This window comes from Archocentrus centrarchus, chromosome 24 (genome assembly GCF_007364275.1).
Source record: "Archocentrus centrarchus isolate MPI-CPG fArcCen1 chromosome 24, fArcCen1, whole genome shotgun sequence".
NCBI classification, from domain to species: Eukaryota; Metazoa; Chordata; class Actinopteri; order Cichliformes; family Cichlidae; genus Archocentrus; species Archocentrus centrarchus.
Window position 1 is genome coordinate 16,661,022 of NC_044369.1, and position 69,984 is coordinate 16,731,005.

Below are 69,984 nucleotides of genomic sequence, written 5' to 3' on the forward strand. Positions count from 1 at the left end.
AAAAAAAGCATAAAAATGGCAAAGCATGTGATCGTGGTTTGATTAAGATGCCACATTACAGTTACTGACTTGTATTCTTGAACAGAAAAATTCAGTTTAGTGGTTGAATGTTCTGCTCGATTGATTTCTGACTTCTCAGAAAGCAGGAATTCAGTTTGCCTCATAAGTAAGAATATCATTTTTAGTTTTAAGCAAGTTTTTGACAGATTTTTAACATTTTTGTGTTTTGTTGTTTTTATGACAGATGGTCTAATAAATGTGCTAAGCACTGTATGTGATGAGATTGTTTCCCCTACCTGGCTCATTTTTACACAACTGGGAGTTTTGTCAGTGAATTCACTCTGCAGTTTTGTGCAATTTGTCGCTTTTTCCCAAGTTTTCCAAAGGTTTCTCTCTCCGTTAATTTCTCACCGTGAAGCTGTAAACATGTGAGACTTGATCCACAAACAGTAATGTAGTTAAGAAAAAAGATCAAAGGCTTAGAACGTCCAACACTGAGAACATCTAACACTTAGAATTTCAAATGCTTATGACGCCATTTCTGCCGAACGTTTGACTGCACTCGTGCGCGCACACACACGCAAACCAAAACAAATCGTGCGCGCACACGCTGACGTCTCTAGCAGTTTCATTTATTGTTAGTGACTCTCCGGGCCTACAGTGTTAATTATTAAATATGTTCCGAGGTCATAACAGCGGAATTTTCTATTAATTCGCCAACTTCATACAATAGTTTTGGGTCAGTTTTATTCATTCATTCAGGTAGCGGTGGTACCATTCCCTCCCACAGCCCGAAGTGCTGCCTCAGCACTGTCCCCTATCGGTGCAGCACGGTACTTTCTGCCTCCCCCTGTGTATTTTCACCGTGCATTTATGACCAGACACAAAGAATAAACATGTCACATACATTCATTCGTATTCGTCCTCGTATTATACTCCGTTTAGATGTAAATATATATGTAATGGTGAGCTTGACATGCACCATTACACAGAAAATATCACCGTACGCTGGTCTTATGCCACTTATATTGTGTGTGCTTTACATATGGAAATTTACAAGAGCAGTGATGGGGCTAGGGAAGGTTGTTACAGGTCTCGATGAGGCTTTCACGGGGTCTTTCTTACGTTTATTATGGCAGGATGAGGAGGACAGTGGCTCAAAGCTTTTTTTGAAAAGTGTCTAAAGTTTTACAGAAAGCTTTATGCTTTCTGGTGGGCTTTGTGTCAGTTGTTTTGTTTGTGGGTTTGTGATGGGGTTGTAAGTTGTCTATCAGAGAAGGAATATTGGGAGGCTTGTGGTTTTTTATTTTATGTGAATATCTAGTGTTTACATTTACTGTAACTTTTGATCAATATACAATTTATTTATTTTGGGTGTGTGAAGGAATCACTGAAAATAGACTGGGGTTTTTGTGAATGAAGGCCTAACATTTTCCTTCTTTTACAAATTAGGGCAACCTCTGATTTATAATGTCTATAATTATAATTAATTTGTACTGTCAGTAAATTTGTGTATAGCAGAGGATTCCTCAGGGAAGTATCTTTGATTAGAGCCTCATTGATGACTGTATGTTGAAGCATTGAGGAGTTACAGCCGTTTGAAGTCTGCATATCAAAGACTGCTCTCATGCGGCACTTGGAGTCTCCAAATGGCACATGTGAGTCCTCACCTGGACATCAACACACAAAAACCTTTACAGAACAGTAGGTTTTTGTGCTATCTTGATAAAATTTGAAATGCACAGTAAAAAGACTTCATTCTACAGCTTCATTATATTTTCCAATCCATACCTTCTACGCTCAGTGTGTAGTTACATGAAAACAAACAGGAAAAATTTAGGCGAGGCAAAAACTGTGTAATTTTTCTGTTCCAGACTCAATAGCTACATACTCATTACAGTTAAAGCATTTTTGACTGCAAAAATGAAAAATATAGGTTGTCTTCTTCACAAAGAGACCAAGCTTTTGCATGTACTCCAAAGAGATCAAGAATAGCAGCTGATTTAATTTGGGTATGCTTTTTCAGGCATTTTTGGTGATTTTGGAGTGGCCAGGTAAGGGGTTAAATAAAGAAGTCAAATACCTTTAAAAGTGTTGTATGTATTAACTAACTGAAACCAAGCCACAGTTCTTAGTTTGTACTTTGTTATATAACACAATCAAAGGCAAATATAATGCACTGTTACACATGCAGTTACCCAGTTATACATAATATAATGATTTGTTTATATGTGTAACTATATATATATATATATATATTAGGGGTGGGACTCGATTAAAAAAATTAATCGAATTAATTACAAGCTTTGTAATTAATTAATCGAAATTAATCGCATTTTAATCGCATTTCAATATTTGACATGATAAATATTAATTTAAGTTTAGTTGATGAATGAATCAATATACATAAGCTTAAACTAAATTTTGTTTATTTTCCCACCAGTCTGCTACACAGACCAACAAAAGGTGGAAGTGCTCCTGTGATAAGCAAACTCCTAAAATTAAAGTTAAGCATCATAACTGGATAGTTTTATTAAACATTAATGTCTCACTTAATATAGTTGAAAATTAATCATTAGCTCAGCTGTATTCCTTGATGTTGAAATGTGTTATGCTTGTTATAACAGCTTTTGAATCAAAGACTTAAAATTAAACCACAAAAAGGAGAAAAAGTTCGTTCTCCGTTTAACCAGCTGCTTTTACACAGCTGTGCTTCACACTCACGGTTGCTAGGCGACATGAGCTACGCAGAGGTGACGGCAGCTGATATGAAGGCTAGCCGCTCACTTCCGGCCTTTGCAGTCTTCGTGGGCTACGAAAGACGTGGGCGGGTCCTTCGCAGGATGCGGCCCCTAATTTGGACATTGTGCGTCGATATAATCTGTATGCCTGGAACTCGCGCACTGAGAAACGTTCCACGGTGCAAAGTGCGATTAAAATGCGTTAAATTTTTTAACGCGTTAATTTCCCCGTTATTAATTAATCGAAATTAACGCGTTAAAGTCCCACCCCTAATATATATATGGTTACACATGTCTCAATCAGGGAGAAAAAGGGAGAAAAAGAGAGAGTGAGAGAGGGGGGTGGATAAAGACACACACACACACACACACACACACACACACACACACACACACACACACACACACACACACACACACACACACACACACACATTATATATATATATTTGATTTAATTCAACAAATTTCCTCTATTTTTAGCTCAACTTCCCTGCATGCTGTGTTTGATATAATGGCGGATAGATTACTCCGCCCTGTGACGTCATTTCAACACTTTTCTACTCGTACCCACAAACTTGAATTCGTGTCCACACAGAAGGGAGGAGTTCGTAGTCGAAGAAATTAGATTTGTATTCACAAAACTTTGCACTCACAGCTCTTAGAGTCATACTGGCATAAAAACGATCCTGATCCGCACAGTTTCTCAAATACGAATACGAATGTTAGAATTATGCACACATCTTTTTGACAGTTATCTTACTCCATACTCCACCAGTTACAACATTTAAATACTGACATCTGTGATTTGATAACTGATTAAAATTAACTATATTGCAGAGAGGGAAATATAGTAGTATTGTAGTAACACGTTACTCTGCAGATTAAAGTTTTACAGACATTCCTGTGACAAACTAATACAATATGATGCATTGTTGGAGATGAAATCATCCAAAAAAGTTCATTAATTTGTACCAACAGTGTACTGTGTGACATAAGCTGCTGCTTTACGTATATGTTTCTGATCATTTTCTTCTACTTTAAACTAAATTCTTGTGTATTTTTTATTTCTTAAAATGATACAAATGTCTTCATTCAGTGCTCTATCACACAACATCTCAATAATTCAAACTGAACTTTTGACACTTTCTGTTCAAGTTCAAGGACATGGCAATGAGCCAGCCACAAAATAAAATAGGGAAAATATTTATGTAGAAACACAAATTGTGGCTTAAAAGTGTATTATTTAGAAGTTCCATTGTATAAACCTAAAATAACCTTAAAAGGATCCATGTAAGTACTTACCAACAATAATCAGCGATGGATTTTTTTTTCTATGTTGTAAAATGTTTGGTTTTGGAGCTCTGAAAAGCAGGTGTTCACACGGTGAAGTTCATCGATGAAGTTACGTGAAGTAGGGATGCTATATTTATTTTAATACTTAAACATTATTTTACTAGTTATACACTATTTTAAGTTTTTATAAACCCTCCCCACACACTTATACACTATAACACTTTCCCATTCCCTTAATAACCTTTCCCACTGTACCTGTTTCTTTTAAAACACTCCTTAAATCTTCATACATACACTAAAAGTGTTTTAAAAACCCGCGAAACAGCGAAAATACCGCGATAAATATTTTTAAGCTGAATCATAGTTTCACATTTAATTTATAAAATGTAATTATTCAGCTTCGGCCTGACGAACAAAATGCACGAGCCAGAAAATGATAAAAATGTGGAGAAACAGCTGTTCTTTGTCTCGTCTCACTTTGGTAGTGTTTCCTGGTTCTGAGTTTTCCTGAGTATTTCTTAGTTGTTGAATTATTAGCTCTAGTTGAACTTTCCTTGCTTCCTTGTACCTGATGTGCATCCAGAAATAAAGCTACGTATTTCTTAGTTCACGCCCCCCCCCCCCCCCTTTTTTTTTTCTTACAGTGTTTGGGTCGTTCACCTGTCTGTTACACTGCAAAATCATGACACTCATATGTCGAGGTTGTTGAATATTTGCAAGATTCATTGGATGGGACATTCTGGCTGGGCACATCTTGGCCTTATTCATGCATGAATGTTCAGACATAACTGTGCATGTGTAAGCTGTAGTGGTTTAATCTGATTGGTTAACTCACCCTTCCTGTGGTGACAGTGCTTTGTTGTTTTCATGCTGTGGTCAGATTGCATGGATAGACTAGTAGATCTCACTTTTTTACCTCATTCATGGTCTCGGAGTGCCTCCACGTAATTTTGTGGTATAACACTGTAATTACATACTTACTGCGCTTTATGGCTCAATTGCTGACCACTTATATTCAATATAATTTCTCTGATGCTGAGAAATTCTGTATATAATTATTCATTACATATTACAAATGGCTTATTTAGTAGTCAGTAATTAGGTGCATTTTCAGAGTTATGCAAAAATATACATCTCTTTGATGAAACAGCATGTCCAACATAAAAGGCCTATGTTCTCTACATTGGATATGCCATTACTGATGCTTGTCCCAACCTCCTCAGTGTCATGGACATGACACAATTTTACAATGTTTATCATACTGAAATACTTTCAATAGGCTTGTGTATATTAAACAGCAATGTATAGGGCTTTTAGGCTTGGGCCGGCCCTGCCAGAGCTCATCACTTTAGGTAAAGAAAGGCTTTGGTTAATATTAGCCTCTTATGTATTAGCATAACATGAAACCTAATCTTTTTTAGTTTTTAATGTCTAAATGCGATTACTTTAACAAATAATTTCAGGCAAATGTCCACAATTACCAGAAGGTTTTCTCACAGTAAAAGTAGTTAAGCTAGTTTAGCTAAACTGGCTAATTTTGCTGCTAACCAGGCTCAGGGAGGGGCAGTCATCTGCCTCCACCAGTAGAAGAAACCTCACACTTTTGTTAAAAATTTGACCTCTAGCACTGATAGCAGAGTAACTGCATTACTTTGAAATACAGAGAGCTAAAATTGCTCACATCTACAATACAATCCTCCTCAGGCCCAGCAGTTCATTTCGGGGACATTAGTCTGAGATGTCAAGCACCATTTGTGTAATCTATGTGAGTCCTACTGTACTGTCAACAGGACATGCTGTGTGTGAACACCCGATCAGCACAGTCTGCTGCAGCTCAGACCTCCTGAGCTCAAATGATCCGCCAGCCTCAACCTCCCGGTAGCTTGGATCACACGCGAAAAGCAGCCTCACTCACAGAGCTTTTAACTATGACTGATGTGACATAATCAGGTAAAGATATATGATAAGACATTGTACAGAATAAAGAAATGATTTATTTTTATGCAGGTTCTTCTGTTTTCTGTACCTCAGATTATGACACCATACTGTGGGACTGTCTGGTGGTTTCATTGTGCAGTGATTTGCACTCTGGACTTTGACTGAATGATCTGAGTTCAGATCTTTGTAGAATGTCATTTCTAAGCAGTCATGAAATCAATGTCCTTTAAAGTTTGGGAGAGACGCATTGTAGTCCACAGTTGTAATGATTACACTTCAAATATCGCTGTATACTAAGTAATCCTGTCACACAGAGATGTGACAGTGACATCAGTGCAAACTTTTGTCTCACATTGTGAAATACACATTGCTAGCAGTATAAAATATCATTAATATAATGAATACAGCACTGGTGAATGTGTGCTTTGCTATTATTTGAACCTTACTGATAAAATCAGGGCTGACCTCCTCTCTTTACATTATCAGCTTTTAACCATTAAATTATAATTTAATCACTTAGTAAAGCGAATATGTCTCATTTATCTTCCATCCAACGTTTTAATTGGTGTTGATCGTCTGGAAGAATTATTCGCTGCTGTAACTTGACTATGGCACCCCCATGAACTGTGGTTCCATGGTGTAATGGTTAGCACTCTGGACTCTGAATCCAGCGATCTGAGTTCAAATCTCAGTGGGACCTGAGGTTCTGAGAGGGCAAAATTAATAAGCCCCCTATGCACTCACAAACCTGCTGCTCTGCTTGTCCTGCACCACCTCCACCTGCAGGAAAGCTGCAACTACAGTCTGGTATTCAAACTAATGCTGTGAGGTCATCATTTGGTTCTGTTTTAATGTCATGTTTGGGTCCTCTGGTCACCTAGGAGGGCAGGATCACTGTTGTTCTTAATGATCACCTTTACAAATTATTTAAAATAATAATTAAACACTTTTGAAAGTCGGTCATAAGTGTTGGATTGGGATGAGACCTGATGACTTTCAAGGCAACAAGACATGATTCACATCATTTTCATACCAATCGTGACCCTCTCACCCTTTGAATGTGTTAATAGTCTGTAGTTGCAGCTGTCCTCCAGGCAGGGGTGCTGTAGAGCAAGCAGGGCAGCAGGTTTGTGAGCATTTTTGAGGGGAGTAAAAAAACAATGCTGGGGTGATAAAGCTGCTGTATGGTCTAGTGGTTGCTGTGCATGCGCTGTACCAACAGTTTAAAAGGACTGTGTCCCACTGTAGCTGCATTACAGTGTGTACTCAATGGTGAGCTCCCACTAGCACCACGGGAGCTTTCATGCTGATCTGAGGCTATGTTTGTTGTTTACTGACAAAATTAACTCTTCCTAATTTTGGGATAAATGAGGCAGTGGGGTGTCAAATGATAAGCGTTATTTCAACTTGCTGAAAGTTTTAACTTCACAAAATCAGGTTTCTGTACAACAGTGTTGAAACAACACGTCCAAAGAAAGAGCTGAAAATTTGTAGTTGTACATCAATAATCCCCTTTCTCTAGTCAATTTGGCAGAATTATCCATGAACACATTACAGTGTTCATCCTGACAAAACTCCCGCGACTGTATCGATGACAAGTGTGCAAAATGTGCAAACACTGATTAACTTTTCACGTGCAAAGTGTAAGGAATATGTTTGAGTGGATTTTGTCAAAATAAGGGACCAAACAGTTGCATGTGAACAAGTTTTCAAAATATTTCATGCTTAGAAAACACATGATATCAGAAGTGGGATTTGAGCCCACACTGCTCCTGCAACCTGAACACAGCAACTTAGACCGCTTGGCCATCCTGGCTTCTTCCTCTGAAAGTTTTAGCAATATTATTGATTCTCTTTACTCCCAAATTGCTATCATGCTGCTATTTTAGAGGCTTTAGAATCAGCGATATGTGTGGCACTTGAAAGGATACGTTCAACACACTTTTGAAGACAGAAGTATCAATTTTGACCTCACACAACCAGGTCCCGCCAAACTAAAACATATTTGATCTTTATGTAACTCAGGGGGAATAAACTGCTTGTTCCATTCCAGTTTATAAACCTTTATTAACTTAACGAAGGTCCGGTGAGTCTCTGAAACCAGTATGGGTGTGAGGGGCCTTTCAGCTTCATTTTGAATTTTTCTGACTGTAATGAAAACATGGACTCTCCTCAGCACAAAAACTAATTAATAAATTTGATGCTGGGAGGGTTTTATCAGTGCATTTGTTCCTTCACTGTAAGATGCTGGAAGACAAAATATACCTCATTAAGTTTACTAAGTGATTCAATTTCATTTGTGCAGGATTCTGTTTTGTGTTGTCTTTCCTCATTTGAACAGATGACGCACTTCAACTATTTACCAGAATATATTTTCTAGTATGAGTTTGTCTCCACCTGTGGGGCAGCAGAAGTATTTAGGGGGAAGGATTTATTTGGTGCTGTCCTGCAGGTGGGGGTGGTGCAAGACAAGGAAAGCAGCAAGTTTGTGAGGGTTTTTGACTGTAAAAAGATGACAAAGAAGGGCTGATGAGGTTGCTGTGTGATGCAGAGACAGGTATAATGATGGTGTGTGTTGTGTGAGTAGGTTAAAAAGACTGGGTCTCGCTGTGTTGCTCAGGCTGCACTGCAGCGTCTATTCACAGGCGCGATCCCACTACTGAGCGGCACGGGGACTTTGACCTGCTCCGTTTCCGACCTGGGCCGGTGCACCCCTCCTTAGACGACCTGGTGGTCCCGGGCTCCCCCAGGAGCACCATATCGATACCGAACTTAGCGCGGACACCCGATCGGCATAGTCCGCTGCAGCTCAGAGCTCCGGAGCTCAAACGATCCGCCAGCCTCAGCCTCCCGGTAGCTTGGATTACAGGCGCGCGCCACCGCACCCGGCGAAAGCGAGCCAGCATTCACAGGGCTTTTAACGACGACTGAGGTGACGTCACTTCATCAGGCTAGTGATGAGATGACGTCATCACTAGACGCGAAGCAGTAAAAAGCTAATAATTTTAAAAGGAAGCATGTAATGCATGTAATCACTCCAAAACATGAGAAATTAGTGTGTGATTTTTTAAAACTCATTGTGTGTGTGTTTATTTTTATGTGTTGCAACTTAGATTGCAGTTCACGATGCATCCAAAGTCAGAAAGACAAGAGCAACATGTACAGAAGGTGTTTGTTGTGTTACGGGTATGATCACATAAACAATAACAAACTCAGAGCACTGATGAGAATCAAAACTGCAGCAAATCTGTTTGATCATAGCAACAACTTTAGTCACAAAAAGTAAATAAAACTGTAAGTGATCAGCTATCAACAACCTTTACTTATGATAAAAAATCGTTCAAATAAAACAGATGACTCAAATATCTAAGATTATTTTCAGTTTTTGCCAATATTACAAATATCTTTCTGAACTGATCACAGTCCCTCACATTTTAAAACCTCAGAATATAAAAACAGAGTTTTAAAAACATTTTACTGAAATAATTTTATGTGATCACAGGAGAGGAAGGGTGGATGATATCTGAGATGTTCCCCTATCATATGACAATATTAATAATTTCACAGCGATGCTTGTTTACCTTTCAAATGTTCATGTCCGGCTGCTGTGAAAGACGTTGCATAATTGGTAACATATGTGGAGGTTGTTAGTGTCAGGATGGCCGAGCGGTCTAAGGCGCTGCGTTCAGGTCGCAGTCTCCTCTGGAGGCGTGGGTTCGAATCCCACTTCTGACAGTGACTGTTTTCTGTACACTCAAACATCAAGAGAGTCTTCTTGTGACAAAATCCTCTCGAGGTTCGAAATAAACTGATAATAATAATAAACAAGCAAGTATTTCAGTATTGTAAGAAGACAGAATCACGGTTTTTATGAGAAAGAAATGTGTGTGTAATTTTTTTCTTTCATACCAAGACCGTGTGTGCGTGTGCGTGTTTTGCAGCTTTAAGTTGACTGCAGCTCACAATACAGCAAAGTAAAAGACAAACACAGCATGTGGTGTTTGTCTTTTTCAAAGTAAAAAACGAAATAACTATATTCTTTATGCACTGACAGAAATACACTGAAAGAAGTTGATTGATTTTCTTGGAACTATGGATTATTTTAATTTTTGTGCTAGAGTAACTGTCTTTTAGGTTTTTGTATTAAATACTACTTTTTGGAAACTTGGCTGGTGTGGGGAACCCTTTCCCTCACCTCACCGGCTTATTTAGGGATTTAATTTAGCCCCTCCCAAAATCTCAGGTCCCACCGAGATTTGAACTCGGATCGCTGGATTCAGAGTCCAGAGTGCTAACCATTACACCATGGAACCGCTACGTACAGCTCGAACTTATAAAAAATCATATTCGCTTTACTTAGTGAGTAAATTACATTTTAATGGTTAAAAGCTGATAATGTAAAGAAAGGAAGTCAGCCCTGGTTTTAATGATATTTTATACTTCTGGCAATGTGTATTTCACAGTGTGAGAAAAAAGTTTGCACTAATGTCACTGTCACATCTCTGTGTGACAGAATTACTGAGTATATAGTGATATTTGAAGTGTAATCATTACAGCTGTGGACTACAACGTCACTTTCCCAGACTTTAGAGGACATTGACTTCTGACACTGTCTGTTTAGAAATGAAATTCTACAAAAATCTCAACTCAGATCATTCAGTCAAAATCCAGAGTGCAAATCATTACACAATGAAACCACCCAGAGAACCCAGCAGTATGGAAACTCTCATATTTGTGTTGTTGTGTTTCTCTTTTGCTTTGGTGTCATAATCTGAGGAACAGAAGACTATAAATTAGCCATATCGTTTACCTGATTATGTCACATGACTCATAGTTAAAAGCTCTGTGAGTGAGGCTGCATACTCCCCTCTGACCCTCATCCCAAGCATTCCCATTCATCTACTTTCCACAACATTTTACTTCACAGACTGGAAGGCGTATACAAAAATCAGGGTATTTTTTATTTGGAAAGCTGTTTCTCCTGTATATTATGCTTTATGGGCACTAGCCTGGTGTGATGACGTCACCTCAGTCGTCCTTAAAGGCTCTGTGAGTGAGGTTGCTTCTCGCCGGGTGCGGTGGCGCGCGCCTGTAATCCAAGCTACCGGGAGGTTGAGGCTGGCGGATCGCTTGAGCTCAGGAGCTCTGAGCTGCAGCGGACTATGCCGATCGGGTGTCCGCGCTAAGTTCGGTATCGATATGGTGCTCCTGGGGGAGCCCGGGACCACCAGGTCGTCTAAGGAGGGGTGCACCGGCCCAGGTCGGAAACGGAGCAGGTCAAATCCCTCGTGCCGCTCAGTAGTGGGATCGCGCCTGTGAATAGACGCTGCAGTGCAGCCTGAGCAACACAGCGAGACCCAGTCTTTTTAACCTACTCACACAACATCATTATATCTGTCTCTGCGTCACACAGCACATTTCTGAAATACGCTTCATATTTTTATTCCAAAATACTCACAACAATGCTGCTTTGCTTGTCCTGCACCACCTCCACCTGCAGGACAGCTGCAACTACATCTTTCACCCTAAGTGAGCGAGTCTGTATGCTCCAAGGCTTGAGTGCCAGTGGTGATTGCTCCTGGAAGTTAAACTTCACCGCCGTAGTACACCTTGGCTGGCAGTCCCTTACTTTTATAGGTTGCCCTCCGGGAGACGACGTGGAGTTGGACCTCTCCCTCGGCGCCACACATGCTGTGAATGCGTCCTCTGTAACGGCAGCATTTAAGAAGACATAGGGAGCTCTGTGGAATTATGGATTTCGCCAAATTGGTTTTCATGGAGTGTCAGGATGGCCGAGCGGTCTAAGGCGCTGCGTTCAGGTCGCAGTCTCCCCTGGAGGCGTGGGTTCGAATCCCACTTCTGACAGTGACTGTTTTCTTCCCATCCAGCACTTTGCACTCTTATCCAACAAAATCCACTCAATCCTGAAAAGTCTGCACATTTCTGAAATACGGCGTTCGCTTAGCTGCGCACTTGTCATCGTTACACTCGCCTGTTTCTTGTGAACGTGGATCATTCTGCCAAATCCACTAGAAGGAGGGGATTGCTTGCGTACAACTAAAAGTCAAACGCTCATCATTTGAAACCCCACTTCCTTATTTATCACAAAATGGGGAATAGCGTATCCCTCAGTAAACAAATGCAGCCTCTGATCAGCGTCAAATCCCCCGTGTTGCCCAGTAGTGGGATCCCACCTCTGAGTACACGCTGTAATGCAGCCTCCGCGCTACAGTGGGATTGTTATGAAGGACTGATGGGTTGATTGAAACTGTGCATAGGAGCCCTCTTGTGGTCACTGGATCATGCACTCAGTGCGTGCACCCCTGATGGTTCACTCGTGCAGATAATCAGAGGGCGAGCCTGGGGATGCTGTCACTGTGAGCGGCGTGTGGCCAGAAGAGCAGAATAGCGAGCAGAAGTGGGATGTGTATGGGAGACGTGAGCGGTGTTATGTGTTAGCCTTCGGGATTATGTGTGCGTTCAGATACCCGTGAGTATATTGTTGTTGCCTGTGACTGTTATGATTATTAGTTGCGGTCAAGTGATCTGTTAACGTTAAGAGCGGCCATTATATTCCTGTACTCCTGCTTCCCCCCGTGATCAAAACCCTGAGACCACATCTGTTATCCTGGGGGCAATTAAGCAGCTGCAGGAGGATAACCAGAGACTACACCGTACAGTTCTGCAAATGCAGATGCAGCTTAGCGCCAGCGCTATTGGGCCAAACTCCCTGCAAAACCCACCTGCTCCCCCCGTATTACCTCGGGCTGCTTCGTTAAGGTACGCAGCAGGTGCTAGCTCACCACCACCGCCACTACACCGGCGGTCATCTACTAGTATACCCTCCAGTGTGGGTGACGAGGCTGCAGATGATTGGCCGCCACCGCCCCCTCCCATTGAAGACGTAGCCCCCGAACCAGTGCCATTTGCAGCAGCGCACGACTACAGAGTGGGGGAGCTAACTGAGCACATGGAGAGAATGGGAAAGGGATCAGAGCAAGCACCAGCGGTCACACTTGTGTACTCGATAACTAAGGCCGGCACGTACAGTGCCCCTGTAGGAGGCAACCATACTCGGATACCATGGCGTCTCTTACTGAACATTATGGACAACCCCACCAGCTAGTCTTGAAACGCATTGCAGAACTGATGGAAGCCCCTAATATCCGCACCAATGACATCAGCGCCTTTAAGATGTTTGCACTGTGCGTGCGGGCACTAGTGGGAATGCTCGATCAGCTTGGAGAGAGTGGCCATATTGAACTTCAGTGTGGGTCACACGTGACAAGGTTGCTCCTTAAGCTACCACAGGATATGAGAGCTGAGTTTAAGCGATACCTGTACCCACAGCATGTCCGCATCCCCACGCTGCTCAATTTCGCGGAGTGGTTAGAATATGAGCTTATGATGCAGGAAACGGTGTTTGAAACCATCGGAGACAGCACCAGAGGGGGTAGAGACCCACAGAAAGACCAACGCAAGGAGCAAAGGGCGACGCGGCCCACCACGATCCTCCATGGTGCAGAGCCACCAGGCAGTGGCCGCCAGGAGTTCCCGTCATCGTGGAGCAGCAAACCAGCGGAGCGGCAAGTGTATTGTCCATACTGCTCCAATTCTGAACACTATCTAAATCAGTGCTCCATCTTCAGTCAGCTGACCACAGAGCAGAAGAGCACCTGGGTGAAAGCTAACAAGAAGTGTTGGCGCTGTGGCCGTGCTCATCAAGCAGTCAATTGCTGACTCAAAACTACCTGCAAGCAATGTAAAGGGAAACATCTGGATGCCCTCCATGCGGTGAATGTCAAGCCTACTCCAGACAACAGCCCTGTTCCCCGGGGGAATGACGTGCTCTACCTGGATCGACGGTCAGGTTGCAGCCCAGTGTTGCTGAAGGTGAGCAAAGTGACCCTATGTAACGGGAAACAACGCATGGAAGCCTATGCTATCTTGGATGATGGCTCGGAGCGCACAATCCTGCTTTCTCAGGCAGCAAAGGCCCTACAGTTGCAGGGTGAGCCAGAAGACCTTACTCTGAGGACAGTGCATCAGGAACTGAGAGTGATCTATGGGTCATCTGTGTCATTCTCTATAGCCCCTGCTGACCAGCCACGCAAGATTTTTAAGATATCGGGAGCCTTCACTGCGGAGCAGTTAGGTTTGGCAGAGCACACCTACCCAGTGAGGATGCTGAAAAGGAAATATAAACACCTAAAGGAGTTGCCACTGACCGAGTTCAGTCAGGTCCAGCCGGTCCTTCTAATTGGTTCGGACTACCCGCATCTCATCACTCCAACAGAGCCTGTACGTCTGGGACCACCCGGGGGACCAGCTGCCGTGAAGACTCGGTTAGGCTGGGTCCTCCAGGGACCAACGAAGTACGTGCGACAGCAGCGTCAAGCCACTGAGTGTTTGCATGTGTCCCTAGCCTCCCCATCGGCAGAGTTGTTCCAACATGTACAGAGGCTCTGGCAGATGGATGTTCTGCCCTACAAAAGTGAAAGGGTAGCTTCCCGTTCCCGACAAGACCAGGAGTGTATTGACATGTTGGAGGGAAGGACTGTGCGGACTGAAGTAGATGGGATTCAGCGCTATGCCACCCCATTGCTGCGGGTGAAGAACATGCCAACACTGCAAGCGCCAAAGGAAGCGGTTCTCAGCCATCTCCGCAGTACAGAAAGACGCTTGGCTAAGGATGGTGAGCGAGCAGCAGCCTATTGTGAGGAGATGGAAAAGCTTCAGAAGGCAGGGTATGTGGTGAGAGTCCAGGAGGAAAAACTGAGGGCTGATCGTGAGTCTTGGTACATCCCTCACCATATGGTATGCCATAATGAGAAGAACCGCATTGTTTTCAATTGCTCGTTCAACTACCAGGGCACCAGTCTGAATGACCTGCTTCTTCCAGGGCCCACGCTGACCTCTAGCCTGTTAGGAGTTCTATGGCGCTTCCGGGAACATTCCATTGCTGTTAGCAGTGATATTAAAGGGATGTTCCACCAGGTGCGGTTGCTGCCGGAGGACGGGGCCCTTCTCCAATTTCTGTGGAGAGATCTACAGAGAGAGACAGTCCCGAGTGTCTACGAGTGGCAAGTCCTACCATTCGGAACCACCTGCAGCCCATGCTGTGCAACATTTGCACTACAAAAACATGTTCTTGATCACAGTGCTCCAGGGGAAGATGTGCGCATTGCAGTGGAACGGTGTTTCTATGTGGACAACTGTCTCAGGAGCGTGGCTTCCAAGGAGGAAGCGCAGCTGCTGATACGGAAACTGCAGTCACTCTTGGCTGAGGGTGGATTTGAGCTTCGTCAGTGGGCAAGCAATGCTCCAGAGACTATTAACCACCTAATAACTGTGAATGTTGTAGTAGTTGTAGTCCTTTGTAGTTATGTACTAGTGTAAATACTGTTAGTAGGTATATTGAAATTCTTTTGTATTTGTTTATCTTTCAGAACCACACACACACCTACACCCTATGCTCACACCTGTATCATCATGTGCTATACCAAATAAACCCCTATTGGACTGTACATCCTCTCGAGCCTTTCTAATCGAATGCCCCACAGTGGCTTCTACCTGATCCTTACCAGGAGATTAAACAGCCCTCATAACAGGGATACAGTCCTTTTAAACTGTCGGCACAGTGCACACAATAACCATTATACATATTTTGCACCATACAGTAGCTTCATTTGTCTTCTTACTCCCCTCAAAAATGCTCACAAACCTGCTGCTTGTTCTACACTACCTCTGAAACTACAGACTATTTTTAACTCACATTCAAAGGGTGAGAGGGTGACCATTGGAATGAAAACGATGTGAATCATGTCTTGTTGCATTGAAAGTCATCAGGTCTCATCCCAATCCAACACTTATGACTTTCACACTTTCAAAAGTGTTTAATTATTATTTTAAATATTTTGTAAAGGTGATCATTAAGAATTTCCCAATTCAAATTTCCCCATTTGTGGGACTAATAAAGGCATTCTTGATTCTTGATTCTTGAAGAACAACAGTGATCCTGCCCTTCTAGGTGACCAGAGGACCCAAACTATAACAGTAAAACAGAACCAAATGATGACCTCACAGCATTAGAACTTTTCAGTATGAATACCAGACTGTAGTTGCAGCTTTCCTGCAGGTGGAGGTGGTGCAGGATAAGCAGAGCAGCGGGTTTGTGAGTGTTTTTGACTGTAAAAAGATAAAAAAAAAAGAAAGAAAGAAAGAAAAGAAAAGAAGGGGCGATGAAGCTGCTGTGTGAAATAGAGACAGGTATTATGATGGTGTGTGTTGCTTGTATTGACATCATGCCAAACCATCCTGGCTGATGGCAAGTTTAGCCCCGGTAACCCACCCGGCAGAGAGGCATTATCTTAGAGTGGTGACAGTGAAGCCTGAGGGGGCTGTCCCAGGATGCTGGGGCTGGTTGTCAAGCCTTCTGGAAATGTTGTGGGTTAATTAATGAAACACTGATGAAGGAGGGTACCCACCCGATGACCCAAAGACGCGAAAAAGTCCAAGGTCACACGCCATAATGCTTGCTAGGGCTTGTGAAGCAGGTGTGGCCATCACCTTCAAGGAAGCAGCTGGGACAGCACCCAGCCATCGAGGGGATAGCGATCTGATGGTGTTACAGATGACAGTGGCCATATATTAACCTTTGAAAGGAAATATGCATCTCTGTGGAGTTGTTAATGTCATCAAATACAACACGAGCAGCAATTAGAATAGGTAGCCAATCAAGGCGCTGATTGGCTACTGGCGCTGAAATGAGGTTGTAGTCTTCCGATCTCACTTCTAACAGCATGTGTTTCATCCTACAATCAACATGTTTAAATGTCAGAAGTGGGATTCAAACCCACGCCTCCAGGGGGAGACTGCGACCTGAACGCAGCGCCTTAAACCGAGTCGTCCTTTCTCTGCGACATAATGGAGCATTTTAATGCGTTAAACCTGCACCTTCAGGGAGCGAACCGCGTGATTACGCAGATGTATCACACAGTGAAAGCTTTTCAAGTGACGCTGCGCCTACGAGAGGCGCAGATATAAAAAGGGAATTTATGCCACTTATTTCCATGTTGCCCCTAAAAAAAAAAAAAAAAAAAAATACAGTCTCCACCGCTGTGTTTGCAGCTGCGCTTGTTGCTGATAAACTGGACACACTGTGCAGTTTACGCAGCGTTTTTCTGACGTTGCCACGCAGAAATTCACATTACAGTTTTTACCTGAAAATTTTGCAAACTTTTATCAGCTTGATATATTCTCATTTTCCCTAATGGGTTTTTTTAAGCTCAAGCTGTACGTAGCGGTTCCATGGTGTAATGGTTAGCACTCTGGACTCTGAATCCAGCGATCCGAGTTCAAATCTCGGTGGGACCTGGGATTTTGGGAGGGGCTAAATTAAATCCCTAAATAAGCCGGTGAGGTGAGGGAAAGGGTTCCGCACACCAGCCAAGTTTCCAAAAAGTAGTATTTAATACAAAAACCTAAAAGACAGTTACTCTAGCACAAAAATTAAAATAATCCATAGCTCCAAGAAAATCAATCAACTTCAGTGTATTTCTGTCAGTGCATAAAGAATATAGTTATTTCGTTTTTTACTTTGAAAAAGACAAACACCACTCTATACATGCTGTGTTTGTCTTTTACTTTGCTGTATTGTGAGCTGCAGTCAACTTAAAGCTGCAAAACACGCACACGCACACACGGTCTTGGTATGAAAGAAAAAAATTACACACGCATTTCTTTCTCATAAAAACCGTGATTCTGTCTTCTTACAATACTGAAATACTTGCTTGTTTATTATTATTATCAGTTTATTTCGAACCTCGAGAGGATTTTGTCACAAGAAGACTCTCTTGATGTTTGAGTGTACAGAAAACGGTTACTGTCAGAAGTGGGATTCGAACCCACGCCTCCAGAGGAGACTGCGACCTGAACGCAGCGCCTTAGACCGCTCGGCCATCCTGACACTGTACAACAGATAATTTAGCGAAATTCCTAATTTCACAGAGCTCCCTATGTCTTCTTAAATGTTCATCTCATGCTGCTGTTACAGAGGAAGAAGAATTCATAACAAGTGTGGCGCTGAGGGAGAAGTCCAACTCCACGTCGTCCCCCGCAGGGCAACGTCTCAAAGTAAGGGACCGCCAGCCAAGGTGTACTACGGTGGTGACGTTTAACCTCCAGGAGCAATCACCATTGGCACTCAAGCCTTGGAGCACACAGACTCGTTCACTTAGGGTGAAAGGTGTAGTTGCAGCTGTCCTGCAGGTGGAGGTGGTGCAGGACAAGGAAAGCAGCAAGTTTGTGATTGTTTTTGACTGTAAAAAGATGACAAAGAAGGGCTGGTGAGGCTGCTGTGTGACGCAGCGACAGATAATGATGGTGTGTGTTGTGTGAGTAGGTTAAAAAGACTGGGTCTCGCCGTGTTGCTCAGGCTGCACTGCAGCGTCTATTTACAGGCGCGATCCCACTACTGAGCGGCACGAGGGCTTTGACCTGCTCCGTTTCCGACCTGGGCCGGTGCACCCCTCCTTAGACGACCTGGTGGTCCCGGGCTCCCCCAGGAGCACCATATCGATACCGAACTTAGTGCGGACACCCGATCGGCATAGTCCGCTGCAGCTCAGAGCTCCTGAGCTCAAACGATCCGCCAGCCTCAGCCTCCCGGTAGCTTGGATTACAGGCGCGCGCCACCGCACCCGGCGAAAGCGAGCCAGCATTCACAGGGCTTTTAACGACGACTGAGGTGACGTCACTTCATCAGGCTAGTGATGAGATGACGTCATCACTAGACGCGAAGCAGTAAAAAGCTAATAATTTTAAAAGGAAGCATGTAATGCATGTAATCACTCCAAAACATGAGAAATTAGTGTGTGATTTTTTAAAACTCATTGTGTGTGTGTTTATTTTTATGTGTTGCAACTTAGATTGCAGTTCACGATGCATCCAAAGTCAGAAAGACAAGAGCAACATGTACAGAAGGTGTTTGTTGTGTTACGGGTATGATCACATAAACAATAACAAACTCAGAGCACTGATGAGAATCAAAACTGCAGCAAATCTGTTTGATCATAGCAACAACTTTAGTCACAAAAAGTAAATAAAACTGTAAGTGATCAGCTATCAACAACCTTTACTTATGATAAAAAATCGTTCAAATAAAACAGATGACTCAAATATCTAAGATTATTTTCAGTTTTTGCCAATATTACAAATATCTTTCTGAACTGATCACAGTCCCTCACATTTTAAAACCTCAGAATATAAAAACAGAGTTTTAAAAACATTTTACTGAAATAATTTTATGTGATCACAGGAGAGGAAGGGTGGATGATATCTGAGATGTTCCCCTATCATATGACAATATTAATAATTTCACAGCGATGCTTGTTTACCTTTCAAATGTTCATGTCCGGCTGCTGTGAAAGACGTTGCATAATTGGTAACATATGTGGAGGTTGTTAGTGTCAGGATGGCCGAGCGGTCTAAGGCGCTGCGTTCAGGTCGCAGTCTCCTCTGGAGGCGTGGGTTCGAATCCCACTTCTGACAGTGACTGTTTTCTGTACACTCAAACATCAAGAGAGTCTTCTTGTGACAAAATCCTCTCGAGGTTCGAAATAAACTGATAATAATAATAAACAAGCAAGTATTTCAGTATTGTAAGAAGACAGAATCACGGTTTTTATGAGAAAGAAATGTGTGTGTAATTTTTTTCTTTCATACCAAGACCGTGTGTGCGTGTGCGTGTTTTGCAGCTTTAAGTTGACTGCAGCTCACAATACAGCAAAGTAAAAGACAAACACAGCATGTGGTGTTTGTCTTTTTCAAAGTAAAAAACGAAATAACTATATTCTTTATGCACTGACAGAAATACACTGAAAGAAGTTGATTGATTTTCTTGGAACTATGGATTATTTTAATTTTTGTGCTAGAGTAACTGTCTTTTAGGTTTTTGTATTAAATACTACTTTTTGGAAACTTGGCTGGTGTGGGGAACCCTTTCCCCCACCTCACCGGCTTATTTAGGGATTTAATTTAGCCCCTCCCAAAATCTCAGGTCCCACCGAGATTTGAACTCGGATCGCTGGATTCAGAGTCCAGAGTGCTAACCATTACACCATGGAACCGCTACGTACAGCTCGAGCTTAAAAAACCCATTAGGGAAAATGAGAATATATCAAGCTGATAAAAGTTTGCAAAATTTTCAGGTCAAAACTGTAATGTGAATTTCTGCGCGGCAGCGTCAGAAAAACGCTGCGTAAACTGCACAGTGTGTCCAGTTTATCAGCAACAAGCGCAGCTGCAAACACAGCGGTGGAGACTGTATTTTTTTTTTTTTTTTTTTTTTTTTTTAGGGGCAACATGGAAATAAGTGGCATAAATTCCCTTTTTATATCTGCGCCTCTCGTAGGCGCAGCGTCACTTGAAAAGCTTTCACTGTGTGATACATCTGCGTAATCACGCGGTTCGCTCCCTGAAGGTGCAGGTTTAACGCATTAAAATGCTCCATTATGTCGCAGAGAAAGGCCGATTCGGTCTAAGGCGCTGCGTTCAGGTCGCAGTCTCCCCCTGGAGGCGTGGGTTTGATTCCCACTTCTGACAGCGACTATTTTCTGTACACTCAAACATCAAGAGAGTCATCTCTTGACAAAATCCTCTGAAATCATCAACAGTTTTCTTGCCCCATCTTTGAAATGTGTGAAATGTTCGTCAGTGTTTGCGCAGTTCTCAAGTCCACAGGTCTCTTACTTACACACTTGTCATCCCTACACTGTTGTGGATTTTGTCATGATCAACACTGTAATGTCTTCCGGGATAATTTTAACAAAATCCACTAGACCGAGGGGATTACTGATGTACAACTAAGAGTCTTTCAGCTGTCACTGTTTGGACATGTTGCACTGACACTAATGTACTGAAATCTGAATTTGTGGAGTCAAATATCGTCTGACAGCCCACTACCTAATTTATCCAAATATAAGGACCAGTCAATTGGTCAGCGAACAACAAACGCAGCCTCTGATCAGCAGCAAAGACCACATGGTGCTCAGTAGTGGGATCACACCTTTAATGCAATCTCAGCGCTATAGTAGGAGTCCTTTTAAACTACTGGCACAGCGCGCGCACACCAGCCATTATACATGTTTTGATACATATTTAAGATACAATAAAATAAAAATAGAAAGTAGAAGAGTTAAAGTAGAATAATAAAAAAAGAAATCTGTATAAAAATATGTACAGTATAAACGGTATGTATTAGTATAAATAATATGTACATAATCGAGGACAGAATATATTGTATGAAGTGTATGTTACAAAATGGATTATTATGTTACACATGTTTATTGCAGTAATCACTGATGAAGCTCCTCAAAGCTGTCACAGTGTCATGCACAGTGATGTCAGTAACTCTAATTTGACTGCTTTTTTTCTGGTAACGCAGTGGCGGTCCTAGCCTGTTTGGCGCCCTGGGCGAGCAACCTCCCCCCCAGCGATCGCATCAGCAGTGCCTACCGCCCAACTCCACTTGGGGGGGTAATGAGCGCCCTCTGCCTGCTGTGTGGTGCATGTAGCTTTCTGCCATGGTCTGACAGGTTTTAACAGTAAAAAGATATATTTCTGCTTTCTTCCTGCATCTCGGGGGAGTGACGTCTGGCTGATGCGACAATTAAGTCACCGCTTTCAGCATGAGGACAATAATAGCATACGGCGACACAAATGTAAACAATGGAGGGAGGAAAGAGATATGCGTTTTCTAGCTGAAATACAGGCACTATTTTGAGTTTGTGTCAGCTAAAGATGACAATATCAAGGTGAGCAGTACACTGTGTGCTATCTATCTTCAAAAACACTACGTCAAAGCTGAACAAACATTTGGAGTCACGGCGCAGTCACACTTACAGAGCGAGTCCCACCAGATGCAGGAGGCCCCCCCCCCCCCCAGGACCCAAACAACAAACGCTGGACTTTTGTACAAACCAGTAAGTGGGGGAGAGCTGAAGAAGTTGGTCGGACAGTATGTAGCAGAGGAAATGCTGCCCTTAAACACGGCTGACTCGCCCTCGCTTCATGGTTGTCATTTTTATGTTGAGGCAGTGGGGGGTGCTGCCGGTATTTTACATAAAGTGATTTTTGCTGTTTGCCAGAAAATGATTGCATGTAATCTGTGAAACATATGTCAAACATCTTTCTCATGAATGATATCAGGTCATTTTGAGCGAGAAACAGCATTTCTATCACAGGGTAGAAGCTACACTCAGTTTTTGGTAAAGTGACTTTTATATATTGGTTTTTAAATCAAGGTAAAAACTGTCACTGACATTAAAAAAATGTCTTTTTAAACAGAAATCTGTCTGAGAAGGCTGCAGAAATCTCCTAAAGATTGTTGTAAAACAATCTTCATTTTATATATAAGCCCTTCATAAATCATGCTGACTGCACTCTATTTACCAATATAAGCAAAGACATTACACATAAAAGCACACAGAAACATCTGAATCATTTTATGGCAGACAATCACTTTCTGGCACAACACCGGCAGCTGCTGAAAGTAACTAATAAAGTAACTTGTAATCTAACTTAGTTACTTTTAAAATTATGTAATCAGTAAAGTAACTACGTTACTTTTTAAAGGAATAATCCGTAATCAGATTACTTTATCAAGGTAACTATACCATCACTGGTCATGCATGGGGTGGGAGTCATTTGACAACATGGAGCACAGCCTTGCTATCATCCTCCTCTCCGTCACCACCTCCACAGTGCCCAGGAAGCAGCCAAGGACAAAGCTGGACTTCTTGATAAGCCTATTGAGTGTCTTCGTGTCGGCAGCTGTAGTGCTGCTCCCCCAGCAGACCACACTGTAGAAAGGGCTGATGCCACCACAGTTTCGGGAACGTGACATTTTTTTGTCATTAGGGACAAATGTGTTTGAATTTTACAGGATCACATGAGGGTTAATCATCATTTAAAAACCAAATAAGATCCTCTCACAGCATTAAAACCTTTCAGTGTAAATACCAGACTGTAGTTGCAGCTGTCCTGCAGGTGGAGGTGGTGCAGGACAAGGAAAGCAGCAAGTTTGTGATTGTTTTTGACTGTAAAAAGATGACAAAGAAGGGCTGATGAGGCTGCTGTGTGATGCAGAGACAGGTATAATGATGGTGTGTGTTGTGTGAGTAGGTTAAAAAGACTGGGTCTCGCTGTGTTGCTCAGGCTGCACTGCAGCGTCTATTCACAGGCGCGATCCCACTACTGAGCGGCACGGGGACTTTGACCTGCTCCGTTTCCGACCTGGGCCGGTGCACCCCTCCTTAGACGACCTGGTGGTCCCGGGCTCCCCCAGGAGCACCATATCGATACCGAACTTAGTGCGGACACCCGATCGGCATAGTCCGCTGCAGCTCAGAGCTCCGGAGCTCAAACGATCCGCCAGCCTCAGCCTCCCGGTAGCTTGGATTACAGGCGCGCGCCACCGCACCCGGCGGGAGACAGCTTCGCTCACAGAGCTTTTAACTATGACCGAGGTGACGTCATCACACCAGGCTAGATCATCATTAGCGAAGATGTGACGCAGTAGCAAAAGAAAAATTCAAAATTAAGTGAAAGGCCTTTCACACGCACACAGGTAATTTCAGAGGGTCATTGATGAGTTAAAGGTTTAAACTGTCCCTCTCATAACAAATCAACAAAACTGGGATGTGACTTAAATGTTAAACAAGCAGTTTGTTCCTCCTGAGAAGATTCCTGATCAGGTAAAAAAGCAGTTACCATACAAAACTCCCAGTTCCATAAAATTTGGTTTCTAATTGAGACGGTTTCTGTTTGTACAGAATAAAGAAATAACTTCTTTCGTGTTTTCAGGCAAAGAAACGACTGAATTTTCCATCATCGCAAGAGACGGGCATAACACAATCTATTCAAGACAGAAGCTTTTATTAATTCCAACAAATTACATCAAAATATGGAATCAGCAACTGCATATTTCTGGAATATTATACAGAAAATGTTTAATCTCAATCAACTGAACTTAGAAATACCTACATTGGTAACAGAATGTCTAAATCTCTGTACTGATGAATTGTTATCAAAAATGTATAAATTATCATTAAACTGCAAAATGAGAGCAAGACCTTTCCATATCAACACTTCTGGACACCAATATGTTTAAACACCTTCAAAATGTCTAAAAGCCTCAACTTACAACTTCTACAATGCAAAGCCCTTCATAGAACTCACTACACAGGACAAAGGATGTTCCAAATGGGCCTAACACACTCAAACAGATGCATTCACTGCATAGGCAACTCTGCTAAGAACTATATACATGCTAGATGGTCTTGTACACCTGTTCAGAAGTTCTAGCAGAGGTTATGTCAAGACATGGTTTAATTGCTGTATCCCAACCTCACCCAAACTGTGCATTTTAGGTGATGTAAGTGAATTACTTATGGAAGCAAACACATCGCACCGCCTTATGGATTGTTAAGAAACCTATCCTCATGAATTACTCAGCATAAGAATTTACTTGGCCTATATGTGTGTGTTAGTGTGTGTGTCGTCTGGGGCTTGCTGAGCCTTGGCCCCTGCAGGACATGGTCGTGGGGGTGAGGGCTCTTCTTGGTCTCGGGCGGTTCTTGGGCACCGGGGGTCGTGTTCTCAGCTTGTGCCAGGATGGCTGGCATTTGACAAGATTGCCTGCCTGTTGCGCCCTGGGGGCGTTATTTCGGCTTCTCACCCTCATTATCAAGTACGTTTCCTGACAAAGACACACACACACACACACACACATACACAGGCTACAATAGTGTAGCAGGTATCTGCATGAAACAAAAAAGCAACCTTTAAAATAAATCAGAATTTCTTTGTTCTACAATGTTCCTTTGAATAATTTAGGAAGTGTCATGTTTCATACTGACAGCTGCTTTCAAGTGCTTTCCCTTCACTGTCAGGTGTCTCGATGTTTGATACCAACAAATTAGTATTTTCCAAGACTTTACTGGGAAATTATCTTCAGGAGCTAAGGTTAGTTTCACTCAGTTTCAGGAAAGAAGTAGGTACAGGAAATGAAAAAGAGAGACAACACAACAACACAAATATGTGAGTTTCCATTCTGTGGGGCTATCTGGAGGGTTTCATTATGTAATGGTTAACACTCTGGACTTTGATTGATCTGAGTTCAAATCTTTATAGAATCTCATTTCTACGCAGTTATAATGGAAATCTGCTCACTTTGGGAAAATCACGATGTAGTTCACAGTTGTAATGATTACGCTTCAAAGATGGCTGCCTATTGAGTAATCTTCTCTACACAGAGGTGCAACAGCATCATTAATGCATGCCTGTGTCTCACACTCTCAAGAACATAACAGGAAATATCATTAATATGATAAATCCATAACTGGGCTTTTATTATTATGTGGGCATTACTGGTAAAATCAGGACTGACTCTTGACATTATCAGTTTTTTGCCATTGAAAACAATTTCAATCAGTTAATAAAGCTAATATATCTCATTTATTTTATTATGACACTATCCTAAAATTTTTATTCCAGCTAATCAACTGATGGAATTATTCTGGAAGGCTGACACAATTTGGAAGTGTCCCTTGTTCATTGGAGGATCCACAGGTTAGCACTCGGTACAGTATCTCTGTCTTCCAAAGTAAACTGAACTTGTCCTTTTTTCAGGCACCACATACATTACCAACTCCATCTGTGTGGAGGGGTGCAGTGCCCCAGGTCTGAGACTGAGCAGACCAAAGCAACCCTTAGTGGATTTGCACCTTTGAGTACACACTATAATTTATCCTCAGCAATGCAATGGGACACGGTCCCTTTAAACTACTGGAAGAACACACACCAACCACTCTGCGTCTTTACACATTACAGCAGCTTCATCACTCCATCTTTGTCTTCATATTTCCATTAAAAATAATTGCAACCTTGCTGCTCTGCTTGTCCACTGGACACTTTGGAGGGGAGAGGCACTGTTGTTCTTAATGATCATCTCTATATGTTGAAATTGTTGTAAACTTATTGTAATAGTTTCTATCAGGACAATGATGCGCCCATTCAAAGGGCATGAGGAGTCACTGTTTGGTATGAAAAAGATGTGAATCATGTCTTGTGGATTTGAAAGTCACCAGAACTCATCCCACCCCATCACCTATGACAGACATAGGAAGGACTATCCACCCCCACCCCTATTTAGCTGCAGGTTCTGATGATTTGCCACATTTTATACCGAGTAAGTTTCTTCCCAATCGTAATAATCTTCACTGTCCTTAACTGCTCATATTTTCTGACTTTACTGAGAAATTCTCTTCAGGAACTAAACTTATTTTTATTCCTTTTGAAGAAAGAATTTAGGTACAGAAAATAACACCACATAAAGAGAGACACAAACACCATGGCAAAAACATTCATCTCTCTTTATTTGTTAAATATAGTGATTAAAGTTCATGGTCCTCTGGGTGATAAAGTTCACTCATCAGTCTGTAGATGTATGATGGTGCGTGTCCTCCAATGTTGGAGATGAACAGTGTGATGAGCTCAGGCGGGACGTAGTCAAACACAGGACAGTGCACATTCACCTTTGAGAGAATCTCTCCTGAAATACAAATGGCAAACTGTGAGTACTTTAAAAAAAAAAAAATCTGAAAAGGGGAGCATTTACATCCAAATTTGAAAAGGATTTTCCAAAGATGGAAACTTGGCTGAGTGGTCGTTACCGAGTGTTTTGTTGTAAATGTTACCTTCAGTGAAGGGGAGCACCTCATGTGGAGAGACGAACTTATGGAAGGTATCCTCTTCATTTGGAAACTGAAGGACATGTTCATAGAAATATGTTAATCACTTGTTGGCAGCAGAAGCGAGAGAACTCCGACAGGTCGGCCTCATCCCTTACCTGAGGTGAGAGCTTGAACATGGGAGCACAAACAATCAGAGGTGTGGAGTGGTGCTTGGCTGCAAGGGCCAGCGTGTGTGTCCCATTGATGGCCCTTAAGCCTCCATTCGCTAGAACTGTCTGTGTACCAATGATGACCTGCAGAGAGATCACCACACAAGTTAACCTGCATGCCCTAAGATGACTATGCTAAGGTCTTCTGTGGTATTAAGTACCTTATTAACTCGCGATATCACTGCAAATATGGCAGCGTCTGCAATCACAGTTGTTTCGATGCCAGCTCTGGAGAGGTTTGTGGCCATTTCATGTCCCTGGTGGGAGGTAAAGAAATAAGAAGAAAGTCTGTTTTTTTTTTTTTTCTTTCAATCAAACATTTAGTATTTCCTTTACACCTGATGCAGCTGACCTACCTGGCAGAAAGGAGCACACTCTGCCACAATGACGTGGAACTTGCGCTTGCGTGCGGCGTCTTTGAGGAAAGCCTCCACGGTGCGTGAGCGGCCGATTGTCATGATGACCTCATTAGAGTGGATGTGTTCCAGGGCCTGCATGGCGATGTTGTCAGTTGTTCCCTCTGAAAAATTAAGTGATGGACAGAAAAAAGTTAATCTATTTAATATACAGGCTGATGACAGCTTTTTAAAAACTTACCCAGCTCGGTGAGTAACTCATTGATGGCCTCGATCACGTTGGATTTGAGGGGAGCAAAATGCTGCCTGAAGTTCTCCTCGCTGAGTCCCCCAGAGGTAAGCAACTTGTGGAGGGATTCCTGGTCTGCCTCTTCACTGCTGCCTCGAGATCTGAATTGAAAAACACACAACTAAGAACAAATCTCACAAAAAAGAGAAATTGAGCCATTTTAACAAAATCATACACTTCATAGAGTTTTGATGCAGAAGAAGTACACAGATGAGAGGGGCATTCATGCATTAGATCCTTAGCATAAGTCTTTCTAAGCAATTTATTCTCATCCTTTAATCTCTGGTATAATCTTACATATCTTTCATTGCTGCCTGGTGAGCTAACTTAACTACAAGGTCAAATGGTTTTAAGGGATAGAAGAAAAAGTAAAATTGCAGCTCATTAGCTCATTTTGAATTTGAAGGCAAGAGACTAAAAAGAGTTGGGACAGAGCCACGTTTCCCACTGTGTAGCATCCTCTCTTCTTTTAACAAAATTCTGTAAATGTCTGGGAACTGGGGAGACCAGTTGCTGGACTTTTAGGAAAGGAATGTTGTCTCATCCTTGTCTGATGTAGGATTCTATCTGCTCAACAGTCCTGGATCTTGTGGTTTCACGATGCACCAAATGTTTTCAGTTGGTGAAAGATGGGCAATGATTTCCATGTACCAAGTGACCTTCTCACCTGGCATATTCTTCTCTGATGATCTTTAGCACCCGTCTGATCATGTTACCCACGGTGGTCTCTGACGGTTGGGCTGCGGTCATTCTCCTCCCCTCTTTGCGTATTATTTCCATCAGATCACCTGAAACCGAGAAGATGTTTGTAAAAAGTCCAAGGAAGCTAAAGTTGGAGCCTGTGTTTTTATTTCTCGCGTACTAAAGTTACAGCAGCTAGAGCTGAGTTAAAAACGACGCCTGTTTAAGTACAATGACAGCTGTCACTGCAGCTAGCTGCACTATAGCAGCAATAAGTAGCATTTAGCACCTGCGCTGCTCCACCGAGCCTGGGCTGTGATTCTGCGGAGCAGGGCTGTAGTTTCTCGGGCTGTCTCCGCCGAGCCCCGCAGAGGTCCAGACCCGGTCCCTCCGCGCTTCAGGTCGGATAGAAACGCCTCAACCCTCTCCGTTAGGTCTGTTTCTTTGTACGGGCCCGGCATCGCTGTTTTAAAAAGCTGTCACTATAACACCCAAACGTCTACCACGCCAGTGTGTTGATGAGGAAGAACTTCGAGAGTACATCCGGGTGGCTGTGAGCTCGCTGTCATCTGATTGGCCGGCCGCTTCTCGAGCTATTGCATCAATTTTTGCAGCGTTGGAACTATTCATAATCTTTACAATAAATTATATATATATATATATATATATATATATATAGTACAAAATGATTTAAAACAACGTAAATAAAAAGCACAAACGAGCAAGATCAGTGAAAATGGGAGTACTCTCCTTCCTCATAGGTAAATATTTATCCAAATTATTACATTAATGCACTTTTATTTTGATTATTTATATTATAATAATCCAAACTAGTCATGAATACTATATGAAAAGTAATTTGCCTTTGAGCTTCTGGAGACTAAAAGACAGCATAAACTCGATTCAAAACCAGTACTGCCCGGAGAAATATGTTGTCTTTTTTCAGAAATCTGGAAACGTGTTCATAATCTGATTTTCCACTATGGTTAAAAAAAAAAAAAAAAAAAAAGAAGCTTTAATCAGACAGAATTTATTAATTCAGCTGTTTTTTATATAGGTTTTGACTTGTATTATTGTATTATAAAATTAGTGAAAAAACTGCTTGTTTAGTCTCAAATGAGATTTGTGAAAACACACAGTATATTTACACAAAGTTGCCAGTTCATTCGATTGTGATAACAATGTGATACGAGGCCCGATGGGTGATCAACCTACAAATTCCTTCAATAAAGCTAAGATAGTCCATCAGATCCAAAGATTGTGTCTTAAAATTAATGATGTTTCTCCTTTGTAATCTATCACAATCATATTCAGTCTGGTGGGTAGTGATTATGTTGCAGGTATCCTCTGGGGCTGATCTAGGAATCTAAATAATTGATGGCAAACTATAAATGGAATCGCTAACTAAAATACACCCTGGAGTCTCTGTATTATCCTCCAGTAACAGCTGTGACTGTCAGCCTACCCCTTTCAGACACAAACATTTTATTTGCATATAAGACAACATACATAACTCTGAGATAACAACACAGCTTACTCAACTTGTTTGCATGCAGTGGCATCTTTTGTTAACATCTAGCTCATCTCACTGCAGAGGTTCAACCTACTGAAAACTGTTGTGGAACAAAGTATCTTCCAAATTAAGGTAATGGCTCCATCATCTCCTCACACATGGATATATACAAACAGCTGTGGTTATGTAGTCATCATCTTTAGGACAGTTTGATCACTATTAACGATGATGGTGCTTTAAAACATGTGGAAAGTAATGTTATTGGCCACTATTGGGACCAGCAGAAAATTTGAGGGTTGTACTAAAAAGTGAGATGAGTTAGTGTGGCATGTTATTTAACCACCATTTTTTCCACTTTGATTTTCGGGATGTCTTTGAATTCAACCCTCTGTACGTTGATAATTTTCATCTCCATCAAACAATGCAGCATCCTTTCATTTCTAACACTTTACCCAGTATAGATATGTATAGAGTACAATAAAGATATGCAGCATGATACTGAGCTTTCAAAGTGTTCCTTCAATTTTTTTTGAGCAGTGTATTAGGCTACTGGACACTGAGTAGCCTTTAATGTTTTTCTTTTTAAAGTTTCACACATTCAGAACTGTCTGAACTCTTTGTGGCACAGTTTCAAACAGTCCTCAGAGATTTTGGTTCACGTTGACATGATGGCATCACACAGTTGCTGCAGGTTTATCACCTGCTCCACTACATCCCAAGGGCGCTTTATTGGATTGAGATCTGCTGACTGTGGAGGTCATTTGAGTACAGAGAACTTGCTGTTATATCCAAGAAACCAGAGATGATTTGAGCTTTGTGACATGGTGTGTTATCTTGCTGGAAGCAGCCAGCAGAAGATGGATACACTGTGGTCATAAAGGGATGAACATGGTCAGCAAAAACAGACTGTGGGTAAAACAATCTGCAGTTTGTACAAAGGGGCCCAAGAAGAGTTGAAGAGTTGATTCAAGTTACAATAGATCAGTGTTTTCATGTTGTTACACCAAATTCTGGCCCTACCATTAAAGAGTGACAGCAGATATTGAAGGTCATCTGACCAGGCAACATTTATTCAATCTTTTATTGTCCAGTTTTGGTGATCCTGTGCAAAATGGAGCCTCAGTTTCCCGTTCTTAGCTGACAGGAGTGACAACCGGTGTGGTCTTCTGCTGCTGTAGCCCATCTGCTTCAGAGATGCTCTTCTGCATACCTTGGTTGTAACAAGTGTTTTGTTGTTTGATTTTTTTTTTAAAGTTATTGTTGCCTTCCTATCAGGCAACAGTAACAGGAGAATGGCCAGATTGAAGCAGTCTGGCCATTATCCTCTGACATCAACAAAACATTTTCTCCCAGAGAACCACCGCTCACTGGACATTTTCTCGTTTTCAGACCATTTTCTATAAACTCTAGACATGGTTGTGTGGGACATTCCCAGTAGATCAGCAGTTTCTGAAATACTCCTTTCCGGCACTAATAACCATGCCACATTCAAAGTCACTTGCGCCACCTTTCTTTCCCATCCTGATGCTCATCTTAAACTTCAGCAGGCTGTCTTGATTATTTCTAAATACACTGAGCTGCTGCCATGTGATTGACTAGAAATTTGAGTTAACAGGCAGTTGAACAGGTGTACATAAATTAGCTGGTGAGAGTAATGTGGTCTACATTTGTGCCCTGGTTTCCAAATGTGCCTAAATAGGCAATTGAAGCAACAAATAAAACAAAAATAATTAATGTAAATCCATCCAATATTTTATTGAATAAAAGCCCAACACAAATTTACAAAATTTAATCAGTCAACATAAAAACCAGTGACTGCGCACAATGTTCACTGTTAAAAATGTACCCATGACAGATGCCTTAATTTATCCCCATCAAAAACAATCTGCAACCACCCAAACCAAAATATTTCTGCTGGAAAGAAGCATGTTGGATGGATCAGCACATACTGTAGTTGGGAACTGATATTTTGGAAAATGCAGACGAATAATTAGGTCTACCAGTGTAAAGAAAAAGGGCATACGACTGAAGGGAAATTTTAAGAAAATGCTTGGATAGCTTTACATTTCAAAACCTCCATCCATTGCACTCTGACAGGAGAAACTTTCACAAATATATTTATAAACTGTATAATAGAAATCAGGAGGGTGTTTTTACTCATCGCCATATACATAAGATGTTACAAATTCCTTCCTAACAACAAGGTTTTTGGTTCCTTGCTTCACTTGATAGGTGACATTAATATTCCAGAACAAAACTAGAACGTGCAAGAGCCCATAGAAATGACCTAATTTACAACTAAGAGAATATTACTGACAACTCACAACCCCCGAAAAGAAATAAAGAATTACCAGTAGAAAGAACTAAGTGGTAATTACAATATGAAAACAAACTAAACAGTTAAATTTAGCTACCAGACATGTATGCAAATTAAGTGACAAAACACAGAAGTTCAGTGGTTGCCAATTGTCTCAAAGTAACAACAAACTGTTTTCGAAGAGCCTTCATTTGATAAAAGGGCACCAAGGATCTAGTTTGCTTGGCATGGCAAAGAATGTGTATATAAACAGGAGGGCAAAAGACATTCGCTCATGGCACATCCATTCAAACTGAGCTCAAAATCAAACATTGCTGTTCAACAGATTGAAGGAACAAGTTCTTATTCAGTGAGCTGCAACATTCGAAACAGTGCAGACAGAAATGTCAACCACGGAGACAGACATCCCCTACGTCTTACAGTGCATTTCTCCCTACAGCGCTTTTCATGTTTCCAACCACTAAATAAGCAAGTGATTTTTATTTATTTTTTATTTTTTTTCCAAGAAGTCAACCTTGGTACTCTCGCTCTCTCAGCCTTGAAAACTAGATTTTGAGCCCCCACTTGCTGTTGTTTGCTGAAGCTAGTCCAAGGAGGGTGGATGTTTTGATGTGTTAGCTGACCGTTAGGCAGCGTCCCTCGAGGTAAGGAGCTTGGAGTGGTGTCGCTCTACTCGATCAGCTTTTTAGCCTTGAAGAAGCGCCGCAAGTAGAAGACCTGCCATGTGGCCAGCCCAATGAGACAGCACATGGAGAATATGCTGAAGTACAGCACGCGTGTGTTGGTGGATTCTGTACAGTGGTAACCCAAAAAAAAAAGGATGGGGGGGGGGGGTACATGTTATGAGAAAGCAACATAATACTTTTGTTCATACAGTGAAATGGCCACTAAAACCAGACAACTTTACTCATTTCTTTATTTGTTTCCTAAAGAAAGAAAGAAACAAAAAAAAAAAACAATCAAACAAGGAATAGCTATGTATGTGATGAGCTGTTTTACCATTGGTGTCCCGCATCTCCTCTTCCCTCTTTTTCATATAAGCAAAGTCATTCACAATGGACTCTGACAGGTCTTCCAGGCGCCTGAGCTCAACCTCAAGAGGCTTCAGTTTCTCCACCTTGGCAATCTGAAGGGACAAAACAAAGCCTATAAAAACCAGCAAAAGTGATGCTTCAGAGGCAAATGCTAGAAAAGGTAGTACTGCTTTGTCCAGCAGGTGTCAGTCTAATCCTGCGTATATGCTCGTGCTCCTGTTTACAGAGGCTCATGAGAACCTGCCATTTGAACTCTGGTGTGAACAGTTGCACCTGAGAAAAGCCTAGGTGTGGTTGGCCTTGTTCCACAGCCAATCGGTGTTTTATGATATCAGTGTAGGACGTGTACCAACTCAACTAGCATGAACTCACCCCATTTTATGGTGTGTTGGAAACTTTCTTGGTTATGTGGCATAGTTATTTTTTATTTTTTTCCCCATGACTTGATGCAAGCCACTAGAACAAATTCTTGTCAGTGCAGGAAAGGCCTGAAAAACTGCCCAAAAAAAAAAAAGGTTTGTGTGTGAACCCCTAAATAGTGAATTAAATATCTTCCTCTTTGGTCTGGAGAAAAGTAATGAAAAATTGGCTTTGCATTTTATTTTAGACTATTCATCCATTAGGAGCTTGAATTTGAAAAATCAGCAAGATGCCACATTGTCAAAGAAACATACAACAGCTTGCATCTGCCAAGCATACAGTCTGAAGAATTGTGTCACAGCAGGGAATCCATCCAGCATATTAAACTACTCCCTCCACTGAACAGCTTGCAGATTTGTTCAATAAGTAACATCCATCTACGAATACTCGTGCAATGTCTCCACCCTCCTGCCCACACACAGGAATGCCCACTTGAAGTCTCCATGAACATCGACCGAACAGAATGGCATGTAATATTAGTGTGCCACACGTGGGCGGGGAGAGAGGCGCTTTTGTAAGCTCACAGTGCTTTATCACGTCAAAACTTATTATTAAGTGTTGCCCGAGGCAGTCACAGTGAGTGCTAATAAATTCTCAGAAGGACACCCAAGTAATGTGATGATGCACAACAATACATCCCTGTGCAAGAAAATACTGAATGGTGTGAAGCCAGAGAACCTCCTGCACAGAGTGTGATATTTTCAATACTGGGACACATTGACGTCAACACTGTCTTTCAACATAAGGCATCCACAGTACTATTTCCAGGAAAAACTGCAAGTCTTTTTTTTTTTCTTTTCTTTTAAAAGGAGGCATTTAGGTCATCTGACTGCCAGATTACTCTTCCATAACATTTAAACATTTTTTATTAACTGTAACCAGTGAAGAAGGTGCTCCAAGAAAAGCTACTGGCTTGGTCTACAAGACTTTGCACCACCATCTATAGAAAAACATTTCAGACTGATTCTGACCTCTTCGTAGTTTTTGGCCTCAACACCATGCTTCATGTCCAGATTGACCAGCTGGTCAGGCACTCTTCCAGTTCCTGATTAAAGAAGCAAAAATTTTAATCATTCAATTTCACTAAAACAAAGCATTTAAAACGGTATTCTCTTATAGCAATTCATAAAACTAGAACTCAGAATCCTTAACTTACACACCAGGAAATATAAATATTTGTAATCTTTCTTAACAGCTACTGTGTAAACAGATAAATACATTAAATAAGTAGACACTTGGTTAATTTGTTGGGATGCCCTGATTCTGAAACTCTCGGCTGATATGATTATTTTGTTATTTATTTCCATTTTTTGAAATGCAGAACTCAACATGATAAAAGAAAAAAAACTGTAATTAAGAAAAACAGGAAAAAAAAAAAAGTCTTTCAGCTGTTCATTACATCAGCTTGAATATTAGCATCAGTTGCTGCCACCAGCCACTTTATTTGCCAGTACTGGCTGGGATATTGTTTGTATTGATTCGTAGACATTTCTCCAAATCCATAACTATCAGTAACCCAAAATCACAGCAAAAAGCTAAATCTACAAAAAAAAATAAAGTGATAAAGGATGGAGACAGTGGGTTAAACTGTTTATCACAAAACCTGAAAACATAAAACTAAGTGTTGAGCTGAGGTTTATCTCAGATATATACAAGAACATATTGAAACAACAAAATGTTCCTCCAGGTACCAGGGGTGCTACATAGAACAAAAAGTGCAAGACGGATAAGGTACACAGTACAGATACACAATGTAATAAATACAAAAAAAATACACTACAACAAATACAGAAAAAGTTCTTATTCTAAAAAGTAATAGTACATAGAAAATAGTACAATGGACGATCTAAATTAATATACATTTAGCAGCACAGATTCTAGCAGCAAGTGTGGGGACAGCAACAGCTGTCCATAATACGTTTGGAGGGGCAGTTGACACACTTACCCATAGGCGATTTGCTCTCGAAGCAAACCTCGAACATGTCATAGTCCTCCGTGGTGAATGCAAACTTTCCTTTTGAAGCATCTTCCTTGGAATAAAGAGTGTGGCCAGAGGAGTCTGTGATCTGTAAAGTTACACAAAAAGAATAAATAAATAACAATAAAGAGCCAAAGAGATGGCAGAAAATTGCTATATTTGTTTAACCAATATCTTATAATTATTTTGTTCTCAAATGTGCGATTTAAAATTTTTTAAAATCATTATTATAACTAATAACGGCACTATTATAACGCCAATAAGAGGACATAAGACACTTGGACAGCTCAGTCACTTCACCTGTGTCAGGCAAAGGATGAGATTGTGATGATGGCTGCTTTACATCATTACAAATACAAAGCTCCAATGCAAGCCATTGAACTGCCAGCTGTTAGAATAGGAAGGCAGTAAACCCCATATTACAAAAAGCTTAATGTGGACGCAGTGGGATCTTTAATCATATAAAGACCGGCCCTCTTCTCTGATGTGTGAGGAAAATCTTTTGACATATTCGTTCAAATAATACACAAACCATCACTGAAATGCTGGAGGCTAATGTGCTAATGTGGCTAGGCTGTGCTTGCCAGCTGAATGGACCTAAGACTGACGTGTAACAGCCGCAGAGCCCAGGCGGTGTCACCGGCTGGGTTATTTCCCCAAAGTTTTAACATAAATATACACGCTATGTGACACAGTGAGTACTCGGTAGTCTCAGAAGTATCTGAGCTCAAGTGAAATGTTAAATTACTCCCCCAAAAAAATACCCTGAACGGGAGTGTTAATGAGCACCGACGTAGCCGGCTGGCTAATTAGCTTCTCAAACCAGGAAGGCGAGTTTTCCTGGGCCTTGGTTAGCTGCAGTGCTAACAACAGCTGACATCTTAGCAGCACAAATGACTCCATTTAACGCGTTCAACTGCGGGATTCTCTAGTAAGCGGCACATCACGTCAGCAAAAATCAGAATGAAGCTATTTCGGCCCAGACACAAACTCGCTTATGCTGAGGGTAGCTAGCCCGTAGGTTTGCGCTCACCTTCAGGTTAGTTTTCGTGTTCGCCTGCTCGCTTATTTCATACTCCCCCGTGACCAGGACGTCTTTGTGGATCTCCTCCCGTAAACACTTTCTGGAGTTGACCGGTAAAAAGAAGGAAATTGAAAATACCGATTCAATAAGAACCGGTAAGAGCAGTAGCGCAGCGACTCGAGCCATGGCTACCATCAACCGACCAACCAGACCGTGCCAGCCAACCAGCTTAACACCGACTTCCAACTCACACTACCGGCCTCCCTCTGCGCTCCAGCGCCCCCGCTGCCCTGGAGGTGGAACTCCGACGCAGACCCTCCGTCCGTGAGGTTAGAGTGAGGTCAAAATGTGTTTGGATAAATCACAGACTGTGTCTAGAATAGAAGCGTTTGGACCCCATGAACAGTACAACAATAGTTTGTTGTTGATGATATTTATTGTTTTCAGCTCATTTTATATGTTCTTAATTTCAGGACAGTTTTCTCTTATTATAAATAGAAGGTAGCCTACTTGTTAAGGTAGCCTACTTGTTAAGTGATTTAGGGAATCCAGAATTAAACACATTACAATACAAACACTTTGTCCAGCCAGTTGACGTTTCTTCTTTCAGCTGGTCCCGTTAGGGGTCACCACAGCAGATCATCTTCCTCCATCTCACCCTATGTCCTCCTTCGCTACATCTGTGAATCTTCTCTGTGTTCTTCCTCTTTTCCTACTGCCTGGCAGCTCCATGTTTAACACCTGTTGTCCTCTGCACATGTCTAAACAATCTCAGCCTTGCCTCACTAACTTTGTCTCCAAAGTCATGTACTCATTTTTTAAAGATTTTTTGCCTTCATTACGAATGCAAACCTGGGCCGCCCACATCACAAGCATGTGGCTCACACGATTGCCTGCTCATCCTGTCCCTCCTGTTTACCCCCAGTGAAAATCTTAGTACCTTTAACTGACACCTTCACCTCCAGCTCCATCTCCTGTGTTTTTCTCAGTGCCACCGTCTCCAAACTATACACCATAGCAGGTCTCATTACCATCTTGTATCTCCTGTCACAAATCACCTCCAACAATTCCCCCTGCCTGCACTCTTCTTCACATCTCTTGTGCACTGTCCATTGCTTTGGATAGTTGAGCCCAGATATTTAAACTCATCCACCTTGACTACCTCTGCTTCTTGCATCTTCACCTCTCCGCCTGTCTCCTTCTCATTCACACAAATGTATTATGTGTTGCTTTTGTTCAGGCAGTTGACTCTAATATGTACAAATGCACCATCGTTGTCGCATGTTGTACCGACACATTTGACGCAACAGACAAGGACTAAAACTAAAGACAACTGTATGGAAGATTATTTCCACCACTGAGAAAAACTTTTTTTGTCATCCATAAATCAAAAATTCAATTTATTATGTCACAATTTTGACTTAATAACTTTAAATTTCAAGTGATTTTCTCAGTTCCGAGAAAGTTTTTTAAGTTTGAGTTAGTGAATCAAAATTTTGAGAAAAAAACTGAAATTTTGACATAAGGCAAAAAAATGCTTTTTAAAAACTTCTTTTTTTTTTTCCCAGTGGCAGAAACAAGCTTCCATACATTTGCTGTATCTTTTAATTTTACTTACTAGCTTTTTTCTAAGTACTTGATATTGTGTTATTTGGGCTTGTTTTTTTCTAAATTCCTTTTTTTTTTTAATTTCTTTTTTAATCAACCGAAATGTTTTTACTCCTATTTTTAGTTTTCACTTTAGTTACAGTTTACTGTTACAACCTCGGTGCACAGAGCAGGATATCTTCACAGTAAGGAGGACAATACAGGTTCAGGTTGTGCTCAGAGCAACACACTGCTTACAATGTGGTAAGCACTGCAAACTCCACCAGAAGGATCCCAGCGAGACTTCTTTCTGTGGTTAGGCTGTTGGAAACATAACTCTTCAGGTCACGAGGAGTTAGTGTTTACCGCAAAGCATTTGACACCCAAGAAATTGGCTGCCATATCATCTTGCCAGAGCGATATTGGTACATGCATATGTGGAAAACACTAAACTGGTGAAAAGACAGGGACCCGTGACAGATGGCAGGGGCACCAAACTAACAATGAAAGATCAAGGTGGATTTTTTTTCATCCTTTGAACGTAGGGGCAGGTTAAGATTCTTATCACCACTGATCACGGCTCATCCTGACTGCCCTCTGCACCACTTACTGGGCAGGCATATATCTCATGCGATAATGCTCTCCAACACAACACATCTGTCTAGCAGAGAAACATCTCTGTTTTTCAACTCTGCACTGTCAGAACCCACCCTCTGTACACACTTTACACTCTGTAATGCTGAGATACAGACGTGGACAGAATTGTTGGTACGCTTCCATTAAAGAAAGAAAACCCCACAGTGGTCACTGAAATAACTTGAAACTGACAAAAGTAATAATTCAAAATATAAAATTTACTGAAAATTAACTCATGAAAATCAGACATTGCTTTTGGATTGTGGTTCAATAGAATTATTTAAAAAAAAAAACTAACTAATGAAAGCGGTCTGGACAAAAATGATGGTATCCTTAACTTTATATTTTGTTTCGCAACCTTTTGAGGCAATCACTGCAATCAAGTGATTTCTGTAACTCGCAGTGAGACTTCTGCACCTGTCAACAGGTGTTTTGGCCCACTCCTCGAGAACAAACCGGTCCAATGTTTTGTTCTCAGCCATTCCTGGGTGTTTTTAGGTGTGTGTGTTGTGTTATTATCCTATTGAAGGACCCATGAACTGTGACTGAGATGAATCTTTCTGACACAGCATGTTTTGCTCCAGAATGCCTTGATAGTATTGAGATTTCATTGTACCCTGTACAAATTCAAGACACCCCGTTCCAGATAGAGCAAAGCAGCCCCAGAGCATAACTGAGCCTCCTCCATGTTTCACAGTAGGTACAGTGCTCTTTTCTTTGCATGCTTCATTTTTGTGTCTGTGAACACAGAGCTGAAGCGATTTGCCAAGAAGCTCCAGTTTTGTCTTGTCTGTCCAAAGGACATTCACCCAGAAGCTTTGTGGCTTGTCAGTATGCATTTTTGGCAGATTCCAGTCTCATTTTTTTTATGATTTACTTCAACAGTGGGATCCTCCTCTGTCATCTTCCATTGAGTCCACTTTGGCTCAAACAGCAGTGGATGATGCGATCTGACACTGATGTACCTTGACCTTGGAATTCACCTCTGATCTCTTTGGAAGTTGTTCTGGGCCCTTTGGTTACCATTCGTATTATCCGTCTCTTCAGTTTGTTATCAATTTTCCTCTTGTGGCCACATCCGGGGAGGTTGGCTACAGTCCTGTGGACCTTAAATTTCTGAATGTGTAACTGCAGTCACAGGAACAGCAAGCTGTTTGGAAATGGTCTTATAGCCTTTACCTTTAACATGCTTGTCAATAATTGTCTTTCCCTTTCTTTAACGGAAGGGTACCAACAATTTTGCCCATGCCTGTATCTAACATTTGTAGTTTGTAAATAAAATGTAATAAAACCCACAGACAAAACAGAGGCAAAGATAAGGAAACACTAGGAAAAAATGAACACTAAAACACAAGAAAGAATACAGAACACCCAAATACTAACCAATGGAACCGAAACACAACAAATACTAAACATAAATCTGGGAACTGAAAACAGATGCTAAATGAGCTTCAGTGCTTCAGTGTGACAAGTGCACTGTATGGGAATGTGTCATATTGTATCACAGGAATAATGCTTGAGTTATTTGTTAAATTTATCTCTAAATTAACCATAATTCTGTCTATGAAGCCCCACACTATAAAATCTGATGAACGTAGCATCCTTTTATTACAGTGCACCACCTGAGGAAGTTCTTGAACTCGAGCTGTCACCTACAGTCATGCTTTGATTTGATGCACATCTGCTTCCCTCACAGACTGAACTCAGATAAGGACAAAGCCGAGTCCACAAAGGAGCTACTGGCAGGAAACCAGGAGTCTACCCAGGACCCAGTGAACATTGACCAAGAATACAGCAGTTACTCTTGTGGAGCCCAAAGTTGTCAAAGTCTGCTGCCAGTATCTGAGGAAGATCAGCTTTTCTTAACCCACATCAAGCTTGAACTGAAAAAAAAAAAGAGATCCAAGATTAATGCTGAACTACTTTGCAAAAGAAGCTCCTCCCATGCAAAGACAAGAAGGCAGATCTATGAAGACAGAGGTCTCTGTTAAAAAGGCCCTACAGTCACATTTCAACAAGCAGCAAAATCATGTCAGAGATCTGCCCGCCAGAAAGAAAGAGAAGAGAAACAATACAGACAAATGAAAAAGAATCAGCAGTGACACTGAGCACCCCTGAAGGTGCCTCTTCCACTGTGATCTAACTGAAACCGCAGAGCGATGCCAGAAGACCAGAGAGAGAGAGAGAGAGAGAGAGAGAGAGAGAGAGAGAGAGAGAGAGAGAGAGAGAGAACCAGAGAGTAACTAAGATTTGATCACTGGATCAAGTTACATTAACCCATTATTACCTGCAACCCACCTAATCCCATTTTTACATGCTGTTGTGCCACTGTTGGAGCATTTCAGCTTGCTATACATCGATACAGTCTTTGCATCCTAAATTTGAATAATAGGTAATAACTACATAGTAACTAAAGAAATTGCTTAAAAGTGTAATAAACCACAAAGAAATTGGACATCTTTTTTTTTTTTTTCAAATACTTTTCTAAATACAGAAAAGTCATAACCATATCCTTCAAAACTGTAAATGAAATAAAGTTGGACAAAATCCTTTAAAACCACAGAAAATGTATTTTAAATGTGTTCATAATTTCATTTTTAAGATACACTCATTTTATCAACTGTCCAATTTATTATGTGTAAAATGGTGCTGCCCAAGAATTTAAACATAATCTTGTGCTGGATAATTGTTCTGCAAAGCAGGATAAAGTATTTACATTTTTAGCTTAACTAAAAGTTACAGTCTTAATCAGGTAGCTTAATAGTGCACAGTTTGGATATATAAAGTACAAGTCATGTGTAATGAAGCCTGTCATGTCTGGCAGATCTTGCAAACAGAACTGTGATCTGAATGCATTGTTGTGCCAAACATATTTGCTATTTCAAGATGAGCTCTATAGGTTCTCTATAGGCTCCTCTTGTTACTGTGTGACCCTTTATTTTATTTGAATTATTTTTAACATGCTATTTAACAAATTGTGCCAGAAATGACAGGCTTAAGAAATAGAAAAGAGAAAAGAAAGAAAAGAGAAAGGGAAAGAGGAAGAAGAGAAAAAAAAGGAGAGAAAAACAGAAAAAAGAAACAGGAAAGAGTGCAAGTAAGTAAACCAAATAGTTTGTCACTTGTTAAACATAAGATATTGACAATATTTGCAAAATTAAAGATTGTGTGAGGAAAACAAAATAAACCAACCATTTGTGTTATTATGTGGGTGTATGTGTTTGTGTCATGAAATGTGCTTACCAATGAAGGCAGAAAGCCGCAGCCCCGCATTTTTTTTATTGATGCATATATACACACACACATATATATATATATATATATATATATATATATATATATATATATATATATATATATATATATATATATATATATATATATATATATATATATATATATATATATATATATATATGCAATTTATCTGCAAAATAATAAGCAACTAAAACTTAAAAATAAATCAGGGGTGCATTAAAATAGAGTAAGTGCAGAAAGCTCTTACTTAAATAAAATACATTAAACCTGAGTAAAGCTGGTTCTATCTGTGTTCTCATCTTGTATTGGAGAATTTGAGATTAACAGTAATCTAGTCCAATGACTTTGGTATAGGGGCACAAATGTTTTGGCTGCTGTAGCACCATCATTTCCCCATTTTTGGCATAAATAAACATATGTTTTATCTGATCTTAAATAATTCAAGCTGGGACCATTACATTTAATTACTTTGTTGAACAAAGTACACTGTTTCACCCCTGGCAGTGGTCTTGTGTGGGATGGAGTGTTTACATCAGGTGTATTTGAGCTTCAAACTGTTTGCACTGTAGAGTGCCGCTGCTCCAAAAAAGGACTTTCCAGTTTCCTGGGTACAGAGACAAGGTGACCTTGTCGAATAGGAAAAATAAATCATTATTATCATCATCACAAGGTACAATACATAGAGCTCAGGACTGCAGCTGCAGTTCATGTGGCAGTGGTTAGGACAAAAAGCTTCTAAGTTCAAACGTCCTGCTCAGCTGGAGCCTTTCTGTGCAGAGAAAGTGTTTTGGTGATTCTAATTAGGTTTAGAGTGGACGTGAGCATGAATTGTTGCCCGTGTCTCTGTGTGAGCCTTCTGAAGGACTAGCAACACTTAGATTTACCTCATCTCTTCCCCCAAACTGTATAAGTGGTAAAGAAAGTGGATGAATTGTAGAACGGTGGTCGGCTTTTTAATTAGACTAGAAAACATGTGATGTGTTTTAAGCCGTGGTGCATCCTGACTATGCCTGCACTTCCTAGAAAATGAGAAGCAAGTGGATTCTGGGCCCAGCAGCCACTGACTCTTAGGTCAATATTTTTTAGCATCTTTACAGTTTCAGTCACTGAACTGGAAGCCTGCAGTAAACAACAGGAGCTCTGCAGTTTAATTCACACAACAGCAGCTATATTTTGCAAAAATAACTGTGAGATTTCCTTTGAGGGAGCTATCATTTTCAGAAAATCCTAGTGTTGGTCTTCTGCAGACCGCAGAATATTTTTAACCTGGGCCCCCTAGTGGGTCAGAGTGGCTATATATCTGAGACTAATGTTAGTGGCAGAGCGTGGGAAGGCTTGTGCAAACAAGTCAGTTCAAGGTAGAGAGAAGCACAGTAGATCGATCGGGGACTTTAACTTCTTTCACTGAATAAATAGCAGTCTTAGAGGAAAGTTAGAAGTCTTTTAACCCCTCACAATCTGCTTACTGATATCTAAATATTTTCACTAAAATGCCTTTATCATTACAGTTACTGCATAATCATCCACCCAACATGTAACTGGTGGCTCTGGATCAGGAAACAGACACATTACATTCAGTGTTGCCTGGAGTGTTTTTGAAAATCCCAAAAGCTATTATTTTTCTGTCAGCAGCTCAGGGATTACCCAATTATATATGATAGAGCTGTCCAGTTTCCAGGGAAACATCCTTGTTACTGATCCCATGAGACAAGAAGAGGACACGTTGCTGAGTGGGGAGTCTGGCACCAGGTGAACAGTAATTACTGGCTAGAGAAATCCCTCCAGTTTTGTAGCTTATTGCGTCAAAACCTCTAAGAATAGCAAGTCACACACTCCTCTGTGCCGCAGAGGAGCTTAGGCTAGAAATTAAATTCAAAAAACTTTACATTCATCAATAATGAATGGCCTGTATTTAAATGGGTCTGAGCTGTTCTGGAAATGTGAGAATCACATTTGTTTCTGTTTGTGAATTTCAGCCACTTGGGGGAACATTTATTGTGGATTAATTGCTTCAAGGAGCGAGATGCAACCTTTCTGTGGAATCTCACAGCTGATTGCAGCCTTTGTATCACCTCTGGGCACTGTTTCAAAATCACATTTCATTTGACTCTCCAGAACAGGCACTTCCTTAAAAGAACAAGCCCGCTGACGCAAGTGTTCACACCCTTTTAACTAAGTGCTGTCACTTTCTGAGTTATGCTTCTTATCACTTCTAAATACTGAACAGACAATTTCAACCAGCAGTAATTTAATCATAAAATACTTCAGGTGAACTGGCGATAACTCATGAAATTATGAGGCAGTGTGAAACTTTCTGCATTGTGCTTACCCGTCATGACAGAGACAAATAGTCTCATCAGGGCACATGTAAAACTGAGAGTGCTTATGATTTGATTGCTACACATGTCATTTCAGTGTTGGCTAAAATAACTGCACTGCTTTGTCTGCCACAAGTAGCAGACTGATGTTTTTATGGTTTGTTAAAACTTTCACATCCTTTCTCACCAGCAGAACGCTATCAGGGGATGGGTTTCTGTGAATCCAAAGCCAAGCCAAACTGAACTGTTGTCAGCGTGGCACGTAGGCGAACTCAGCTGTTTCATCATCACTGTGCTCACAATTACACCAAGGCAGGGATCTCTGTCTGTCTCCCTCCCTGCAATCCTCTCATCCTCATCATTGTCTCCCTTCCTCCTCCTCCTCCTCTCTTTCTACCAGGCGTATGCTGCCTGGTTCCTCCCCTGGGTTGCAGCACCGACGCAGGTTGGCGTCATAGTGGTCTAATTTTACTGCTGTTGATGCTGATGTTAAAAGAAGCAATAGGCACCTGCTATTTCTGCAGCTACCCCATCTCCCCGAGCCCGCCGAGAGGTATTAATAGACAGAGTTATTAGATGCTGCATGGACGAACACTGAAGCTTTATTGAGAAAAAAAAAAAGGGGTGAAGTGCAAAGGAAAACAGATACTGAGAAGTAGGCTGTTATGCAACAGCACTGCGAGGACAAAGGAAGGGGCCCTGTAAAAATTCAGTCCAGGCATTCTCAAAGCCTTCTGCAAAGCGTGAAAAGAACAGGTTGTTTTGCAACTTCAGTTCTTGGTGCGATATTAAATATGTTCCTCTTTTGATTTGTATCAGATTGTACTGTGGAGGAAGAGGCCTGAATCCAGGAAGTAACTGCTGACATCTTACGTCGCGTTACACAAAAGGGTGTGACCACACTGGAAGGCCTCCAACGTCAGAGCTGGTTGGTTATTGTGCGACAGTAGTCTTCCACCAAGCATGTCCCTCACACACACACACACACACACACACACACACACACACACACACACACACACACACACACACACACACACACGCGCACACACATCACGCATTTCCTGTGTAAAGCCATTAGGCAACCTGCCTTTTGATGATTCTGCACATGATGAACTACTGACACAAGGTGAAATGAGTAAGTGAGGTGAGAGAATGGCAAGCAGACGAGACAGGTTGGGTCTGGTGGCAAAGTGAAGAGCAATAAAAACTGAGTAATTTCTCTGCAGAGATACAGATGGAAAAACGAGCAAAACTAAGGAAAGTGGCACAACCGTCACACTATGGTCAACAACCAAGGTTTATCTGAAATGATCACAGATTACTATGTGAGTGGATGGATTTACTGTCTTCATGGCAATAATATATCTATATTTCACAACAGGTTTCCCCCTATGCACATTTCTAGATCAACATCTTCCTAATTATGTATTTATATGTGACCTTTTTATCTAGCAAATGACATTTGCTGTCACATCAGTATCCATCTTGGCCCAGCTGTGCTTCAATGCACATTTAGCAGACAGCTAAATGTATGTTTTGATTTTTTAATACCTTAATTCCGGTTATCTGCATGCCGAAGTCCATTTAATAATTCGACACGGCTGTCTGTGCCTTTATGAATTATTATTTCTAAGGAATTCTCTTTTTCCCATTCTTTAATTACACTGTAACTCACACGTCTTTGGACTGTGGGAGGTGATATTTTGGCGAATCGGGCCTTCTGAGACAAGAGAAGTAATTAAACCAGCGTATATTGTGGCTGAAAACGTTGCTTTCAGATCCTCTTGCGAGTTCCCTTGCACAACTACAGCTTGTGTGTGCGGCGGGATGTGAGAAACGTGTCGTATCTGTTTTTACGAAAGCAGTGCAGCAGTCTTTCCTCTTCCCAGCAGAGCTGTCAATGGTTAAACCGGCGCTCCCTGAGATGTGCGGAGAAAAACCCGGAGAGAAGAGAGCATACATCTGTTTTAGCGGAAAAAGAGCTGACCGAGGTGCCCGTCTGCTTTCTGTTGGCAGGCGGCGGCAGGCAGCAGTGTCCTCGCAGAGCCCTATATTTGGGCACGGAAGCTAAGACGTCATCGCGCACGGCTTGCGATTAAAAAAATGGAAAGAACGCACTGACGTAAGAGCCCCTGACATAGTTAACCCTAGCAACAGGCGGAACAATAAATAGAGCAAGTGGAGGTGCAGGAAAAATACGGCTATCCCTTATATAAGCTAATTTTAGACATTATTTTTGAACAACTTTGAAAGCCTGCTACTGGAACTGCATTCAGTCTAGTGTTTCTTAGAATATTCCTCGTTTTTTTCCCCACTTTTCTTTTCCTCTCACCCAGTCAGGGCAGACAGTTGGAGGTGTCTTCCTGTTAAAATGGGAGTTTTTTCCTTCCCATCTTCGCAAAGTGTTTTCTCAATGGGGGGCATTGACCCTTAGAATAATGTATTCTTTACCTTACAGCATAAAGCACCTTGAGGTGACTGTTGCTGTGATTTTTTTTTAGTGCCATGTGAATAACCCTGTGTTGGATTGAATAAATATGCAAGTGTGTAGACATGGTGAGAGGAAAGCAACACACTCCGCCAAACAGATGATTGAATTTAAATGTCACTCTCTTTTATTTACATATCTTGCAAACATTTGTCTTTTCTACTCTCTCATTCTGTAAAAAAATAAATTTAATAAATTAAAAGCACTAATGTTTTCACAGAAAACTTCAGATAGACCACTCAGACCATGGTTAAGACAAAGCACTTCTTTTTTTTTTGTTGTTTTAAGTTTCACAAACAGTTCACATTAATCTCACATTCCATTAACCAGAAAAGAAACTGGATCATTAACAACTATTGCTCTGAACACACATCAATATATGACAAGTTATGTTATCTAGCACCAAATAAATCATATATGAACTTATTTAATAACTAGGTGGTATTAGTTGAAACATGCAGGGTTTTTTGTTTTGTTTTTGTTTTTTTAAACTTGCTACATTGTTGTTATAGGCAAGTATAGATAAAGGCAAATAAAATCATAAATAATTTAATAATAAGTCCATTCCATAGCCCTGTGATCGGCACATCTATGTAAGAAAGTGTGCTTTTTAGGAAGAATCATAGTCTCTGGAAGAGTCTTTTAGAGAGCCAGCAGGGTTGGTGAGCTGAGGGAGTCGGAGGACTGCTCGTTGCTGCTGCTTCCTCTTCTGTGGGCGATGCCGCAGGTGGGGAAGGTCTCCGCCTCTGGGAAGGTGAATACAAATGAAGACGTGTAGGTAGTGCAGGCTGGGGTGCAGGTCACTACAGGTGTGCACAGGGGCTCAATGTCAATGGTATTAGCGGAGGTCTGGAGGGGCTCCCAGTCCTGACCTGGGTAGTTGGACAGGTCTGGCACTGACCGCGCCGTCTCCATCTCCGTCTTTGCCAGCAGATCCAGAGACTCCTCCAGGACTGAGGCCTCCAGGTCTGACATCTTGAAAGTGCTGCTGGAAACAGTGGTGGTGGAGAAGGCGGAGGTAGCGTTGGAGAAGATGGAGTTGGAGGTGGAGTTGGAGGTTGAGGTGAAGGTCAGCTGGCTGGAAGCGATAGCGGGTGTCTCTGAGATGGTGGTCTGTGGCTGGGTGGACACTGCAGTGGAGTGGCAGGAGTTGGCAGGAGAGAGTGAAGGCAAGGGGAAGTCCGTGTCCAGCTCTGAGGGGATTTTGCAGATGGGCTGGTGGGCAGCCAGAATGAACTCAAGCCTTTCCTTCTCCTTCAGCAGGTTGGCAATATCATTCTGCAGGCTGGACTTCTCATCTTCTAGCTGATCGGTTTCCTGTAATAGAGAGAAATAGAGGAAGTGGCATCAGCTTGGCTGCTGGATAGCTCTGCTATTATCTCTGGCAATGAGTACATTTTAAAGAGTGATTGTAAATCTGGTGGGATACTTACAGCTTGCAGAGTGTCTGTAAGCTCTCGCCTCCTGTTGCGGCATTTTGCTGCCGCCTGCTTATTTCTCTCTCTGCGAATCCTTCTTTTCTCTTCCTCCTCAGGTGATATCTGCACATAATAGAAGAAAAAAGTTAGACCCCTGCTCTTTAATATACTTAGCCCATTACTATACTTAACACTTCATGATCAAATGATAATTACCTGTTCCACTTTGCCTCTCTTGCTGTGAGCCCTGGATGTTGCAGACTTCATGGCTTGCCTTGAGTAGGCAGGGCTGGGGCTAGAGGTGTAAGGGTGAGCTCTGTGAGAAGGGGCCACTGAGGAGACCACAGGCTGGACCATCCACTGCAGATCTGGGCTCGTGGAAATGGCTGTGACTGTGGGGATGAAGGAGGCACTTGATGCTGTCAGGTCTGTGAAATCCTGGAGGAAATGAAGCAAAGAGATTGTCATGACGTTTGGTATGCTATCAGGAGGGGCAGCAGCATTGCGAGATGTCTATGAATGAAGCACTTGGGGGTCTATATAAAGCTGGACGGTTTAAAAATATCCTTATGATGTCAACTATGACGTTACACTCTCTCTATGGAGTTTCCAGGTGGATGAATGAAGCTTGCCTTGCACTGTGTGGTGCGCAGGTCAACAGTTTAAAAAAAAGAAAAAAACTCAGTATGCGCTTTTCTTAATTTAGACACAGCGTATTATTATCATTACTACTATCACTGTCATGTGAAAATTTTATGTTTAAGTTCTATAAGTTTAATTTAGTAATTTAAATCTCAACAGGTTCTTCCCGACAAGCTGAAATATCATGTTGTAAGGTTCAGTAATATTTAACCGGACATACCTGAGACTGGGGCGATCCCATGCTGGAGTAAGATCCCGCTGGTGACGGGTAATATCCCAGAGTGTCCACGGACGGGGAAGCGGTGCTGCAGCGGGAGGAAGAGTCGCACTCCGTGTTGAAATTGAACATCATTGCTCCTTTTAACCAAAAAAAAAAAAAAGCAAGCAGGAAGATCCGGAGAAACTCTACTAAGTGAGAATGTAAACTTGAGATGAGGATATTCCTTTAGTAGGTTTGCGAGAGAACTCTTAAAGCGCTGCTCCCGATCAGTTCCCTTTAGTCGTTGTTCTGCTACTGAAAGTTTGACTGCCAAAGCTCAGAGCTGAGACCTTTTTATATGATTTCGGTGACGTAAAAAAAAGGGGTGTGCTGTAAACCCGACACCAGGAAGGGGGAAAAAACACCAAAACACTGACCTAACAACGCCGCAATAACACCAGCTTTTCCTCGCACTCGATTTAAATACAATAAAGGTTGATTACACGAGTCGCATGTGAGTCATTTAAGGGCGAAAAATGAGTGTTTGAAATGTTTTTTTCTAAAACTCACCTTCAAGAAATGGAATATTCCAGAGCGGGATCCCCGATACGTAGGTATCCATATATGGTGCATCCTGTAAAAGGGGCGGTGCCTGATGGGAAATACACCAAGCGAGTGGCGGACAGCGACATGACGTTATGTAAAACAACAAACACACAGGCTGTTGTGAAAACTCGAACAACTGAGATAATAGTGAGGAAAAGTGCTTCCTACACAACGAACTGCGCCAGAGACGCAATTAAACATGCAGATGAGTCTTCTTCTGAATCAAATGTGCCAAACAAACACATTCACCCCCCATTTTTTCTTAGAAACTAAAGTTTTGAACTTTTTTTAAAAAAACTTTTTGTGTTGAATCATTGTTGCTTGTTTATTTTCTTCTTTCTTTCATTTTCTTAACCAAATTTTGTTGTGAAGCGATATTTATCTTGAAAGCTGCTATATAAATACAAATTTACTTCCTTAGCCACGTTTTTGAGTTTATACCATACATGCCATAAAATTCATTTCATCACAGGAGCCCATATTTGCATAGGTTGGTAATTATGTGCAAATAATAATTAGAATAAGTATACAAATTAGAGAGAAAGTGGTGGATTATTAATTTTTTATTTATTTTTTTGTCGTCTTGCTTTGATTTGATTTTATTATCTGCCTGTTATGTTTTAGCTTTTTAAAAATTTTTGACCCAGATTCAGTCTTAGCCAGACTAGTTTACTGTAAGTTGTGGACCAGTCTAGGCAGCCTAAAAGGCTGCATGTCAAGGCACAAGTATATGACATTTGTTCTCCACCCTCAGGCACTGTTTGTACCTTTATTCTGCAATCCAGGCAAGGGTGTGTTTAGCTGCAGGACGAGCTGGTAACTGGTTTCCTGTGCGTACGTTTCCTCGACGACAGTTTACTTTGCTCAGGAGGTAGGTTGTTCGTAGAGGTCTTCCCCACAGCCTGTGGCGGAGGGAATCCTCAAGACGCTCCCTTAAGTGATTTACTTAAAGCTACGGGATTAATTCAGTAAGTGAAGGGTTGGCAATGAGCCAACACCGAGACTGCATTTGCTGTTTAATTGTTTAAAGTTATTTTAGTTATAAGATCGTTCATACTGAAATCAGCATTTTACCCCTCTTGTTGACTCTAAGATTAGGAGCACCGTGACTTCAATGCGATGTTGCTAAAGTTGCAATATTTTGCTGGTAGTTTGGTTCATGGTTTATTCTTAACAAGGGCAATAAGTGCCCAAAAACATCGGGCAAAGCACTTTTATTATTTATAAAGCCCAAGTCATATTCTTTTTCCACTCTGGGTCTTTAAGGAATCCCCTTCTTTACCAAGCAGTCCCCTAAAACGCAGCCAGACTGCAGGCCTCGCTGCTGTTCGAATTAAAGCGCTCTCATCCCATTAAACAAAGCAAAGAGACCAAACAAAAGTGTTATTGTATCTAAAGGCACTAATTCGGGTTATAGGATTTGCGCTTTCTTTCCCGCGCCGTTGTTTTGATGAACATTCCTGGTTGTCATAGCGACACCCAACCCCTTCGCGTCAGTGACGTCCTCATTTTTGCATGGTAACAAAGATCGTCTGTTATATGAGCAGCCGCATCGTCAAGTAACTCGATGCCGAATAGTCGGCGTCGCCAGTGGAGACACGCCGTATACAAACACGTCAACGCGTCGCTTACGCAGCGAAAACCAGCGGTTCTCGGAAACGTCTTCAGAGTGAGAGCTCGTCGTATTTCTCCTCTCTCAGTCGGTCCTCCCTGTCCTCGGTGTCTGCGGGTCAACGGAATGAAACAGGACACCAAACAAGCCGTTTACCTTGTGGGCTGTTTGCGTTCTGTTTGAGTGATTGGCAAGAACAGCCCGGGCTGACCTGGACTGTTTGAATGACCTGGGTTTGTTAATGATGTTAATGCTGTACTGAGAATAGACACATAATGGTGTTGGATAATAATAATAATAATAATAATAATAATAATAATAATAATAATAATAATAATAATAATAATAATAATAATAATAATAATAATAATAATAATACGCCTATAGCAACGAGGAGTAGGACAAAATACTCAGATTTGGTATTTTTTAAAGTATTTATACTTGTATCGCTAATGAATTTTAAAAGTTTTTCTCTGGGTCAGTTTATTATTACTCTATTTATTACGCTATTTAGTCCCAGCTCATAGGAGAACAGTTCACAAAAATGACCGTGAACTTGTATGCCAATGCATCTAAAAATAAACTCCAGTCTGTGCACATTTACGCTCAAGTTGCTTTGAAGAAAACAAGTCTTTGAGCTGCGCTGAGAGGTGAATGATGCTATGTCCGACCTTTGAACTCGTTTTTGTCCCAGGCTGAGAGCGGCTGAATAGGCTCAAGCCACGACCACCTAGTGACCTGCCGGTAAATAGGCCCAGAGGGGGGCTGGTATTGCCGGGAAGCAGCCGGGAGCGCACCCCTTCAGAGCAAGAGGGGATCCTCCCACTCTTTTCAACATCTATCCCTTTCACTTGGATGGGTTTGTGAGGTCATATGAAACCTAAATATAGCCTAACCCAGCCTGTTGTTATGGGAGTACAATTAGGTTATGCGGGAAAACGATTAGCCCAAGCTTTAATTGGTGCCGATAAACTGCATTATTTTCTGTAAGAAAATAACTCACGAAGCTGGCTATTATGTCAGTCAATAGCCATCTTCTCTGGTTTTCCATTAGTGTTATTTGCATGTCTGTGGTTGCGTCTAATTGCCACCCTTATATGGAAAGGTGGCTCAAACGCGGGTTTGTCCTTCTTCACATAACTAACGGTGGTGCGAGCATTCATGGCGCAGCTGATGACGCTGTTATCAGGTACAGCACAGACTGAATCTTTTAGATTATGTTTTACTTTCTTTTTGCGGCATTGAGTGAGTGGGCCCTACACAGCCCGGCAGCGTCCGACCGCTCTCTCTCTCTCTCTCTCTCTCTCCGTGCGCCACAGCGCGCCCCCTGTTCTCCGGAAACACCATTTATGGCTCGACCGGTCCATTCGGCGATTGGCTGCTTTGTTACAGCGACAGTTCTGTTGCTGGAGCTCTATTCATATGTAGAGACAGGTGAAAGGCAATGTGATACGTGAATGACACTTAATTATAACAGCTTATAAATAATCAGCCAGTGTGCTGGAAGCTTTTGTGCGGTAATTAAATCACACCGGATTTCACAATGTGGCTATAAATAGAAGTTCGAGCTTTATTGCATCTGCATTGTTCTAATGTGGACAATTTGGGGGGGGGGGGGGGGGGGGGGGGGGAGAAAAGCATCAGACTCGCTGTTTTTTAATGCAGCCTATTACGCTGCCTCCAATTTCTTTCTAATGCAAGAGCATTAGCTCGTGTTACCGCAAATACCCAAATACAGTAACTACAGGCTAAATGTCGAGAACATATGAGGGCATAACGGGAACATATAGCCTGTGATGCAGATGCTGCATACATGAAGTGACGTAGTTCATTCATGGCGATGGGCACCTTTTGGAGGGAGGGGTGCCACTTTCTATGTGCTCGCTATTTTTTGACATTTGAGTTAAGATAATGAGTTGAAATTAAATGGTAGGCAGTGTTGATTTTTAGACACGTCAGTGATTTGATTGTTCAAGTGTAAAACACCTGCTAGCCCCTTTCCCCTGTCACTTCTCCCTCGGTGAAATGGTTCGGTCTCGCCACACAGATTTCATTCATAAAATTCCAGCTCACTATAAAAGGCGGGCCTCTCCACTATCTGCACAGTTATGAACCTGGCAAATGGAATATAGGCGTCCGGGCCATCAGTTTTCTGTCTAGGATAGACTGACTGTTCAGTCTCTTATGCGGTGATTTTTTTTTCATTTTATTTCATTTGTATTTTATTAAATGAAACCATGCATCCAGACTCCAGCTCTGAATTCGACTTATCGTCCAGCTGTAGCACAGCATCGCCTGGCGGGGACACCCCTGGGTGCAGCCAGCATCCTCCTGACTCGCTTTCATCATCAGTGGACAGCGACAAGGTAGAGCCGGATCTCATCATACACTAAACGGATCACAAAATGAAATCTTGTGGGATGGCTGATGCATATGGGTGATAGAGACTGCATTCCTCAAATTCTTCTCATATTTTTTTAAGTCATTTTCATAGGCAACCTTTCCTTTAACAGGCTTACTACCCCGTATTGAAAATGATAAGAAAAACACATGCATCTGTGTAGAAAATCAATTTTAAAAAGAGCGCAATGATGTTATTATTCCAAGGAAAGTGCAGTGCAGCCCGCTTTCCACAGTCTTCGTCGTGACCTTTTTATCTTGATAATCATAATAACTGATGAGGATGTGACACGATATGACATGAAGCTGATTCTGATGTATTTACAGAGAGCAGATTTTGTCTTCTTTGACATTCCTCAGACAAATGATTGATGTAACATTTAAACACTGCTAAAGGTCAGCCAATAACGTGGTCGCTCATTCATCAGATACGCTAAATTAGTGTTTGACTGCATGCATATGCACGTCTCTCTGATGTGGGTTTCTCCAGGATACTGAGACCAGTGCAGCAGCCTCCTTTGTTCCGACTGTGACTGCAATCTCAACATCGCCAGAACTAAACTGGATTGTGCAGCCTACGGTCATCACATCTGCCTCCCCGTCGCCCTGCCGTGCAAAGACCAAAACTCATGCAGCGACCCAGCCGTCTTCCCGGGCAGGTGCAAACAAGGCGAAAGCCTGCAACAGGAAAGGGCCGAAAGAGCAGGTAAAGAAAACAGAGGGGTGGGTGGGACGCTGATGTGTTAATAAATCAATCAATCAATCAATTACTACAGCGAACAATCACGGAGTCTGTGTTGATCTCCAATATCATGCCCAACGACCTCCTTTCCACTCATTAAGCTTAATGTGAAAATGGAGATATCGCGATATTTTTACTGGGACAGCAAACGGAACGCAATTAACAGTTTTTTTTTTCTGTTGTGGGAAAATCACGTGTTAGTGGAGTTGTGTGAATACTTTACTGCAGGGAGTCAACCATAAGATGATTTGATCATGTTTAATTGGTGCAGAGCAATTACTTGGGGAGGGGAGGGTAACGAGCTCAGCCTTGTTTATGAGCGGGATAGGAAATTGTATGAAATGCGCGTTCATGTGACTGGCTAGACGTGCCAGTGGTGCAGCATTTTAACGCCTGAACTGAGAGTCTGCACCGACCAGATCAGCATTCACTGGACTGAAGATTTGTTGTTCAAGAGCCAACTGCCGACATGGCAAGATTTAGTGGGATGAGCATTTAAATTAATGGGCTATTTCTGATTGATTTTAGCCTTCCAAAGAGGAGGAGGAGAGGAGGAGGATCAGGAGGGAGAGGAACAAAATTGCGGCAGCCAAGTGTCGTAACAGACGGAAAGAGCTGATAGAGACCCTTCAAGCTGTAAGTAATGCTTTATTACAGCATATAGAGAATATTCACACAGTATATTCATGTCTCTGAAGATGAATAATGCTCATATCGCAAGAGCTAAGAAGAGCTGCAGAGCCACATCGGGTTGTGTGTGTGTGTGTGTGTGTGTGTGTGTGTGTGTGTGTGTGTTTGTGTGTGTGTGTGTGTGTGTGTGTGTGTGTGTGTTTAATGGTTTGCTCATGCTCTTTTCTTTCCTTTCTCTGGCTTTCCCTCAGGAAACTGATACTTTAGAGGAAGAAAAGTCTACCCTTGAGACAGAGATAGCCAACCTGATGAAGGAGAAGGAGAGACTGGAGCATGTCTTAGCTTCCCACAAACCATCCTGCAAACTCTCTTCAGACGATGATGATGACGACAGGGAGGAGGATAAAGAAGATGATGGCACAATGCTTCAGGATCCACCAACCTCCCCGCAGCTGCTTTCCATTTTAGAGAATGGAAAAACCCCAGAGAGCAGCACAGCTGGAGAAGCCCACATTGGTCAAGACATGAGCAATGCCCCTTGCATCCCTGCTGCAGCCATTTTGGGAAACTCCAACATCCTCCTGTGTTCCAGTGCAGAAGAGGAGGCTCTGGAGGAACTGAAAGGAGACGACTTGGATGACTTGGTGCCCAGCATACAGATGGAAGTGACGCCTGAGACAGCCGCATCGGTCCCTGACATACTACAGAGTACAGACCTGAGTGGGCCCTTCTGCCTCTCAGACTGGGAAACCCTGTACAAGTCTGTGGCAAGCGACCTTGAGGCTCTGAGCACCCCAGTCATGTCTTCCAGTCCCACTTGTAGCAGTTACCGCACAGTGTTTTCCTTCAATTGCTCCGAGATTGATTCCCTGGCTGATGGCTCAGAGTGCCTCAAAGGCAGCCTCGGTGCATCTGAGTTAATGAAAGATAGTCTTAACTCGCCCACACTCCTGGCCTTGTGAATGCAAAGAAGTTATGCAACAATACTGTATTCTAATCAGCCAGCAAGCTATGATTGCTTTCAAATAATCTTTTGTAGTGTGAGTTTTGATGTTGTGCAAACATGAAAATCAGAGATTGTGTAGACGCAGTGTTTTCTGTGACTGTAAACACAGTTGAGTTCTTCCATGCTGTTGCAATTGTCTGAGATGAGACCTTGTGCTAGTAAAATGCATGCAAATACAAGTCATCCGTAATCCAAGAAGAGATGGTATCTTGTGTGTGTGGTGTGTGGTGTTTATTTTTATTTCAAAGCTCTGCGTGTGGTCTGACACTAGATCCTGCTGAGTAGCTTAATGTATGTAATACTGTTTGATAAAGCTGTGTTGTAACAAGTGATTAATAGAGGGTTACTAATATGTGGCGTGTAGGTGTAACATCTTGCTGTAAGGTGCCCCCCTGACCTGACCTGACTTGACATTTCATTTTACATTTTTCCATGACAAACAAGATCATACCATGTATTTTATCAAGATGTATTTTATGACATAGTTTATTTTTTTACTTATCAAAATATGCAGATGCAAATGAATAAATACGTAATAATAAAATATGCTGGAAATAAAATAACACAACCACATTTAACTCCATGCTGTTGTTGTCATTGATTCAGGAGTAGTCATATGAATAGACAGTCTGCGCCAAAACCTCACTTAGTAAGTGACTTTACATTAATCTCTTCAGAAGAAGAAACAAACTGATGACTGTGAGATACTTTAAAACAACATATGAAACCTCAAATACAAACTTCATCTGTAATAAGTGGATGTATGCTCTAGAGCAGATGCTGCATGAACGATGGGGTGATCCCGGTGACTGCATAAACATATTAAATGTAGACATATATTCTGTGAGAGCATAAACTGCATTTTCACATCAGTGTAAATATGAAGGAGTCAAAAATGTGAATTTGACAATCTACAAATACGTTGAAGTTGCTTATTTCATGTTCGGTTCTATAAAAAAGTTTAAAAACTCACTAAAACGTCAGAATAAGATGAAGGCTGAACTTGAAGCTGTCATTAATAATATTTTTGGCTAAATCCAAGTCTGTAAAGATGTCAGTGCGCCTATTTCTGGCTTCGGGATTACATAAAGTAGCCGAGTCGTGGACCGAAGCTGTTTAAATTGAGTGGGAAGGAGCGCAAACAGCAGGTTAATTATTTATTCATAGCCTGCTCTCTGCTCCACTATTGTCACGGTCAAGGGAATCCGAGCGCACACGCAGCAGCAGCAGCGCACTGCGTGCTGTGCGTGACGTCAGCACGCGATTGTCGTTTCGTGTCAGTTCCTTTGACCATATTTGGGTGGTTGCAGTTGTTTTGTATCCATGGCAACGGGTGTCATATTTCGGAGCTGGAGCAGGTTAATCGAGAGAGAAAGAGAAGCCGAAACAAGGGAGAGCACGAGTCTCATTAAAGACCGAGTTTCTCATCAATTACTGAGCGGGTGTCACGTGACTGACGATAATTGGAGTAGTAGGTAATTTCTGGGAACAGCAAACGAGGGATTTGGTTTTGTTCATCAAGGGGGGAGATAGTGTTTCGAGCTTGGAGTACGCATTTCGGGTAACCACGTTTATCCCAGAGAATTACATTTGATCCTTTTACTCATAACACAAAGTCCCTGTAAAGGCTTTGCAGCAAAACACATGGCATGCATTTCATGCCTTAACGTGTGTAAGGTGCAGTCCTTGTTTTCATCAGTAGGGGTGGCTACAGAGCGAGCAAACGCAAGCGTCAAACAGCAGAAAGAGCTTCTCATGCAATAAGTGGCGTGGGGCTTTCACTTCCCCTTTGAGTGCCTCCGTTGTTTCGTCTGCACAAATAGACCAAATCAACAAGCTGTTGATCTTTAAAGGTTATCAGCGATACTTACGCAAGCACGTGATCTATAACATGTAAGCCTTCCAACAGTGATTAAGTTTATTAAGCATTAAGTTATGGCACTCTGGAACACCAATTCTGTAACAGTTTTTCGTGTATTTGCTACAACAACAATATAAATCATGTTTTATTAGGTGTGTGAATATGAGGCATCATACCCATGTAGACAAAATCCACATGATGTTTTGGCCCCTATTTATAAACTGTGGTTAGCGTTCTCATTTCACATGTAACTATTTTAATTGATTAGTGACCAAACATATTTACAATTTAGCATAAAGGAAGATTTGTTTCACTTTTTAAGACATTTGCTGAATGCTTATTTGCAACGATGATGCCTGTGACCCCACTACTGCAATAAATTGTATTTCTCAAGAAACAATGTACATTTCAAGCTTAATTGCTAAAACTGGGTAATATTACATTTTAGTCTTGAATACGGAAATTACTTCAAATGAGCTGCTGTTCATAAATTGTCTGTGGCTGGTTCAGTTCAGTTCACAACTGCACATATAGACAAACATTTAAGTTCAGTGTTTCTGAGGGTCCTCCGGATGTTGGGATCACGTGTACTCTTCGCCACCATTTCTCTCACTACTAAACTTCTTCTTTTTCTTTAATTAACTCTGTGTGTGTGTATGTGTGTGTGTGTGTGTGTGTGTGTGTGTGTGTGTGATGTCCTGGCGCACGGCTATTTCAGAGTGCTGACGGATGGGCCCGTCAACAGCTCTGATGTGTCGTGACTCACTCGCTCTGTCCACTCCAATTGTTCCATCAAACTATGTGGGTCCAGCAGCGTGATGCTTCTCACCTCCAAAGCCTGTTTCACAGTCGTAAAATAGAAAAGAGTCGGAGTTGTTCACGACCAAACTTTCTGTGTGAAATGTGAGGGGTAGGAATTGTTGTTGTTTTTTTTTTTTTACTATTATTATAAGAGTGGGACCGAGGCTAGTGACTGCTAGTGGAAGAAGTGTTTGTTGTTCTGACTTGGGTTGAGGAAAAAGTAGCAACGTAATCACAATAAGAACTGGTGACAGTGCAAGCAGCAAAATATGTTTGCAAAAAAAAAAAAAAAAAAAATCACGTATCATGTAGTGCATGTTGTGCAAGCAGCATTATAATGCTGAATCTGGTCAAAAGAGACCTACTTATCTGTAGTGTACAGATAAAACAAAAAAAAAAACTAAACGCATAATAAGTTTTATAAACTGATTGCAAATCTCAATCTGAATAGCAGCTTTAATTATCACACTGGGGCAGTTTAAAAGCCGTATAGGCTCCAGCCCCACTGTATACCTGAGGCTGAGACAATGGATGGATAAATGCTTGGAAAACCTTCTTTAGTAAGGAATGCTTAAGTATATTTAAGTACCTAATCACATTTACTCAAGTATTATAGTTTAGTAGATTTTGAGGTACCATGTTTAAGAGGCAAATATTAGTGCACCACAATCGATCTTTTATTTTCTATCCAATATAATTTGATTCGTTTTACAAAACAAAAGAATGAATAAAGTTATGATGCAGAGATATATTTACCTATGAGAGCATAAAGTACTTAAAATCCACTCTATATCTGTATTGCAACATTAAAGTGAAAAAACAAAACAAAACAAAACATTAATACAGAAATAATTAGGGTGAACCACATAATACATGCTATTCTGAAACAGGTCATTCTACTTGTGGTGACTTATCTGGCTTCATCATTGGTTAATGCTCCCAGTGGTTGAAGAAGTACTCATATCTCGGTAAAACAATACCACCGCAGAAAACTCCATAATGCATTCTTTTGGTTAAAAAAGCACCATCATTGTTCTAAGTGTGATTGAATAGTAGCACTAGGTATTCTAAAATAGCAATGAGCTGCACCACCTAAGGTGTGTTTAGTTTTCGCAATTGGAGACGAGGTGGACATGTTTGGGCAGATTCAGCCTTCTGTTACATCACATGGAAAGACGGGAAAAGTTTAATCTTTGTTATTATTATGATAGTTAGCTCATGTTCAGTAACCTTACACAGTTCCCATCAAACACATAATCTCAAGCTGCCCTGATGTCTAATTGGCAAGAATGAAAAAGCATGCCTGTGTGTACTTGTGTTACTGTAATAGCTTGGTTTGCATATTTCCCAGGTGCTTTAGTAAACCAAGGCCCCAATACTAGGACCCTGGACCTGAAGCAGCTGGATGTAAAGCAGCTTATAAATATATTATTTACACCTCTGCCTTTCCTACTCTGACTGGTCAGAATGTTTTCTGTGAAAAGGGCCTGCAGACAGGTAGCTTTTTTTTTTTTTTTTTAATAAACTGCATTTGGGATTAGATAATAACCTAATGTTTACATGTTAACAGTATCATAAGGACTTAATCCAGCATCTATATACATATGAACGCATATGAATTGATCAAAACATGAAGAAGCTTGAAGGCTTTCTGGTTGGACTTCCAGTGATATCAGCACCCTGTAAAATGTCTCACACTGCTTGCCACGGTTCCAGATTCATATCTTTCCCTTATTCATCACATTGCTCACTCTTTCCAGCTGTGTTATCTCACACACCTTCTGACCAATCTGTTCCCTGCTTGCCATTATAGTCCCAAGGAAGTGCTATATTCGCAGGGATAAACCAATGTCATACACATTTTGGGAAGGCTGGGTCACCTGACACGAGTAATGCTGTGAACCGCGGTGCTGGTACGTGCGTGAACTCACCGTTTCCTTCCAACTGAAGATGGCATTTTCAGTATGACAGCCAGAAAGAGCCTGTGCTGATTCAAGACTTAAAATGTCTGGCCTGTCCGTTTTCTTGAGTACCAAACAAATAAGCTGCATATAAAAACATTTAGCTTTTTTTTTTTTTTTTTATAAGATGACACAATGTTCTTCTTGTAGGCTTTGATTCAGGGTGATATAGTGCATCAAATGGTAAATCCAGCCTCAGTCAGGGAGGAAGAGTAGTGTGATGATAGAGGAGCCTGTTGTGAAGGGAAGAGTAAGCATGCAGTGCCAGAAAGCAGCTGGTTTGATTTCTGTGAACGGAGTCCGCTAAAGCACCACAAGTATGCATTGTGCATATCTGTGTGTTATACCTGCTGCCACGTGTGGAAAGGAGAATGTTTGTATTGTAAATACTGTATGCTTCAGTACGCTGGTTGTTGGTATATTTTTTAATGTCTCCACAAGAGTCAAAGTATGAACAATATGACACTCGCTGAATAAACTGTGACAAAACGAGAATTTCCATTTGCTCCAGTGCTGTCAGAAAATGGGAAATATCATTCTGTAGTAACACACTATTTCCACAGCCCGGCAAAACGCAGAACTTCTGTGACACAGTTTAAAATAACCTGAGCTATAGTGTGCGTCTTTGCACATTAGACATGATTTAGTCTACAACTGTCTGAGATTACTGGGAAAGAAGAAGAAAGGAAGGAAGGAAATCAAATGGAGTGGTGGTAAAAATAATATTTAACGTCTGCAGCGTGGAGGATAATGAGTCAGATTTGTGTCTGGAGGAGTGTGGTTCACTGGGTATTTCCCAAAGATATGATGTTGGATAATATTACAACAAGAATCTTAACCTAAAGATTTTATTCAGGTCAAAAAAGATAAAGAAGTGTGACTTAACTTGTTTATGAATTTAGGAATGTGATAAACATGTGGAAATGTTAAAAAAAAAAAAAAAAAAAAGATTAGAAAGACAGAAAAAAAATTTGCTCACTTGCTTTTGCCGAAAAACAGTTGGTTTTGTTTTGCCTTGACTTCTGACACCCACATATCGTGAACTCTGCACAAGTTTGGCAGAGCTGCGAAACCACAAACTCCACTCACTCTCTATTAATCAGGGTGGCAGCTGTTAGAAAGTGCACCCGAGCTCGTGCTGTAACGCAAAGGAGGACTGGAACAGACAAATAATAAAGCTCCTGGTAGGTAGGCGTTGAGATATGATTCTGAAGCTCTCAACAGGAAAAGTAGCTTTAGAAACTTTGTGGTTTAAACAACCTGAAGCAGACTTGGATTTTCTGTACCAGCACCATTTGTGGTCATTTCTGCACACTGTTACATTTTCACTAAAGATAATCTTTTTCCCTTCAATTAACATGCCCTTTCACATTTACCTGTACACCACAGTATAATCTTAATGTCATTATCGTGCCTTGTTATTCTTATGAGGAACAGCTCTGTCTTAAAGTGTCAAATGCGCACCATGTGTGTTCATGTAGTGAGTGACATTTCTGGCTGCCTCCCTGCAGGCACAAAGGAACTCAGCTGAAAGCCTACACCTGCAAAGGGGGCACTACCTCTGTTTTAACCACAAACATCCAGGACCCTCGTGTTTTATGAAATCTGTCTGCTCGCTGGTTCAGTTCTGCTTTCTTAACTCCAAATGTCTCCCCTAAAAATTTGTCATCTGCATTAAGAGCGACTCTGACGCACAGTCGGCCCCGACCTGCCGTCAGATGTGAGACATAAATCACAGCAGAAACCAAATTAGAATCTAAAAAAGGAACGGAGTAAAGTATTTTGGTGAGCCTCCAATAACTCAGCTGCTTTTTATAGGCCGAACAGTTGAGCTGGCATTGTGCAAAACCAAACTGAGCCTCAGCTAATGTTAACGATAAAATGTGACACGTAATAAAAGACAATGAAGACTGCTCAATGCATAAAGATAATGTTCTTTTAATGCAGTCTAAGGATTGATCAGAAAAAAATAGGAGCATTTGCGGGCGACAGTGCAGTATATTTGCGACAGTTTATAAATTTTGGCATAACTTATCAGCTATTAATGTATAAAACAAGAAATGCACAACTCAACACTATTATAAAGTGAGAGAGGGCAAAATGCAACTCATCGCTATGTTGGAAACAGCTGTTTTTAGCCTTTTAAGCAATAACTGCATGTTCCCATAAGTAGGAATGTCCAGTTAGATGTAGTTGCAGCTGCCCACAGTAGATGGAAGCATCTGAAAGAGGCTTTCAGAACTTTCTGGAACCACTTTTAGAAATACTGCATAATTTTTGTTCACGGTTGCTTTTCTTTTTGTTCTTTTATGGCCCAAGAATCAAGACAAGGAGCGATGAAAGAAAGTAAAACTAGTCTTTCAGGGTAGCCACACTGTGCAAATACCCTGTAGGATTAATTGCATTTATGTTTGCAATAAACTTCCTTAACCACATGATTTTTTTTTTTTCTTTTTTAGCTCCGTGTTGAACTTTCTAAGAAAAGATAGTTACAGCTGCAGCTGTAACTTTGCCAAATGACTTTGGGGTGAAGGGTGAAAAACAAGGTGAAAGAGGTGCAGTGAAACTGTGGTGCCAGTTCTCCAAACAGCACATTTAGTGGTATAATTTTGTTTTGTGCCTCAGCAAGAAAACTAAACTAGAAACTTACCAGCTGAGAAGCAAGTAGTCGGATTAAACAGAAAACAATAGAAATGACCTTAAATATATTTTACTTTGCAGGTTATATATTTGCTTCCCTTAACATTTTTTGAGACACTTAAAATATTAAATCTGCACATCATCCAGTATTGATAAATCCCCTAAGAATATGCGCATGTCCCCTTTAAGTAGTGTACTTTATTGAATATCCAAATCACATGTGGTGCATTTTCCATATGACAGAGCTTAAAGAAGCCTATTTCACAAACTAGATATGAAGTCAGATATTCTGCTTATTAGCATTTGTAGGCTGCACAACTTAAATGTCAGGATTACCCCTTTTTTTCCATCTGGGATCAACGTCTCCAAAACATGACAGGGAGTCTGGTCTAATTTATTTAGCTGTAATATTACTTCAATAAAGTTAGTAGCATATGCGAGCAGTGTAAATGCTCCACAACAGAAGACCCGAGTTAAATACAAGATTAAAAAGACTAACTCTCTTCATTTTCTTCTTTCTTGTGAAAGAGGCCGTATTTTTTTTAACTTCTTTTTACATCCATTCATCTTCATTTCTCAGGCATAGTACAGGTGTAAACGAGCCAAAGGTATAAGCCCATGTATTCTAGCATCTTTGCAGCGTCCATATATAGCTTTACTGCATGACTAAATAAAAGCATTATAAAGAAGGTCGCCTACAGTGCTGTGCGAAAGTCTTGAGCCACCCTGTCATTACCTCGCTGACCAATAGGTGGAGAGAGATTATATTTTCACCCCTGTTTGCTTGTTTGTCTGTCTGTTAGCAATAGAGCTCAAAAGGTTTTGAACCAAATGTGATGAAACTTTGTGGAAATGTATCTTAGGGGACCAAGAACATGTGATTTCATTTTCGAGGTCAAAGGTCAAGGTTGCCAATAATTTTCAAAAATTTCAACAATCCCTATCTATCATCACTGGCAAAATTTTAAAAAGATGCCATTTGGGTACATAAACTCAATAAAATATATCCAGACTATATATATGCCATTATCTGATTATGTGGGTCTCCTTTTTTACATAAAAATATAAAATAATATTTTTACAGTTCTTAAAAGCCAATAAAATAAATTTTTAGTCTTTGTGATCTAATAATTTATGAAGGAGTAGCAGCCAGTCACAATGTTTCCCTAAAAAATGTGATGAAACTGGACACGTGGAGGACAAAAGAAGAAGTGGCAGGCCTAAAAAACTATCTACAACAGATGAACGGTATCTGAAAGTCATGTCATTAAGAAATAAGAAAAAAAAATCCAGCAAAGACCTGACACAGGACCTGTGAAATGCATCCCTTCAGTTGTTCCGTCTACTGTTCACTAAAGCCTCATGAGAAATGCTCTCAGTGGAAGGGTGGCTGTTAAGAAGCCATTTCATAAGGAAGCGAAACAGGGAGGAAAGGCTGAGATATGCCAAATTACACAAGACTGAGAATCAGCAGCAACAGATCTCATGGAGCGATGAATCCAAATGTGATATTTTGGTTCAAATCATTGTCAGTATGTATGGAGGAGGTCAGGAGAGCGCTGCACCGTGAGTGTCTGCAGTCATCTGTAAAACACAGTGAAGACTCTGTCATGGTTTGGAGCCCCATTTCAGCCAATGGTGTTGGTTGAGCGTTCAGGCTGTGTTGAATAATATAGAAATATTGCCTTTCACACTTGTTAGAGTTGAACAACCTTTGTTTTTGCCTTATATACTTTATTTCCATTTATGTTTGCATGTTTAAATAAATTGCTGCACTTTCCTAGCAAAATATGAATAAATAAGGGGCGACTGGAAATTTTTGCACAGTACTGCATATCTTCTTTATATACAAATAAGAAAACAGAAGGAAAGGGGAATGTTAGGGGCCATATTAAGCATGAATCATTTGCTGCATTGTACCAAAAGTGAATTAAAATAAAATTTCATATGTAGTTACTTGGTAAGTCATAATTAAAACGTGCATGGGCCACTAAAAATGTCTTACAGGAACTCTATTTGTCTGTGACTTGTTACTGCTGCACCCACAGATACCGTTAATAAAAAAGTCACACTTCAACAAAACCATTTATTATAGGTTATAAATAACTTACTACTTGGACTGGTAGTCTATGCTTTATTGTTGACACCGCCAAACACCCGCAGCTACAAAGAGTGTGGTGTGTTTACAGTCATAATTGTATTTATTGACTGGTTTATGGTCGTTGCAGGCGCGTATTTACCCGACAGTGCGTATCTCTTTCTCTCCGTGTGTCCCCGGGCTGAAACTTTCCTCTCCCGCAGTCTGTGTATGTTTTCTGGTTGCTATGGGCGGGGCCTCGGTGCTCCTCTTACATTATTTTCATCCATGCTTACGTCTGACGCAGCAGTTCCGCATTCCTGAGCCGAGCTTAGTACTTAAACGGGCTGATGCAACGACCTCACTTAGTTCCAAAACCCTACATCCGACTCCTGACTCCCACACCGTCCTTTTTAATACTGCGGATTTTTTCAGACGTACAACAGGTAAGTGTGTGCGCCAAGCGTCGAGATATGTGCTGTCGTTTCCTCCTGTCTTTTGTTTCTGTGCTAGTATTTGGCTAAAACGCCTGGCTTCGTGTTTTTGCATTTCGCCCCCCACTTTTCTCACCACGTTGTAGAGGTTTAACACACTCCATTTTTCCCCCCTCGGTATGTAAGGAATTTATATCCGTTAGTATCCATATATGAAAATCTCAGCTGCTCGGCTGCTCCAGAAAAGTCGTAGTTTCCTTACAGTTTTAAAGTTTTCCGTGCTCCTACCCTCAGAAGTCAATATGTTGCTGCCGCAACCGTTAAGCCCGTTGTTGTTACAACTGTTGTAGCAACTGTCGCTTTATAGCTCGTTATTTACGGCCTCGTTAGCTAAATTACAACCCAGCTTGTGACAGTGTGTATTTTCATCTCGGGATTCTTCCCTTCAGTGTTGCTAAACTCAAGCGTCGGTTAGCTTTCTGAAGACAGTTATGTAACGCCTTACACTCGTGAGTTTTAAAGTTAACCGCCTGCTGCAGCGAGCTGCACGGCTCTGCAAGGCTGTACCCTTTCACAGTCAACAAACGTGCGAATAAACTTTTTGTACACTCATTCTGTGTAGTAGCACTAATATCAGGCTGCTAGTTCAGCCCACCCTCTGAAGTCGACACTTTGCTGGGAGCTGTAAGACAAACATCCCAAGCATGTCAGATCTGCAAAACGACTACAAAAATAACTGTCACCCAGGGAAACCACTCTTTGAGTCTTTTAAGGAGTTTAGTTTGTCAGGTTAACTCCAAAGTTATTGCATTAAAGTGACATTAAAACAAACCAAAAAGAAAAGGGGGAAAAGTGAAGAACAGAAACAATTTGATCGTTTTAACTACAAAGCTAATGGATCCACTGCTGATAGTCAAACTTTCCAAACAAAAGTTGCATCAATTTAAAATAAATCTAGATGTAATTAATCAGAGATGCTCTCTTGAGAAGGAAAAATCTTGGCGTGGTTGGCTCACCGTGAAACATAAGTAATGCAAATGAAGTGTGAGGTTTCTTTGGCAGCATACGAGTACAGCCAAGAATGTGTGGTCAGATTGGCTTATATTTGTAGTCTTTGCTTTGGCCCTGCATGCTCTGTATGCTTGAGTGTAGTTTTCTGGGGGCTGAGAGGAAACTCTGTTTGTGTGTAGGCCTCAGATGTGTATTTGCATACCAGATAAACATACTCCAGTGCTGGACTTTTTTTTTTTTTTACTACAGCAGCTGCTTGTTTTCCTCTTGCTGATAGGGTGAATTACTGAAAAACATCATCGTATCCACTACTTTTAAAAGATTTACATTTAGATGTGTAACTGTGTCTAGGCCAGCTTATCTGCCCGTGTTTACCTGAAGGTTAGAGGCCAATCATGGAATTGGAAAAAATGATTGGTAGGGGAGGGTTGTCAGTTGCAAGTTCATAGGTTCAGTTTTTTCCTGTATGGAGGTGCATACCCTTCAGCTGGTTCAGCGTACAGCTATATGCCACGCAGGGGAAACTATTTGTGTGTTCTTTATATACTGTATGTTTCCTTTGTGTCTGTGTTTGTTTGTGTCTAAGTGAATGAGCATGTTGCAGAGGGTTTAAATGCTCCAGCGCCTGCCGGGGCACATCCATAGGATGGTTTCTGCATAAATGGAACGCTGCAGTGGATTAATGGGGAAGGGCTGGCGAGCTGACAGGCAGTGCGGGGCCGACGGGGCTGTGAGGCTGGACGTGGGCGCATAGGGTTTATTTTAAGTAGAAATGCCTTCCAGTGTGTCTCTGGAGAGCTAGAATTGCCAAGCTGCACCTCAGTTCACTCAATAGACAGCAGACGCATTGCAGGAGACTAAGCCAACTATGCAACAGCCAGGCTCAGTACTAATACTAAAATGCTGGGGGAGCAGGCATTCACTGCTATGAGTATCACATTATTGGTATCACATTGTAGTCCCCATAAGCCTTTCCACATGGTTTGTAAAAGCAGTATGTCAGGGCAGCCTAGATGTAAATTGTGGAAGCAAACAGCCAAATGTCCAAAGGTGGAATTGAGAGAAGAGCTGGTGTTTTCTTTTATTTATATATATATATATATATATAAAATTACAGATACTTTTTAAAAGGTCTTTACGTAGTTGATTTAAATCAGAAGCACACATTGTATTAACTGTCGACCTAAACATGAACCTTTTAGCTTCCAGTCTTTGAGAGGAATAAAACTACTGAAGAGCTTGTTTGATCGCTCCACTGTCTGCACTGTACAAGTGTCTGCTTGACGTGAGGCAGATGAGGAAATACTAGAGGACAAAGTATGAAACCTCATTAAAGTGACAACCACACATTACATAAGAACTGAAATTGCTTTAACAGGCAGCATTAAATCTAATTTTCTGGACTTGGTTGGCCAATATCATGTTGTCAGGAATTGCACAGGACTTGTCTTGGATTTGTCATAGATGTGAAATCCATACGTTTAAAAATGCTTTTGCCAGCATTTTGTATTTTGACTCCTTTAATCCATGTCTGAGCTGAGCCGAAGCTTTGTGCCATGAAATGTCTAATCTTGACTTACAGCGCAGAGAAAAATAGTAACTTTATAATAACTCAACCAGGACCACCCAGATGCAGAATATAGATGTGCGACTGTTTGAATGGCACGAAGCAGGCCAAGCAGGAACACAGCCAAAGATCACATACTAATGTTTGAATGATGGCAGCCACAGCCTGCATGCTTTGTGCATAACTGCAGGTGTTTAGTGTTTGGATTTGCTTGGAAAAATGTCATTCCCAGGTCAAAGTCTGCAATAAAATGCAGCAGCTAAATGTGCCTCTCTTGTGTAATTTCAACAAAAGATAAGCTCTGCATGTGCTGCACTCCAGCTCACTCACTAGAAACTGTAAAGGAAAAGTTTTGCTAACTGTAGACTGAATTGCTTTGGGAAGGCTAAGTCAATTCCACAAGAGGAATTTCTGGAAAAGTTAAAGTTCATTCTATTTGTGGCAGCTATTTATCCCACAAGAATACCCCCCCCCCCCCCCCCCCCCAAGAAAGAAAAAAAAAATCACTTCCACTCATCTTCCATCAGACCAGCAATCATTAATCCTGTGTCTCCTCTCTGACCGTGCCTGCATCTTGTCGTGTTCCTCCAATGAAAATATAATGAGGGCTTGGAGGAATGTTGACACTGTATATTTGGACTGTCCTGTCCTCGAGGAAAGCTGGTGCCAAATTCCCTGGTTTCCTCAGAGGATTGCGAAAGGCTGTAACTCAACACACAGTCTGACTGAGCGCAGACGGTAATGATGATCTCCTGGACCTTGGCCGGAGATTGAGAGTGTGCGTTGGCCACAGCCTTCATGCTCATTGCTCATTTTCAGGGCTCATGTAGAGTTTGGAGCTGTAGAAGCAGTTGTGCAAGATACTGGTGTGTGGCCCATGCAACGCCTTATTAATCCAAAATTAGACTCTAATAGTGTGCTGACAAATGGTGGTAAAATGGCATCATGGGAAGCACGCACATCTTTCCTGTAATGCCAATGCTTTTGACTCCTGCTTTCAGTCACCACTGAAGAGTTTTTTGAATGGCAGCAATATGTACAGGTAATGAGTAGCCTTTGAAAGCCTTTGTATCCTCGCACGACCAACTCGATCAGTGTCTTTATAAAGAATGAGGATAACAGGGCCTCCAGTCATGCTGCTGGCTATAGGACCCTGAATTCCTTGGCACTTCTAATTGCTTTCAGGAAATGGACACATTTGGCCAAGCTAAAGACAGACTATGTGAGCGCACACACCTTCAACGAACTCGCATGCAGTTAGATTGGCTCTGGGCTCACGCCAGAACATATATTTCATAACTAATACGTGATGTTTCCGTTCTCCGCCCTTGGCTTCAGCTCATGTCCCCTCAGTGAGCTAGCGGTACCCACACTGCTGCTGGTGTTGTGTAGGTGTCTTTGTCTGAGGCTAGTGTGGGCCTAAAAGCTGTGGCACTGGCTTTTCTGCACGACTGCAAAAGCACAGTAACGCTGTTGCATCATCAAACGCTGACCACTAATCTTCGGCTGCAGGCTGCCGCTGACAGAAGAAAAAG

General features: G+C 41.4%; 5 protein-coding genes and 8 non-coding genes across 13 annotated transcripts in view; 7 read left to right on the top strand and 6 right to left on the bottom strand.

Annotated features, from left to right (window-relative positions):
* The first annotated feature begins 6,603 nt into the window (after window positions 1–6,603).
* trnaq-cug (transfer RNA glutamine (anticodon CUG)) lies at window positions 6,604–6,675 on the top strand. The gene has a single exon. It is a non-coding gene; the product is annotated as a tRNA-Gln (tRNA).
* Window positions 6,676–9,627: 2,952 nt separating this feature from the next.
* trnal-cag (transfer RNA leucine (anticodon CAG)) lies at window positions 9,628–9,710 on the top strand. The gene has a single exon. It is a non-coding gene; the product is annotated as a tRNA-Leu (tRNA).
* A 506-nt stretch (window positions 9,711–10,216) lies between these two features.
* Window positions 10,217–10,288, bottom strand: trnaq-cug (transfer RNA glutamine (anticodon CUG)). Its single transcript has one exon. It is a non-coding gene; the product is annotated as a tRNA-Gln (tRNA).
* A 1,469-nt stretch (window positions 10,289–11,757) lies between these two features.
* trnal-cag (transfer RNA leucine (anticodon CAG)) lies at window positions 11,758–11,840 on the top strand. Its single transcript has one exon. It is a non-coding gene; the product is annotated as a tRNA-Leu (tRNA).
* Window positions 11,841–17,279: 5,439 nt separating this feature from the next.
* trnaq-cug (transfer RNA glutamine (anticodon CUG)) lies at window positions 17,280–17,351 on the top strand. The gene has a single exon. It is a non-coding gene; the product is annotated as a tRNA-Gln (tRNA).
* Window positions 17,352–17,860: 509 nt separating this feature from the next.
* On the bottom strand, window positions 17,861–17,943 carry trnal-cag (transfer RNA leucine (anticodon CAG)). Its single transcript has one exon. It is a non-coding gene; the product is annotated as a tRNA-Leu (tRNA).
* A 1,500-nt stretch (window positions 17,944–19,443) lies between these two features.
* Window positions 19,444–19,526, top strand: trnal-cag (transfer RNA leucine (anticodon CAG)). The gene has a single exon. It is a non-coding gene; the product is annotated as a tRNA-Leu (tRNA).
* Window positions 19,527–20,032: 506 nt separating this feature from the next.
* trnaq-cug (transfer RNA glutamine (anticodon CUG)) lies at window positions 20,033–20,104 on the bottom strand. Its single transcript has one exon. It is a non-coding gene; the product is annotated as a tRNA-Gln (tRNA).
* A 6,290-nt stretch (window positions 20,105–26,394) lies between these two features.
* On the bottom strand, window positions 26,395–28,727 carry eif2b2 (eukaryotic translation initiation factor 2B, subunit 2 beta). Its single transcript, XM_030721711.1, has 8 exons — window positions 28,556–28,727; window positions 28,253–28,373; window positions 27,538–27,686; window positions 27,297–27,460; window positions 27,102–27,197; window positions 26,887–27,024; window positions 26,735–26,801; window positions 26,395–26,589 (listed from the first exon to the last, which is right to left on the bottom strand). Exons 1-8 carry the CDS (start codon window positions 28,725–28,727, stop codon window positions 26,432–26,434), a joined length of 1,065 nt encoding a protein of 354 aa, XP_030577571.1. The 3' UTR covers window positions 26,395–26,431.
* Window positions 28,728–31,509: 2,782 nt separating this feature from the next.
* tmed10 (transmembrane p24 trafficking protein 10) lies at window positions 31,510–36,805 on the bottom strand. The gene is made up of 5 exons (XM_030721618.1): window positions 36,562–36,805; window positions 35,496–35,616; window positions 34,522–34,595; window positions 33,096–33,222; window positions 31,510–32,887 (listed from the first exon to the last, which is right to left on the bottom strand). The coding sequence occupies exons 1-5, from the start codon at window positions 36,745–36,747 to the stop codon at window positions 32,766–32,768; spliced, it is 630 nt and encodes a 209-aa protein (XP_030577478.1). The 5' UTR covers window positions 36,748–36,805; the 3' UTR covers window positions 31,510–32,765.
* A 10,138-nt stretch (window positions 36,806–46,943) lies between these two features.
* Window positions 46,944–49,431, bottom strand: fosab (v-fos FBJ murine osteosarcoma viral oncogene homolog Ab). The gene is made up of 4 exons (XM_030721307.1): window positions 49,123–49,431; window positions 48,477–48,698; window positions 48,276–48,383; window positions 46,944–48,159 (listed from the first exon to the last, which is right to left on the bottom strand). The coding sequence occupies exons 1-4, from the start codon at window positions 49,252–49,254 to the stop codon at window positions 47,485–47,487; spliced, it is 1,137 nt and encodes a 378-aa protein (XP_030577167.1). The 5' UTR covers window positions 49,255–49,431; the 3' UTR covers window positions 46,944–47,484.
* A 4,020-nt stretch (window positions 49,432–53,451) lies between these two features.
* LOC115774170 (proto-oncogene c-Fos-like) lies at window positions 53,452–56,656 on the top strand. The gene is made up of 4 exons (XM_030721306.1): window positions 53,452–53,685; window positions 54,210–54,425; window positions 54,990–55,097; window positions 55,343–56,656. Exons 1-4 carry the CDS (start codon window positions 53,557–53,559, stop codon window positions 56,051–56,053), a joined length of 1,164 nt encoding a protein of 387 aa, XP_030577166.1. The 5' UTR covers window positions 53,452–53,556; the 3' UTR covers window positions 56,054–56,656.
* Window positions 56,657–65,734: 9,078 nt separating this feature from the next.
* The window catches only part of LOC115774626 (jun dimerization protein 2-like), a 9,809-nt gene continuing 5,559 nt past the window's right edge, over window positions 65,735–69,984 (top strand). Inside the window, exon 1 of the mRNA XM_030721983.1 lies at window positions 65,735–65,883. The gene's annotated coding sequence lies outside the window, so the exon portion shown is untranslated. The remainder of the gene's footprint in view (window positions 65,884–69,984) is intronic.

What these genes read in the sequence shown, in the direction of transcription:
- eif2b2 (XM_030721711.1), bottom strand. Translation starts at nt 28,727, where the DNA reads ATGCCGGGCCCGTACAAAGAAACAGACCTAACGGAGAGGGTTGAGGCG. An exon ending in ATCAGAGAAGAATATGCCAG is followed by an intron (nt 27,687 to 28,252) that starts GTGAGAAGGTCA and finishes TTTTCAATTCAG; the next exon opens with ATCTCGAGGCAGCAGTGAAG. An exon ending in TGAGTTACTCACCGAGCTGG is followed by an intron (nt 27,461 to 27,537) that starts GTAAGTTTTTAA and finishes TTAATTTTTCAG; the next exon opens with AGGGAACAACTGACAACATC.
- tmed10 (XM_030721618.1), bottom strand. Translation starts at nt 36,747, where the DNA reads ATGGTAGCCATGGCTCGAGTCGCTGCGCTACTGCTCTTACCGGTTCTT. An exon ending in CGAGAGCAAATCGCCTATGG is followed by an intron (nt 34,596 to 35,495) that starts GTAAGTGTGTCA and finishes TTCTTTAATCAG; the next exon opens with GAACTGGAAGAGTGCCTGAC. An exon ending in AGGCCAAAAACTACGAAGAG is followed by an intron (nt 33,223 to 34,521) that starts GTCAGAATCAGT and finishes TTGTCCCTTCAG; the next exon opens with ATTGCCAAGGTGGAGAAACT.
- fosab (XM_030721307.1), bottom strand. Translation starts at nt 49,254, where the DNA reads ATGATGTTCAATTTCAACACGGAGTGCGACTCTTCCTCCCGCTGCAGC. An exon ending in TGGGATCGCCCCAGTCTCAG is followed by an intron (nt 48,699 to 49,122) that starts GTATGTCCGGTT and finishes CATTTCCTCCAG; the next exon opens with GATTTCACAGACCTGACAGC. An exon ending in TTACAGACACTCTGCAAGCT is followed by an intron (nt 48,160 to 48,275) that starts GTAAGTATCCCA and finishes TCTCTATTACAG; the next exon opens with GAAACCGATCAGCTAGAAGA.
- LOC115774170 (XM_030721306.1), top strand. Translation starts at nt 53,557, where the DNA reads ATGCATCCAGACTCCAGCTCTGAATTCGACTTATCGTCCAGCTGTAGC. An exon ending in CATCAGTGGACAGCGACAAG is followed by an intron (nt 53,686 to 54,209) that starts GTAGAGCCGGAT and finishes GGGTTTCTCCAG; the next exon opens with GATACTGAGACCAGTGCAGC. An exon ending in GGAAAGGGCCGAAAGAGCAG is followed by an intron (nt 54,426 to 54,989) that starts GTAAAGAAAACA and finishes GATTGATTTTAG; the next exon opens with CCTTCCAAAGAGGAGGAGGA.